This window comes from Ochotona princeps, chromosome 24, assembly GCF_030435755.1.
Source record: "Ochotona princeps isolate mOchPri1 chromosome 24, mOchPri1.hap1, whole genome shotgun sequence".
Classification (NCBI taxonomy): Eukaryota; Metazoa; Chordata; class Mammalia; order Lagomorpha; family Ochotonidae; genus Ochotona; species Ochotona princeps.
The window spans coordinates 1,772,366-1,844,454 of record NC_080855.1 but is presented as its reverse complement, the minus strand read 5'-3'; the positions used below and the strand labels follow the sequence as shown (position 1 = coordinate 1,844,454).

The 72,089-nt window shown below is 41.2% G+C and overlaps 1 protein-coding gene across 1 annotated transcript; it reads right to left on the bottom strand.

The window, feature by feature from the left end:
• Positions 1-16,796: 16,796 nt before the first annotated feature.
• LOC131483228 (cytochrome P450 3A6-like) lies at positions 16,797-71,338 on the bottom strand. The gene is made up of 13 exons (XM_058680735.1): positions 71,249-71,338; positions 69,063-69,156; positions 68,040-68,092; positions 59,684-59,783; positions 56,079-56,192; positions 55,291-55,379; positions 53,264-53,412; positions 26,174-26,301; positions 25,889-25,955; positions 24,476-24,636; positions 22,231-22,457; positions 18,643-18,805; positions 16,797-17,069 (listed from the first exon to the last, which is right to left on the bottom strand). Exons 1-13 carry the CDS (start codon positions 71,335-71,337, stop codon positions 16,974-16,976), a joined length of 1,530 nt encoding a protein of 509 aa, XP_058536718.1. The 5' UTR covers position 71,338; the 3' UTR covers positions 16,797-16,973.
• Between the last annotated feature and the right edge of the window lie 751 nt (positions 71,339-72,089).

Genomic DNA, 72,089 nt, shown 5'->3' with positions numbered 1-72,089 from the left:
TCCCCACCAAAACCAACCACAGGTGGCTGGTAGGATGAGGGATTTGAGATAAATTAATGTTTTAAAACAAAAGAACTAAAAAAAGAAAGAAAGAAAGAAAGAAAGAAAGAAAGAAAGAAAGAAACAAGGAAGGAAAAGGACAAGGAAAGAAAAGAAAGAAAGCAAAGAAGTATCTGACTACCCAAGATGGAGGCATAGGGTTCAGACTCATTTCAGATGATGGAAAACCATCAGACAAGGTGAAGCTCAAGGAACAGATTACAGCAAAAGATAGGGGCCAGACATGAATAAAAGCACCAACAACACTTGTTGGAGAGGTTACGGGGAAAAGGGATCCCTACTCCACTGCTGGTGGGGCTGCAGGCTGGTACAGCCTCTATGGAAATCAGTATGGAGAATATTCAAACAACTCAAATTCAACATACCGTATGATCCAGCAATAGCACTCCTAGGAATATATCCAGAACAATTGTTTTATGAGAAACCAACATGCACTCCTATGCTCATAGCAGCACAATCAGTAATTGCAAAAACATGGAAACAACCAAAATGCCCATCAACAGAGGATTGGATTAGAAAGCTATGGTTCATCTACTCCATGGAATACTACTCAGCTATTAAAAAAAACAAAATGCAGTTCTTTGTGGCCAAATGGGCCAAACTGGAAATCATAATGCTAAGGGAAATGAGCCAATCCCAAAAGGTTAAATACCACATGTTTGCCTTAATTTAAGATGATATGATGTTATGTATAACATGTTATGTTATGAATGTTATATGTTGTATATAAACTAAAACTGAAGTGTAGGTGAGGTGGTCACAGAAGGTGGCTGGGAACTCGCATTTACTTTTAACATATTGGTTACTCATTACTATGTCAATTAATTCCATAGTGATGTAAATTTTTGCTGATGGTATGTTGGAGCTTTCAATTGACTGGGATGATACTCTGCTGGCTCTGTTTTCAGACCAGAGAGGGTATACCTAAGAAGCCGTTGAACTTGACTGGACAATAAGATGCTGGACTCTATGTTTGGTATACGCTTGCAATGGGGGAATCTCTACTGAACTTGAGCTGTGTTTATGCAACAAGGTGGAGGAATCCACCATGGTGGGAGGGTATGGGGAGGGGTTGGGAGAACCCAAGCACGTATGTAACTGTGTCACATAATACAATGTAATTAATGAAGTAAAAATAATAAATAATTTCAAAAAAAAAAGATAGGGGCCAGGCAGTTTGCAGGGGGTACCTCAAAACCCTTGAACACAAGGAAGCAGCAGTAATGATAGAGGGGTACTGGAGTGAACAGAAAACCCACCAGTGATTGGCTGGCAGCAATCCAGATCCCAGAGACTGCCAGAGATCCAGCAGTAGCTATGGCTTCATTCTTGTATTTGCCAAGTGGGAGTTGGGATTCACGCTGGGAACTTGGGGAGAAATGCAGACTGAGACCTGCCAATCTTCCTGAATAGTTGTGCTCAATAATGAGTGCATAAAGACTTGCAGAATCCAGGAAGTAGAACAGTGCTAGGTAAGAACGAAAAGCACGGATTGAGTGCTGTTTGTGTGGTGGGACAGAGAGTGCAGAGTTTAGGGAACAGCCCAGAGTTGGCTAATTCCTCACTGATCGCATATAGTTAATCCCATGAGGAGGTGAGCACCAGCTTCACATTCTGCAAGGTCTCTGTGATCCTCTGCACTGAGAGCCAGCAGCCCCCAACTACCTAGCATTGTCCCAATGGGTGCCATCTTGTGTAGTGAGTCAGAGATATGGATATCAATGGACAACCTACAGTGAGCTCGTTTCTAGCTGATTGTACTGAGCTGAGCCCATAGGGAAACAGTGCCAGCATTACGTTCTGCAATGTCTGTGTAGTCCCTGGATCTGCTGGCTGACCGCCCTGGATCTATGTCAGTGCCCTGTTGGGCGCCATCTTGCACAGAGGACCAAGGGCTCAGAGGAGCAGGGGTGAAATGTGCATGCACTAAATCTGCCTTTTTCATTGGACAGGGCATTGCAAAACTGAAGGGAGGACAGCTGAACTGCACAAGAGCTAAGCTAGGAACAAAATCACTTCCAGTTTAGAGCAGGGCACCGGCTCCACATTAAAAAAAAGAAGTTCCATTGTGGCCATCTACAGACCACCCAAAAGAACTCCAGGTGGCAATCAGACTTGACACCCACTACATGTGACAACATCAATGCCACTGATAAATCATGCATATAGGACAGCTGGTATCTTCCTGATATGGGATACTGAGTGACCATAAAAAAATGACGTGTAGGCCTACAGGTAATACACTAGAGAAATCCGCATTAACGAGAAGGCTCCACCAACCAGAATTGCAACGACAAATGGTAAAAGCAGAGACACAGGCACTATGACTGTTACTGAAGACTCTCCAGCATAGGAGCAAAAGCCGCTACCAAGCCCAAAGCCAACTGAAGCACAGTTCTTAGTAATAATTTTTAATAATTTTATTGATCTTTGCAGTGTCTGTCGTTATGTTGTCGTTTTCATCCTTGATGCTATTGACTCCCATTTTCTCTTGTTTTTTCTTTGTCAGTTGGGCCAGTAGGGTGTCTATTTTGTTTATCTTCTCAAAAAAAAAAAAAAAAACCCTACTTCTTGATTAGTTAATTTTGTGTATAGTTTTTTAAATTTCTATTTGATGTATCTCCTCCCTTGTTTTGATGATTTCTTGCTTCCTATTGCTTGTGGGGTCAATTTGCTGTTATTTTTCCAGTTTCTAACAAGTGGAGGATTACCTTGCCACAAAGTTATGCAAGCCCCTCTCCCAGTCCTTCATTCAAAAGCACATATTAAATACAAACCTTTTGTAACAGAGCTTAGATATTTAATGGAAAGAGATCAGCACAGGAAGGACATGGTGTCACACAAATACAAGGACACAGTAGAATGATCTGGAATAATGGATCTTACTCAATTCAAGAAGCCCTATGACACCCAAAATAAGAAAATGCCAGACCTTGCACAGAATGTAAGACAGGGGTCCCTGAGTCAGCAATGGCTGAAAAAAGGTATGTAATCCTTAGTAGACAAGCCTCCACATCTTTATTCTCCACCACCTTATACCAAAAGGCTCTGAGCTAAGGTAGTCCCCTACACGGGGAGTAACTCACCAGAACAAAGAAGTTTCCTGAAAACTCACCCCACATGTTTCCACACTTTTTGTAACATTTCATCTCAAAATTCCATATGCCCTGGAAATTGAATAAAATGATATATGGTTGTTATTCTAAATATAGTCACTCGGGAGAGATCCAAAATGGCAGAATGCAGAAGGTTGATGCAGATCACTGCAAAGAAAGCTGAGGATCCTGGATCCAAACTAACAGAGAGTTGAAAGAAGAGAAGTACTGGACAAGGTGTCTGAAACACCCTAGAGTTCATGGAGGAAAACAGGTGTCATGAAAATGAGGAAGAACTATGAAGGACAGACAGGATCACAACGGTAACTGGCAGCCCAGGAGGGTGCATGCCAATTGAAAAACAGAGATGCAGACAAAGCAAGGACAGTCACAGGCCTGCATAGGGAGAGAACCAATGAGAATCGCTTTCACCCGCATGGAAACCAAGGAAGACAGAGGAGCCCAGAGTGTGGAACACTGGTGGGAAAAAAATGATTAACCCATGAATGCCTGCTCAGGTATCCCTGGAGCCAGGAAGACAACACTGTGGAGGGTGCATGTGAGGAGCCCCACACACTATACAGATTTAGGGGTTTGATCTCTTGCATTCAACTCAGAGCTGGTGCTGTCTGTCCAAGAGTCGAAACACAGACTCCATGGCAGGAAGCACCATACTCTGTTTGTCTTCCAGGATGATTAACCTTCCTCTTATTCTGCCACTCCTCATGAAATTTATATGGCTGGAAAGGAAGAAGTCAATCTATCCATGATTTGAGATAGGAACATGTCTTGTGCAACATGTAATGGGGAATCCCCTAGGCCTATCATGAAAGATAAAAGAAGTTAATGAAATTATTTTTTCCAAAAGGAATCCTATGGCAGATAACTGAAACATAATACCCTCTTCATATCACCTGGGCTTTCAATCAATGGGACTCAAAATGTTAAACTGTTGCTTGCAGTGTTGGAATTCTATATGGAAACACAGATGTCCTTCCTGCTGTGCTTCTGTCCTATGTTCCTGCTTTCTGTACCTGGGAAACCAAAAGTGTCCCAAGTACTTGCGCTCCTCTCATTACACAGAAGGCCCAGATGGGGTTCTAGGTTCCAAGCTAAACCCTAGCCCAGCCCAAGCTGCTTTGGTCATTTAGGGATAAACACACAGATTGAGACCTCTTTGTCTTTCCTTGTCATTCTACCTTTAAAATACACAAATATGCCTTTTCAGCACAGCCTATCAGCTGAACACACTGACTCCTTGGACTGGAGGAATGATCAGCACGTTTCCAGGAGCATCCCATCCTGGAAGGGTTTTTTTGGTTTTTTTTTTGTTTTGTTTTTATTTTTGCTTTAACTGCACAGATGCCTGTATTCTGGCTGCATGGCTGCCTGGGTTTGGGGCAGGACACTCACTGCAGGAATTCAGGGCTCCCTGTTGGAAGGCATTTGAACCATCACAAGCATGTACCCCTGAGCACATGGGGTCCCTGGTAGGGGGCAGGGAGGAAGGGATGCTTAGCGAGCTTCCAGCACCAACCCATCCTGGAAGTTATTAATTTTTTTTATCTGTATGGGTGCATGCAGCCATGCTGCTTTGCTCCCCCATGAAGGGCCTGGGCATGGCCAGTCAAAGGTGATAGACAAAGCCCCTCAGGCTGCCTGGTGGCCCACCCTCACAGTTTGATGTGTCTTGATTTATAGGGGAATGATGGGATATAAAGGGTGATAGTGAGAGATGACCTGTGGGGTTTTTTGTTTATTTATCGGTTAATAATTACAGCTGAGTGACTTCCAAAGAATAGTCCACAACATGTGTATGTAAGTAGGGGACTGATTGCAAATTGGTTTGGAGGGGAGAACAAGAGTGAGAGAAACGGGTCTGCTAGCAGAATCTGTGGGGAAAATGTGGACTCACTCCTGTGCAACTGCAATTCCTGGCCCAAGAACTGCGGATGGGTTCAGGCCTTGCTGATGAGTTAAGGCGGTAACCCACATGGGTTGGTTTTCCAATTGCAGAGGACTAGAGTAGGATTGCAGAATACAGCCTTGCCTGGGTGGGGCTACAACTTACTCTGACACAGGAGTGCACTGAAACTGTGAATTGAGTTATATGCCAGCCTCCACTGGTACTCATGAAAACCATGTTGGGTATAGAACAGGCCAGGCCAGGTCTTATCACTCGGTTGCAAAAACCAGCAAGAACCAGCATGGCTGTGGCTAGTTGAACAAGGCCTATACTCTTGCCAGGACAGGAGGTGGACAAAGTCTGTGTGGGCCAACAACCCAATTGTGTGTGCAAGAACTGCCACAGGGAGAAGACTCGATGGGGGAGCTTGGGAAACTCCATCACTGGGTTGCAACTCTTCAGGTGAGCACAAGAAGCAAGGCAAGGAGCAGCCCAGACCATGTCAGTTTAGAGTACTTGCTGACATACATGTGGGTGAGATCTAGGGACAGATCAATCTGTATTTGATAGGCATAGTAATAGAGACTCAGAGGAAAAAATGCATCTTCTATTTGCCTATTCATTCCTCAAATGTTCATGAAAGCTGGGGTTGAGCCAGGTCAAAGCTGGGAGTCAGGAAGTCCAAATGGGTACCCCAGTTGGGTGAAAGAGGCACAAGCACCTGAATCATCACCATTGCTTTCCCAGGTAAATTAGCATGGAAGTGCAGTGGAAACAGAACAGCTGGAATTCAGATCTGTGCCTAAACATTGATTGCCAGTGTCAAAGATAGCAGCTAATAGATCTGTGAGACAACATGGACCCCCATTCACTTGTTTATATTGCTGAGTTATAGGATAGAACTTCTGGGTCCAGCTCCATTACTGATTCCAATCTAGGTGTTGCAAGTAGTTTGGAAATGAACTGACAGATGATTACAATTTGACAGGATGTTGAGTTCAATAGTTGGTATTGAATGGATGAAACTCCTGGCAGCCTGGCTACTGCTTGGGGGAACCTGACCCAGGGCAGATTCAATGCTTGTTGTCCTAGCCCCAGGCACTGTTATCAAGTGGTGGGAAAATTCTGGGCTTGCAGGCAGCCCAGGAGCAAATGGCAGCAGGTTTCTTTCAGTGTCTGTCTGGCAGAAAGCTCTGAGGATTTAGGGGTATGGCATTACTGCATAGAGACATCCATGGATAAGGCCATTGCACATGTACGTAAGGAATGAACTGAAGCAAAATCTGACAATAGGATCATTGTAATTGCAGGTAAGCAAAGGGACTGAAACCTGATAATATGGAGTGGAGAAACCAGGAGATCTCAATGACTTAGACTGATACACCAGACTACTTGGGAGTCCTGAGTAGGGCTTGTTAGCATGGAACATGGCTGGGAATCACACACCACTGCACACAAAAGCTAGGGTTGTGACCTGTCCAGCAGGACTAGATCCCAGTACCTAACTGTGTATGTCAGAAAAGAAAACAGGTCACATTAGAGAGGGCCATGACATTAACCAGAATGCAAGAGAACTAGGTCCAGGGATAGATTCTCAGTGGGATGTGTCTGGTCAATCCTGTGGAAATACAAGTCTTTCTGGTTAGCTTAAGAGTTGTGGTTGTGAGGGGCTGAGTTAGATGTGACTTGCCACACTCATGGATACAGGGATCAAGAATATTCTAGGCAGCCCCAGTTTGCAGCATCCAGGGAGTGGGGCAAGCTAGGCTGCAACATGACCAGCTCAGGCAAGGTCAAGATGGAGGGGCAGGCTATGCCAGGCAAAGGGTTAACATCCACTGCCACACATGAGATATGGGTCTAGGAGTGAGCCAAATCAGGAAACTTGGGGAACTACCTTATTCATACCTCACACTGGTGAGCACGTTGTCTAGGCCTGGGGGTTGGGCAAGCTAAGCAAGGTAGCTCTACCCATTGGCAATTGTGTGTGACAGGTCTGGAAGGGGGTAGACCATGTAGCGGCAAGCAAACCTTCGTTTGCTGGCAAGTACAGAAACAAGGCTAGTGCACAGGTCATGCCAATCTAAGCTACCATACATACTAGTTTGCATGGACCAGGAATGGGAGCAAACTGAGCAGGGTCAGGTTCCAGCACTGGCCAGCAAGAGTTGGGACAAGGAGCAGACCAGATCATACCAGGCTGCAGCCTTAAAAGGCAAAGGCCAAGACATGTGTGTAACTATGCCAAGCTGCATCAGAGATAACACTGGTGCATATAGTATCTATGGCTGGGATCAGGCCTGCTTGGGAAGTTCAGAGGATGCCCTGACTGAGTTATAGTTCCTACTAGTGAGTGTGAGAGTTGAATGGGGGCTGCTGTCTGGTCTAGGTATGACTGCAGTGCTCCTCAGCATAGGTGTGGACTGGCCTGGGGTATGACAGATTGGGCTGGACTCAAGCACCCAAATGTGCTTGGGCAAGCCAAAGTATTTGTAGGAATAGCTGAGCTGGATCTCTGCCCCTGAGGAGCTATGTGTGAGCTGATTCGTTGTGGATCATGTTTGGCTGGTCTTTAACACCCAATAGACAAAACTGGAATGTCTGACTGCCAGTCAGGAAAGGCCACTATTCCTGCTGGGACAGGAGATGAACTAAGTAGGTTGGCTCAAGGATCCACCAATGAGTGTGAGATCTAGAATTAGGCAGGATTCTGATGGAGGAGATTGAGCAACTCCTCTGTTGGAACACAGTCCCTGCAAGTGAGCACAAGAACCACAGTAGTAGCAGCGCAGACAAGATCAAGAAATGGTACCGGGGGAGACTCGCAAGATGGCCGACATAGGAGGAAGACTGTGAGAGAGCTCACAGACAGAGAGGGCTAGAACGCGACAAAAGAGTAAGTGGAGCAGCATAGAACTACAGGGAGAAGAACGTGAAGTTCCCTGGTCAGTGTGGAACCAAAAAAATCCACACAACTAGGAAGAGCAACCAGGGAAAAAACAAAAGAAAGAGCAGGGAAGACGACTTTCCGCTCCTGACCTGCTGAGTCACCTCTGAGTGCAGACACTGAAAGCCGCCGACCGATCCGGAGACCGACCCGCAGACGCAGTGGCCGTGAGGACCAGCGGTGATTGGGACCCGCTGGCATCTGCTCACCCTGGTCACCAGGACCCTGAATCACCGGGACCCGCCGGCATCCGCCCACCCTGGTCGCCAAGCCCCGCCGGGACCTGCCCCAGCCGCAGCCTCCAGGTTCCAGCCGCCTGCACCCGCCGAGACCAGCAACGGAAGCAGCAGTCGCTGGGAGACACACCTGCGGCGAGAATTCCGACCAGAGGAAGAGGCAGACTGCAAGAACCTGAGGTTTGAGAGAGTTGGGTGGGGACAGTGGTGGGTTGGAGGCTTCGGGAGTTGGCCCCCCAGGGGCATGCACAAAGCCTGAACACAATTGGTGCTCCTCTCCCCGCCCCTCCCCCACCCCCAGACTCCTGCATCTAGAGACACAGGGCGAGTGCCTTGAAATTGCCAAAACTGTGTCTGGGAGAAAGGCAAAAGGCACATTGGATATTCCCCCGTGCCTTTGCGGTCTGGCACTCAGCTGGGCGGTGCTATACCACAGGAACCCAAGCACGCCATCTGGGCTGGGCAGTCCCGTGCTAGCGCTGGGGCGGTCGGTCCCCTGCAAGCGCTGGAGTGGGCAGGCCTGCACAGGAGGCGCTTCCAGAGAACACCTGGAACACCCCACGCCCTATAGTCCAGTGCTCCGAGCCCTGTGATCCCGCGCACAGGGGGCGCGCACAGAGAGTGCCTTCACTCCCCCACGCCCTGTGGTAGCATACCTGTAGGGGACGAGCTGAGAGTGCGCTTTGAATCCTCTGGGCCCTGGAACTGGCGCCCTGAGGTCCAGTGTTCTGGAGACGCACCAAAAGTGCCTTGAAAATTCCCACACCCTGCTACTCCACGCCTGCAGACTCCGATCTCTACAGGATAGTGCTTGGAGACCCCTCAGCACACTGGTGCCTAGGTCTCTCAAAAAAGAAACACTAACACAATGGGAAGAAATACCAGAAAAGGTAATGATCCAGATGAGAGTGCCAACACCCTACCAATACAGGATCGAAAGCCAATGTCTATTTCGGAGATGCGAGATGAAGACATAGAAGATCTACCAGACAAGGAATTCAAAAAAATAATGTTAAAATATGTCAGAGACAATGAGAAGAATTGGGAGGACTTCAAGGAATTCAAGAACCACATAGCCTCAGAAATACAACAAATGAAAAGTAAAATCCTTGACTTAGAGCACAAAATTGAGAGCCTAACCAACAGAACAAATACAGCAGAAGAGAGGATCTCTGAAACAGAAGACACACAAAAAGAACATACCCAGTTCATGAAACAGCTGGAGACAAGTCTGAACAAAGCCAATAAGACCATACAAGAAATGAAAGACAACCTCAGAAAATCAAATATTAGGATTATTGGCCTTCCTGAAGGAGCGGAAAAAGAGTCAGGAATGCAAATGGTGCTCGACGAAATTATACAGGAAAACTTTCAAAACACTTGGAACATGAACCCAGCCCAAATCCAGGACGGTCAGAGGACTCCCAGCAGATATGACCCAAAGCGATCTTCACCCAGACATATGGTGCTCAAGTTCCACTCCAACGAAGACAAAGAAAGAATCCTGAGACAAGTATGAAGCAGAGAAAAGATCACATACCGGGGAAAACCAATCAGGATCACTGCTGACTTCTCAGAAGAGACTTTACAAGCAAGAAGAGAATGGACAAAGATCTTCCAAATTCTGAATCAGAACAACTGTCAACCAAGAATATTGTACCCAGCAAAGATCTCATTCGTATTTGAGAACGAAATCAAATACTTCCACAGCAAAGAGAAATTAGAAGAATATGCCAGCACAAAACCAGCTCTACAAAATCTCCTTAGAAATGCACTAAATCCAGAAAAAAAGGAGGTGAATCATAAGCAAAGATGGCAAACAGGAAGATCTTCCCACTAAAGTCCACACAAGGAAGGGCAATTACACAGATATCAACACCCACAAAAACAAGTATGGCAGGGCAAAATCACAACCTCTCAATTTTAACTCTTAACACAAATGGCCTGAACTCACCAATCAAAAGGCATAGATTAACAGAATGGATTATCAAACAGCACCCAACTATCTGTTGCCTACAAGAGACACATCTAACCAGAAGAGATTCGAAGAAGCTGAAAGTGAAAGGTTGGAAACAAATACTTCATGCCAATGGACGAGAAAAAAAGGCTGGCGTAGCTGTCTTAATTTCAGATGATGTGGACTTCAATCTGACACACATCAAAAAGGACAGGGAAGGACATTATATATTGGTGAAGGGACTGATCCATCAGGAAGTAATTACCATTGTGAACATATATGCACCTAATTCCAATGCACCTAGCTACGTGAAGCAATTACTCACGGACTTAAGGGGAGACATAGATATGCACACAATAATAGTGGGTGATCTTAACACCCCACTAACAACTATAGACAGATCAACAAAACAAAAACTCAACAAAGAAACAACAGAGCTCATACAAACAATAGAACAACTGGACTTGGTTGACATCTATAGAATTTTTTACCCTAAGGCCACAGATTATACATTTTTTTCAGCAGTGCATGGCACCTTCTCCAGGATCGACCACATGATAGGACACAAAGCAAACCTAAATAACTTCAAAAAGATAGAAATCATACCATGTACCCTCTCAGACCACCACGGAATGAAGCTGGAAATCAGCAATTCAAAATGCCCCAGGAAATACAGAAACTCTTGGAGGCTGAACAATATGCTATTAAACGAACAATGGATCAGAGAAGAAATTAAAGATGAGATCAAAAAATTTATGGAAACCAATGAAAACTCTGACACAACATTCCAAAATTTGTGGGACACTGCCAAAGCAGTGCTACGGGGTAAACTCATTGCAATTGGAGCTCATGTCAAGGCCCAAGAGAGGCGCCAAATACAGGAACTAAACACACACCTCCAGGAATTGGAAAAACAACAGCAGAAGAGCCCCACACACAATAGGAAACAAGAAATCATCAAAACAAGGGAGGAAATCAACCAGATAGAAATAAAAAAAACCATACACAAAATCAATGAATCAAAAAGCTGGTTTTTTGAGAAGACAAACAAGATAGACACCCCACTGGCCCGACTCTCAAGGAAAAAACAAGAGAAGGCAAGAATTACCAGCATCAAAGATGAAAAAGGCAACATAACAACAGACACCGCATCCATTAAGGCCATAATTAGAAATTACTACAAAGCACTGTACTCCAACAAATCAGAAGATCACCAAGAAATGGAAAAGTTCTTAGAATTCCACCACCTGCCAAAACTTAGCCCAGAGGCAACAAACGACCTGAACAAACCCATAACTGAAGTAGAGATTGAATCAGTGATTAAAGACCTCCCAACAAAGAAAAGCCCAGGCCCAGACGGCTTCACTACAGAATTCTACAAAACATTCCGAACAGAACTGACCCCAATCCTCTACAAACTCTTCAAAACAATAGAAGAAGAGGCAACCCTTCCAAACTCATTCTATGAAGCCAACATTACCTTAATCCCAAAACCAGACAGAGAACTAACAGAGAAGGAAAACTACAGACCTATCTCTTTGATGAACATTGATGCTAAGATTCTCAACAAAATCCTAGCCAACAGAATTCAAAAACACATCAGACAGATCGTTCATCCAGATCAAGTAGGATTCATCCCTGGAATGCAGGGATGGTTCAACATTCGCAAATCCATAAATGTGATACACCACATCCAAAAACTGAAAAACAAGAATCACATGATAGTATCAATAGATGCAGAAAAAGCTTTCGACAAAATCCAACACCACTTCCTACTAAAAACCCTAACCAAGGTAGGCATAGATGGAAAAATCCACAACATAATTAAAGCCATATATGAAAAACCCAACGCCAGCATCATACTGAATGGAGAAAAACTGGAACCCTTCCCACTGAGATCTGGAACAAGACAGGGATGTCCACTTTCTCCACTACTATTCAACATAGTCCTAGAGGTACTCGCTGAGGCCATAAGACAAGAAAAAGAAATCAGAGGAATCCAAATGGGAAACGAAGAAGTCAAACTCTCACTATACGCACATGATATGATTCTTTATGTAGAAGAGCCAAGAGACTCAATACAGAGACTGCTAGAACTTGTGCGAGAGTTTGGTAGAGTGGCAGGGTACAAAATTAATGAACAAAAATCAACAGCCATAGTGTATGCGAACAGCCCCAAGATGGAAAAAGACTTAACCAGCAAGATACCATTCAAAATAACAGAGAAAAGTATGAAATATCTGGGAATAAATCTAACCAAAAATGTAGCAGACTTATTTGAAGAAAACTACAAACTACTTAAAAAAGAAATTGAACAAGACCTCAAAAGATGGAGTAACATCCCATGCTCCTGGATAGGTAAAATCAATATCATTAAAATGTCTATACTGCCAAAAGCAATATGTACATTCAACGCAATCCCAATCAAATTGCCCAAAACATTCTTCATGGAACTGGAAACAATGATCCAAAGGTTCATCTGGAAGCACAAAAAACCACGGATAGCTAGAACCATCCTGAAGAACAGGACGTTAGCAGGGGGAATCACAGTTCCGGACCTCTGGACATACTATAGGGCAGTGGTTATCAAAACAGCGTGGTACTGGCACAAAGATAGAGAGGAAGATCAATGGAGCAGAATAGAAACACCAGAAGGAAACCCACACAGATACAGCCAAATAATCTTTGACAAAAAGACAAACGACAATCCAGGCAAATGGGAAGGTCTGTTCAATAAATGCTGTTGGGACAACTGGTTGATAGCCTGCAGAAACAAAAAAATAGATCCACATCTCTCACCATACACTAAGATCAGATCTAAATGGATAACAGATCTAAACCTACATCCAGAAACCTTCAAACTTTTGGAAGAAAATGTTGGAAACACACTGGAACACTTAGGGGTAGGCCCTCACTTCCTAAAAAAGACTCCAAATGCAGTAGAAATCGAGACCAAAATAAACAATTGGGACCTCATCAAACTAAGAAGCTTCTGTACAGCTAGAGAAACAATCAACAAAGTAAAAAGGCAACCCACAGAATGGGAGAAGATCTTCGCACACGACATAGGTGATAGAGGGCTGATCTCCAGAATATACAAAGAGCTACAAAACAACCAAAATGTCAAAACAAACAAGCCACTCAAGAAATGGGCACGGGAAATGGGCAAACACTTCACAAAGGAACAAACCCAAATGGCAAATAAACATATGAAAAAATGCTCAAGTTCCCTGGCAATAAGGGAAATCCAAATTAAAACATCAATGAGGTACCACCTAACACCAGTAAGACTGGCCCACATGAATAAAAGCACCAACAACACTTGTTGGCGAGGTTGCGGGGAAAAGGGAACCCTACTCCACTGCTGGTGGGGCTGCAGGCTGGTACAGCTTCTATGGAAATCAGTATGGAGAATATTCAAACAACTCAAATTCAACATACCGTATGATCCAGCAATAGCACTCCTAGGAATATATCCAGAACACTTGTTTTATGAGAAACCAACATGCACTCCTATGCTCATAGCAGCACAATCAGTAATTGCAAAAACATGGAAGCAACCAAAATGCCCATCAACAGAGGATTGGATAAGAAAGCTATGGTTCATCTACTCCATGGAATACTACTCAGGTATTAAAAAAAACAAAATGCAGTTCTTTGTGGCCAAATGGGCCAAACTGGAAACCATAATGCTAAGGGAAATGAGCCAATCCCAAAAGGTTAAATACCACATGTTTGCCTTAATTTAAGATGATATGATGCTATGTATAACATGTTATGTTTTGAATGTTATATGTTGTGTATAAACTAAGATTGAAGTATAGGTGAGGTGGTCACAGAAGGTGACTGGGAACTCGCATTTACTTTTAACATGTTGGTTACTCATTACTATGTCAATTAATTCCATAATGATGTAAATTTTTGCTGATGGTATGTTGGAGCTTTCAATTGACTGGGATGATGCTCTGCTGGCTCTGTCTTCAGACCAGAGAGGGTATACCTAAGAAGCCGTTGGACTTGACTGGACAATAAGATGCTGGACTCTATGTTTGGTATACGCTTGCAATGGGGGAATCTCAACTGAACTTGAGCTGTGGTTATGCAACAAGGTGGAGGAATCCACCATGGTGGGAGGGTTTGGGGAGGGGTGGGGAGAACCCAAGTATCTATGTAATTGTGTCACATAATACAATGTAATTACTGAAGTTAAATAATAAATATATATATATATAAAAATAAAAAATAAATAAATAAATAAATCTTATTTAAAAAAAAAAAAAAAAAAAAGAAATGGTACCACCGTCATACAGGTACAAACAAGATACAAACCAGCTGGGCCAGTTCACATCAATCCTGTGGCAAATCTGAGCACCAGAATGGAGTGAGGACCAGGCCAGTTTGGGTTGTAATACAAACCAAGTCATATGAGGGGCTAAGACTGGCAGCCAGATAGACTGCTCTGAGCTATAGCTCCCAGCAGTGAAAGCTGGAATTAGGGTTGGATCAGGCTTAGCCAAGCTATAGAACCCACTGGAAAATGCTGAGGTGAGGTTGGCCATGTCAGACTTGGCTACAGCATCCAATCATCACACATGAGACTCCGGGAGAGGGTGTAAAGCCAGTAGGGAGAGTGTGGTATGCTCAACTGCTGAACCACCACTCCCACTGAAGAGTGTGAGTTGAGAATGGGGGCAGGCCATGCTGGGCATGGCTACAAAACTTGTGGCCCTCATGTGAGCTGGATCAGGGAAACGTCAGGCTGGGTTGACTGTTCCTACTGATTTAAGCATATCAAGGGCAGGTGTGGGCTGCTACACTAAAGCATCAACAGACAGATGCTGATACAGTGGGCACAAATTTTGAAAGTTAAACTGCAAAACCACCTGAAGAATACAAGATGCTGGAGCAATAGGGGATCCAGAAGGGAAACAGTTGGCACATCCCTCTTGGGTTCCCATTCCCACTGGTGAGCATGAGAATCAGAATTGAGGCAAGAATGGTTAGACAGAGGGTAGCACTCACCAGCTTGCATGCGGGTTGGATGGGTGCTGGTTCAATTGAACCAGCCTTCAATGCCTATTGACATGTGCGAGAACTGAATGGGAGGAGAGATAAGCTGGTCCAGTTTGCTGTACAACTGGAAAGCACAGGAACCAAGGTAGGGGGCAGTCCTTGTGGGGTTATTGTAGATTGCTCCAACTGGTCTGAAGCTCCCACTGGCATGCATGAAGGCCAAGTGTGTAGTCAGCTGGATGAAGCTGGGCTGCTACACCTAGTGGTTTGCATAAAATAACTCTCTTCAATTGAACATAAGGAAAAGATCCTTAAATGTGCATGTGAAAAAAATCACCTGACATACAGAGGAATGGAAATTAAATTTGCAGCTGAACTCTCACAGGAAACTCTACAAGCCAAAAGAGAATGGAGCAACATACTCCAGACTCCAAAAGCAAAACATTGTCGGCCCAGAAAAATCTGTCCAGAGAAACATTTCTTTTTAAAATGACAGGACCAAATATTCACCCATTCATATTGACGCTAAATGTTAATGGCTTATACTCATCAATCAAACATCATAGATTAGTAGATTGAATTAAAAAATAAAGCCATCTATTTGTTGCCTGCAGGAAACACATTTCACCAACAAATATCAGCAGGAACTATGATTCATGGATTTTGATTTTTTTTTGTTTGTTTCATCTCTTCAGAATACCTTTTTCTGATGGAACACTTCAATGACCTTTTCTGATGAAACACTTCAATGATCATTTAGTAGCATGAATTTCTTCAAGAAAATTCTTGATTCTCATTTATTCAGTGACACATTCAGTCGCATGTCATTTAACTTCATGGTGTTGTTAATTTCTCTCTTTTTTTGTAATGTGGCTTTTTAAATGGATGTATAGTAACTGTATAATGGAGACTATCATATCCAGATGTGAGGATACAATGCAATATGCATCTCTACTTACAGGCAAAGATCGACTCCCAATGAAACTCTTTACTACATCTTGACAATGGGATGCTGAACTCTCTGCCATTGTCCATGTCCGCAATGATAGATATATGACTGTGTATGAAGAACTACACTATAGTCATGACATAGGGGAACTCACAGAGGTTGGAGGGTATTGGGGATAAGGCAAATCCCAGGGCCTTTGGAAATGTATCATAAAATCATAATAATAAAAAAATAAAATAAAAGAATAACCATTCTGTAATTCTTGAGGACGTTTCACACACCGTGTACATGAGGATGCAAATGTGAGCTGTTGGTTATCACTGATTCAGTATGATAGATTCCCATTTAAATGGCAAGAATGAATTAGAAGAATTTATAAGGAAATTGGCATATTCAATGGATATTTACTGGAAAATAATACAAACACAAGCCATATAGAATACAACTGACACTGATATGGTAAACTGATTTATTCAAACTTATGCTAGAATTATTGACAAACTGGTAAAAATAGTTATTATGTGTTCAGCCTAGGACAAACGATGAGAAGACTAAAGGAAGAGGGAGAGAGATGATCATCAACAACCAGAGAGGCTGAGTCTACATATCTGGAACTGATTTACTCAACTCTGTATTACACAACAGACAGAACTCTGCAACACAGATGGATCAAATTGCCCATTCTCTGTAATCCTTCCTTTCATACCACAGGTCAGTTACAACATTATTCCCAACTATTATTAACAAAATACATTGAGGTCTCTGGTGTTTTGAGTACAGCTTCCATGAAGAACAAAGTCCACAGGATAATCAAGCTCCATGTACAGTCCCATCTCTTGACACAACCTTTAGAATAATGGGCTTCTCAGGCTTGAGGAGTGTTTGTGGGGATAGTTTAAGCGGGATCTGAAATGATGAAGTAAGCATGCTGAGAAACAAGCAATTAAGCACCACCCATAACAGAAGTATAGCAGAAAACAACAGCAATAACAATACTGAAAAATGTAAACATCATTCCTAACATATGGTTAACACATTTAGAAAAGTCACATGAAGTTAACTATTCTGTGTTGAAATCTACTCTTGAGTGGGTGATACACATTTTAAGTGTATGGGTAGTTCTCAAATTATGGAGAAGTCAATTCCAATTAGTGATGCATAAGAAAATATAAGATTTTTTCTTTCTAACATTCCCTTTTGCCTTCCAACTGTACTGTAAATGGCAAGTAAGGAAACTCTGAAGTTTTGAAGCGCTTTCATGAACCCTCTTAGCATCATTCTCAATGAATCCTTGATTCAGTGTGCAGAAGCATCCAATGGCTCTCCTCTCAAAAGGAGAAGCTCCAGCAACTCCTCATATACATGAGGAAGTGCCAGGATGAAGATGACTGGAAGCCTGCCAAGGAGGAAGTATCCCACACCAAGTGTGAAGAGACCTGCTTTCTCTCAGAGATGACTCCATTTCTTCACACACTTATAAACTTGCATGCTGAATTTCAATGGATGGCCAATTCTACCCTCCTAGGTTCCTCTGCAGAAATCATACTAAGGAAATTAATATTAAATGCAACTTAAATGCCATTTAAACCCTAGAAATAAGCTTCCTAGAGCCTTTCCTTGTAGGAATCAATGAAACAGTCATGTAAACTCTTCACAAGACCCCAGTCCAGGAAAAGTTGAAAAAGATAAACTCTGAACAGGTCCTGCAAACCACTGGAACTGGGATTGCTTAGCAGCCATTCCACACAAGCATATAATGTACGAGTATTGCTACTCTATTTTCATGGTATTAACAGTTCACATTTGAAGATGAGATCAAGAGGGGCATAAACACAAACATGCTGCGAATGGAAATAGAAACACTAAATCAAAAGTAATAATAAAATTATGATATTCACTAAAGGGTTACAAAAATACGTACTTCAGAACATCAAAATGTAACTATTAATTTGCCTTCTAAGGCATCAGCAAATGCACAGATTAGTTCTCATGTATCTTTATCATCACATTGGAGTTCTAAAAATAAGTCCCTCACAAGTGATGCTGATGATCAGTATAAGGAACATTTGAAATTCACGGATTCTATTATATAGATTCTCACGGTCATGGACATGGAGGTAGAAGATCATACTTTATATTGCAAATATGACATGTAATCATATTTAAATATGAAATGTGATCAGATACATTCATAGAAGATGTAAACAGGCTTCAAAGTAATTTCAAATCAAAACCAAATCATTCCTTAAACGATTTTTGCATGCTGTCTGTGGGATGAGTCACATAAAAACATTGTTGAAGGTTTGTTCAAGGACTAAAGTGACACTCAAGAGTGTAGATTTGGGGAAGCTTTCAGAGATGTAGGAAAAACAAAATTAAGAAAATGATGTAATGACAAAATATTCTATTATAACACAAAAACAATCCGTTTTTTAAAAAGGTGTCAGAAAAATATTCTCACTACATGAAGTACACTAACCTGGGTTTCTTTGCAAGGCTTGAAGGAGAAGTCATGCATTAATCGGACTAGAGCAAGTTTTATGTTCAGGAGAGCAAACCTCATGCCAATGCAATTTCGAGGACCAGCTCCAAAGGGAAGGTATACGTAAGGATTAATGTTGTCCTTGTTTTTCTTATTGAACCTGGTTCCACAACACAAATGAAAACACCTTAGTGATGTATAGAACCAGAAGAACCACCTGTTTCGGAGTTGTCCATTACACCTTTCAAATAATTGTGGGTTGGCCATTACTGAACTTTAAGAGGTGTAAATTAGAGAACTTTCCAATGGCAAATTACCCTCACCCTAGAGGACCTTTCTGTCTTATTGATGAGATGATGTGAGCACTGTTTAAAAAGACATGTACCTTTACACCTTAAAATTACATTGAGAGTGGTGATGAGTTCACGTTCTGGAATACATATGGGAAGTAAGGATGATGGAGGGGAAAGCAGATTCCTGCTTCAACTGACAACCCTGTTGACATATGTTAACTGAGGGAGAAGATGATGCCTCCTGGTATCTAAACAACTCTTCTCCTCATTTTCTCTCTTCTCCAACCTCTTCCTACCTGTCTTCCTCCTCATTCTTTTTCACCTTTCCTTCACTTTACTCCTTGTCCATATACTCCTTCTCTTTCCAAATTCTCCATCAAATACTGAGATCCTCCCCACCAGCACACTGCTTCTCCCCTACCATAATTAAGTGACTTCACTGACATGACACCTGACGCCATTCTACTCTAATAGCATCAGTTATTAGAGTATTAGTAAATGTTTTTGTATCTCTTCAACCAGGCTACAAATTATCTGAATACTAAAGCTATTACTTATTCACAAAATTTCTAGTTAGCTGATGGTATCAAGAAAATAATGTTTATACTGGCAAAATAATCATGAAATATAGCTCTTTGAGTTTAAAAAAGCACTACAGTTTTGTAGAATATGCTTAAGTGTCTATAGGTTGTTCTTTTTAAAATATTTATCTATCATTTTTTATTGGGATGTCAGACATACATATAGGAGGAGAGAGAGAGAGAGAGAGAGGAAGATTCCCCATCTGCTGTTTCACTCCCCAAGCAGACACAATTGCCAGAGCTAAGTCAATCCAAAGCCAGCAGCCAGAAAACTCCTCCAAGTCTCCCATACAATTCAGGGTTTCAACACCCTGGGTCATCCTCGATTACCCTTTCAGGCCACAAGCAAGGAGCCAGAGCAGAAGCAGGGTTGCTGGGTCACTAACCAGCACCCACATGGGAACTTGGTGTCTGAAAGGCAAGGACGTCAGGTACTAGGCCAATTAGCTGAGCTCCTATACATTAGTTTGCTCAAAATACCATATCAATAGAGGGAGTGCAGTATATGTTTTAGCCCCAATAGCCTATCAATCAGAGCAATGTAGTATGTGAGAAAACCAACACTGATTGTGGGTATTGTGACAAGTATTAGGCCTCTGAAAATGCATTAGAAGTGTCCACACAGACTTGTATCTGTCTGTTACATATGGGCACATTTCAAACATTCTCCAGAATCCACATTGATAACAACCAGAGTTCTCACTGCCTGGCCCAATCACTGACACCTAAAGCTTGGTGACTGAAATAATCAAAGAGAACCCTACGGATTTGTCACTCAACATGAAAGAAGTTAACCAAAGTAGAAGTTCTGATTGCAGGAAACAAAAAATTGATGGTTTTTAAACCAAAAGGTTATATGAACACAAAATTAACTCATAATTACCACATGAGAACTCTGTACCATCAGTAGGGTCAACAGGCCCACAACACGGTTTCTGTCAACAGAAAGTCCACCTGTAGGAGATAAAAATGTCTGCATCCCGGGCCTGGTGCCTTGGTCTAGAGGCTGAAGTCCTCACCTTGAATGAGCCGGGATCCCATTTGGGCACCAGCACCTCCACTTCCCATCCAGCTCCCTGTTTGTGGCCTGGGAAAGCAGTCGAGGACATCCCAAAACCTTGAACCCTGCACCCATGCGGGAGACCTGGAAGAAGTTCCTGTCTCTTGGCTTTGGTTCGGCGCAGCACTGGCCATTGCCCTCACTTGGGAAGTGAATCATTGGACCATGGGATGGAAGATCTTCCCATCTGTCTGTCCTCCTCTCTATGTACCTGAGTTTGTAGTAAAAATAAAGTAATTTTTTTTTAAAGAAGTCTTAATCCCAAGACTTCTGACTTGCCAGACAGTGCTCTACAAATTCTTTCATCATTTTTTCCTTATTAAAACAACAGTGGCAGTCAATCATCCATTTCAAATTGTACACTGTATAACAGCCTGACCTATATTGCTAGTTCCAAGAATAGCAAGCAGGTTCAAGAGCCGGTGACTTCACATGGAATGAGTCACTCACTACTAAGACAACATGTGAACTGCCAGAGGATGGCAACCAGAACCAGGATCAGGGCACACAAACTCTCTTCTGTCCTGACTGATTCTTCTGTTCATCAGCAATGAACACTTTTCATCAGCACAGCCTCTGGTTTATAATTGCTCTAGAGGAAGAGGCCAATAATGCAAGGTAGAAAGCTTTTCCATAGGTGCTGTGACATTAGAAAGACAAAGAAATTGGCATAAGAAAACTGGTAAGAATTTTTAAAAGCCTGTACACCTAAAATAAGGTAGCAGTTACTAAAATACAGTTAAATGCAATTATCACCAAAACTATGTGAGTTTTTATATGTATATACTGTCTACGTGTGTCAGAAGAAGACAATATCCAGGATCCTCACCAATAAACAATTCACACACTCAAGTCCCTAACAGAAAATGACACAGCACTTTCCAACACAGCATTGCTGATTTCTTTTTTACTTCCTTTGTTAGTATTGCTTTGTGGTGGTTGACTTACGGGACATACAGTAACTGTGTAATGGAGACTATCATATCTAGTAGCTTGCTGTTCATTTCATGGGGTTGTGAGTTTCTATTTTTCTTCCTGTTGTTGATTTTGTTTTGTGTTGTGACTTTTTCATTTAAGGGGACATATCGTAACTGTGCAATAGAGACTATCATACCTAATAGGATGTTTCTAAATTCATGTTGTTGCAAATTTCTATTTTTCTTCCTGTTGCTGAACTCGTATTGTAGCTTTTCATTTAAGGGGATGTGTAGTAACTGTGAAATGGAGATTATCATACACAGATGTGAATATACAATGCAGTACGCATATCTACTTTCAGACAAAGTTCTATTCCCCATGAAACTCTTTACTGTATCTTGACAATGGGATGCTGGATTCTCTGCCATTGTCCATGTCTTCAATGACAGACATATGACTGTGTATGAAGAACTATACTATGGTAATGATATAGGGGAATTCAGTGAGGGTGTGGGCTTTGGGGAGGGCATAAGGCAAATTCTAAGGGCCTTTGAAACTGTTTCATACAATGATGATGATAAAAAAGATGTAAAATTATTAAAATAATAAAATGATAATGCTAAAATGAAGTAAAATTTCAAAAAATAATGAGTCTACTATCACAAGTTCTTTGTTTACCCAAAGAGTTGACAGATACGCTTAAACCAGCCTGATTCAAGGTGTTGTTCCCTACCTTTCAGGGCAGAATTCATAAGGCTCTGTCCAGTACTTCGGATCTTGGTGAAGGGCATAGACTGGAATTGCCACAGCTGTCCCTTTGGGAATGGATACTCCATTGATTTCAATGTCTTTCTTGCAGACTCTTACAAGTCTGCTACCAACTGGGTATAATCTGAGAGTTTCATTCACCACCATGTCCAGATATTCCATCTGCATGATGGCATCATATGTGACAAGTGCCTGGGAATAACGAAACAGATTTTGAGAAAATGAGATTTGAAATCAAAACAGTTGTGCCCTTCACACTGATCAATAAGCAGTGCATTCAGATGTGGAAAGTTGTTGTGAACTAGGAAATTTTGAGGACAAACCCCTAGCCAGGGCGAGAAATCCTCAACATGCCCTTACAAGACTCATGTTGTCTCATGTGTATGAAAGAGATAAACATTTGGCATGGCATGGTTGCTTCCTGACTAGAGTTTAACTTGCACACAGTGGAATGTGATATGGGTGTGGGATCTAAACCGGTGGCCCCACTCTCATTATGTTGTCTGCATATGACCTGCAAAAGCAGTCGAGGATGGTCTTAAACCTTGTTACCCTGAGCCCAGATGGGAGACACAGAAGAAACTCCTGGCTCCTGGCTTCATATTGGCTCAGATCTGTCCGTTGTAGTCAGTTGGAGAATCAACCATCAGACATAAGATCTTCCTCTCTGTCTCTCCTCCTCTCTGTATATCTGACTTTCCATTAGAAAATCATTTAAAAAGGAGAAATGAACAGAGTAGAACACTATGCTCATCAAAAATATGCAAACTCAATGTCACTTTTCAAAAATAGGCTATAGCATTGCCAACAAAATGGGACGTGAAAAACAGAAAATCCCTTACACTGTCTGGCTTTGTCACCGCCCTGCAGCAACACTAAAATGATGAGGAATATTCTTCGAGGTCCGGGAAATACTGGCAAAAGTGGCTGCATTTTAAAACCTTTTCTTCGCTGCTCCTGTCCCCGTATGTCTAAGCTTTCCTACCTGCTTCTTGGCCATCCTTCCTCCCGTTTTCCACCACCCTTCTTCCCAATTCTTTCCGTTTCTGTATTCCCCTCATTCCCCACGTAAGAGCCACCCGAATGTCACGAACCAAAGAGATGAGAGACAAAACCAAAAAGAGAGGGCGAACCAAAAAAGGCCTTTATTGTCAAAAGCAAGCTGCTTAAATATAGTTCTTCCACCAATCACTTCTGCACGTGGTCCACGGGGCGCTATCTGATAGGCCATAGAATTAGCCTATCCTTGTGACTTCCTGCCTGACTCCTGGCGGGAACAAGTCCCACCTCCTGGCACTCGGCCAGCCGCCATATTGAAGCCCCTCATCCATGTGGGGACAGCTGCTCCCCACATGGCTTCACCCTGATGCCACACTGGTAATTGCTGACATAAGCAGAGTGACCAGAAAATGAAAGATTTCTATGTCCCTCCTTTTCTTTTTCTCTTTCTCTACATTTGACTCTCAAAAGCAACAAGAGAGAAGGAAACATTTTATTTAAAAAATGGGCCTATTAGGGCCAAAAAAAACTTTTTCTTAATTCATGTAAATGTGGCAACAAGTTCAGGTCAGGTGAGAGTTCTATACAGATAGGAAAGCACCTCTACTCTGCATAATGTTTCTAGAATAGGCCCTCAGGCATAGCTTCAGTCCTAAACTGCAAACTAGGAAGATGATCCTGGTGCTTATCTGATGTAAAGCAGCCACACCACACTAGATTCCAGGCTCCTTCACAATCAACAGCAGACGCGCTAGATCATCTCTGGTCTTCTTTAACACTGGTGGTGTGAATGGAGCTTGAGAATGGCAGGAAGAAGAGCAGAGTCTGCTTCCCCAGGCCAGTCCAGACCAGCCCAGGTCAGCCTCACTCACACAAAAACTCAACCAGACAATATCCAGCCAATGCAAGCAGAGCTGATGACCTCAGATTTGAGTAGTAAAGATTCCTTCTAGGTGCCACTGTGGATTCTTGTAACACACACCTAAGACCAAAGATCATTCTCAAAGATGTTATAGTTCTGTCAATAGCAGCTTCAGCCTTGTTTCTCCATGTGTTTTTCTCTCTACATTATTCCTTTTTGTGTCAATTAATATCCTCACCACACACATTGCAAGCAGTCCCCTGAACGGTAATGTAGACAGATTCTATCAAGACAACAGCCATTGTCCCACAGTGCACCCATCCCAAGTATCACTCACTCACTCACTCACCTGATTGGAAAAAGCTGAATCAACTTCCTGCTGCAGTTTCTGCTGGACATCAGAGTGAGTGGCCAATAAATACATGATGAAAGAAAGAGCATTGCTAGTGGTCTCATAGCCAGCAAAAAGAAAGGTGATTGACTGGGCTAGAAGTTCTGTATCAGTCAGAGCTGAAAAGAGAAGAAAAACATTTTAAGTAAAGTATATCAGTATTAATCACATGCAAACAGATGTTAAAGTACACGAATTTAATCTACTGCCTGCAAAGACAGCATTGGATATTACTGCTGGATTCAAGTCCAGCTTTCCAATTCCAATTCAGCATTCTGGTAATGATTCTGGGAAGGAAAAATGATGGATCTCCTACTTGGACACATAAATATGCCAAGGACTTTTCAACGGAGATCCAGGTTCCAGGATTATTCCTGCTACGGCAGCCATGTGTGGAATCAACCAGTAAAGGTAAAATACTCACTCTCCATTTTCCCTCTGTAACTCTTATTTTAAATAAATAAATATTTAAAGAAATAAAAAGTTTACATTAGTTTCAAAATTCTTGTAGGAAAAAAATTGTATAAGCACCCAGCACGTTGGCTCAATTGGCTAATGCTTTACCTTCTATTGCCAGCATCACATATGTATGCCAGTTCATCTCCCAGCTTTTCCTTTTCCCATCCAGCTCCCTGCTTTCAGCCTGGGAGAGCAACAGAGAAGGGTCAAAGCCAAGGGCCCATGCACTTGCATAGAGGAGAGGGGGGAAAACTCTTGTCGCCCGGTTTCGGATCGGTTGAACTCTAACCATTGTAGCCATCAGAGTGAACCAGTGGATGGAAGATTTTTCTGTCTTTCCTTCAATCTGTAAATCTGATCTGTATTGCCAATAAACACCTTTTTTTGTAAAAAGAAAATGTTCTCCTACACAGAGCCAGAAAAAAATTGCTTGAGTTCACTTTACCCCAGTCTATCCCATGCCCCATTACTCTCTCTTCATTATACCATCCTCATCACCAACTCAGCTGAGTGATTTCAGGAGAAAGCTTCTCTGTCACACATGCACAGTGTAACCAGTATACCACTGGGTAACATGAATTAGCATTGTCCTTAAAGAAAAAAAATTATATTCTACTTAAAATATTTGAAATTACTAAGTGTAAAAAACCAAGGCTTTACTGTTTGAAAACTAAGGGATGATTCGTGTAAGTATATGTGAGTAAAATTAAGGGGACAAGAATGGAATACAGATAAACCTGTGACTTTCAGGATGCAGTCCAAGGATGAACAGCAAATGGGAGCTCATTAAAAATGCAATTTTCCAGCAACAATTATGCAAGACAACACGGAAATTTCTCAGAATTCTGAAAATAGGTCTACCATAGGACACAGCCATTCCTGCATCAGAGCTTTCCATTCATTCTTGATTACCTTTGTAGGAATCAACATCTTTGGAATTCTGGGAGTTAATCATCAGCTGCAGAAAATCCACTCGGTGCTGAAAGAGAAAGATCAAAGCAAGATAACCCTATGTCAGAAGTCCATCAGGAGTTCAGCACTGCAGCTGCTCTCTGAGGAGACCCCACTCAAATTCAGAGGTCTGCCAGGAATGGCCTGAGTCATCATCTCAATACTATGCCTCAAAATGATCATATAGTTACAGCCCCAAAACCAGAGACAAACAGAATATCCTCATGCAAATAATATCAGATCTACCTTTTTCTTGTCTGTGAGACGATCTTCTTTAATCTTTTCAACAGATGTTTTCAAAAACTCTATAACATCTCTGGGATACTTAGTGATATTCAATGCTTCATATACTGTGGTGAGGAAAGGAAAGAGTGCTATAGGAAAGGAAAAAAAAATTGTAATGCAAAGCAAAATTTATGTGGCACAAATACAACTTCCCAATCAGAGGAGTAAAAGTCCTTGGGCTCTCAACAAGGAAACATTCCTTCAGCATTTTTCTTTAGACTTCCTGAGCAATCACTGGGCAACGATGATGCAACCACACACAGAGGTCATTACAAAAATGGAACATCAATGGCCTTTCCTTCACTTTAGCAATCACAATGGCCCTGGACTGAAACTCACCAGAGAGAATGGTACAAGTGACTGCAAATGAAAAACAGGGTGCTGAACACAATCAACATCACGAACTGTAGAACTATGGTGATAAAACTTAGAAACCAGCCTAAGAGAAATCTAACCAGAAGTGCAATGACCAAGAGCAAAAGAAAAGACAGGCATAATGAATATTACTAATGCCTTCCTCCCTCCAAAAGAAGCAAAAAAGCATTTTCAGCCATGAAGCAAATTGAGGAATGCATAGAGGAAATGGGGATAAAGAATTTTTAAAACAGATATTCCTTTCCTGAGATGGGGTTGGGGGGAGTAGGGGAGAGTGTCAGCTCATGAGAGCCTGAGGATGTGGGCTTGGGGGCGGGGAGCATAGCAACAGTGGGGCATGTGTGGACTTGAGAGCTCACAAATAAGCAGGCAATCAAACCTGGGGAATTCCACAGGTGAGATGAGCTGAGGGGAAGCCACAGCCCCAGGACAGCATGCTGCCCTGGTGTGCTGGTGGGCCAGGATTGAAGAATTTCAATAGGCCTGGATCTTGGGTGGGTGGAGGGGTAAGGCAACAAGATAGCAAATATACCAGGATATTGGACTCTGGTGGGAAGGCAGAGGTCTGGATCAGTAAATCAATGACTATGCTTGCAAAGGCTGAAATGAAGAACTCATGCACTGTTGGACACAAGGATTGTGGATTCATTAGGAAAGGGAATGAGGGGCAATGGGGAAGGAAGGATAGCTCAGAGAGTATTTTGCAAATAATTATTCCTGAAGAACTCCCAGCAATGAAGCCACTGTGCTTGACAGTAAGCAAGCGGCCTGAGAGCTGGCGGTATGGAGGGGAGATGTCGGAGGCCATTTATGGGTCTGATGGATGTGCTCCTAAGTGGAACCTTGAGTAGGACTTGTTAGCATGAAACAGTGCAGACCACCACAAGCCAGCCCACACAAAAGCTAGGGTTAGGGGCATACCTGGCAGGATTAGGTCACAGTGTTTGACAGTGAGTATCAGCATAGCATTAAGTAATGTTACGCTTGTCCATGAAACTAACAAACACACAAGAGAACCAGGTCCAGGGGTAGATTATGTGGGGGACTAAATGGGCCTAATCATATGGAATTACAAGTTCTACTGGATAGCTGAAGGGTTGGGGTAGTGATGGGCTGAACTAGGCATGACCATGGATCCTGCTGACATGGGTACTGAGGCTGGGACAAGACTGGGCAGATTCAGGTTGCAGCACCTGTATGTGCACCTTAACACAGAGTATGGGGCAGACTCGGCCGAAATGTTAATTAGCTCATAAAAAGGCTTGGTGGAAGGGCAAGCAATGAAGTATGGATCTACGCCAACTGGCGTATGTGAGATCTATGTCTGGGATTGAGTCAACTAAGGGAACTTTGGAAACTTCCCTGGTTGGTCATAGTTCCTGCTAGTGAACTATGGTTCAGGCCTGGGTAATGGGCAGGCTTGACAATGTAGCTCCATTTGTTGGTAAGGGTGTGTGCTGGTTTCAGATGGGGGTGGAACGGCAAAGCCAAGCAAATCTTAGAACACTAACAAGTGCAAAAACCATGCTGCAGTGGAGATTATGCTAGGTTTGACTAGCATATCCAACAGTTGGCATGAGGCAGGGATGGAAAAAAATTGAGCAGGGCCTGGATACAGGCCAACAAGAGTTTGGAGTGGGACCAGATGAATCAGGCCAGGCTGTAGCTTCTGAAGGCAAAGCCAAAGATAAGGGAGGAGCTATGCCAAACTGGGCCAGAGCAACCACTGGCATGCACATAATCTTTGGCTAAAAACAGGGCTGGTTGAGGAGCTAAGGAGAAACCCAGGCTGGGTGGGGCTTCCAACTGAGTGTGAAGATGGAGGGGCCAACGATCTCTTCTGTACATGACTGCAATGTATCTTGGCATGGGTGTGAACTGGGTATGGGGTGTGACATGCTAGGCTACAATCCAGCACCTACCCATAATCATGAGAACCAAGGTGGGTGAAGGAAAGGCTGGGCTAGGTCTGTGACCCTGCTGAGCCATGTGTAAGCTGTGCCCGTGTGTGGAACAGGCTTACTGGGCTCAAACATCCAACAATAAGAACCAAAATGGGTGAGGGCTGGGTTAGGAAAGGCCACTGTTCCTGTTAGGTCAGGATGTGGGTAATGTTGGCTGGGCATTGATCCACCAGTGTGTGAGAGACCTGGAACTGGGATGGTTTCTGCTGGAGGAGTTTGGAGAACTCCTCTGTTGGTACACAGTCCCTGCAGGTGAGCACAAGAATCAAGGCAGGAAACAGCCCAGATCAGGCCAGGTTACAGTACCCACCAGCATACGTTTGGCTCAGGTCTGGGGCAAGCCAGGATGGGACAGTTCATCTCACCTACTGGCCAATCTGAAAACCACAATGCAGTGTAGGTTGGGCAGAGCTGAGCCACAATATCAACCAGTTCACATTAGGGCCAGGACTGGGGGCTCCCTGGATTGCACTAGGCTGTAGCCTGCTCCATTGAGAGCTGGAATTGGTGATAAGCAAGGCTGAGTCAGGTTACAGCAACCACTAGCTAATGCCAATGGGAGGGGCCCATGCTATATGGGGATGCAACACCCAACCAGCACGCATTCAACCCAGAGGGGAGAGGTATAAGTCTAGTAGGAGAACACCTATTAGCTTGCATATGAACTGGTTTAAGGGGAAAGCCAGGCTGGGCTAACTGTGCCCATTGGTACATGCTTAAGCCAGAGTGGTTGCAGGTTGGTTGGGCTTTTCTGCAGAATCAGCTGTCAGGTGCTGGCAATAGAGATAAATTCTGTAAAACTAAATTGCAGAACCTCTTGGGAAGATCAAGATCTGGGAGTGGGTGGATGCAAAAGGAAACAGTGGGAACCTCCCTTCTGAGTTGCCACTCCCACTGGTGGGCATGGAAAACAACACTGGGAAGGCATGGCTAGACAGAGACTGGCAACCACCAGCATGTGTTTGGGCTGGATAATGAGGCTGATTTGCTTGAACCAGACTTCAGGGCCCATTGATAAATATGAGAGCTAAATAGGATGTGGGGGAAACTGGTCCAGTTGACTGTACATACTGGCAAGCAAGGACACCAGGTCAGGGGGCAGGCCTGCTGTTGATTATTGGGTGTTGTTCTGACTACGTTGCACCTCTTGCTGGTTTACATGAAGGATGAATGTGTAGTGGGCAGGATCAAAGTGGGCTGAAACACCCGTTGGTTTGCGTAGGGCATGAGGATGGAGAAAGAGCTGACTCAGCATTTGCAATCACCAATTTGCATGCGGACTGATTTGGGAGATGGATTTTGCCTGACCCTGTATTGGCAAGCAAACCCAAGAATCAGGTCTGAGATCACCTCAGATGAGGCTGCTTTGGGGATCCCCCCAAATGACTGCTACACTCAGAACTCCAAACACGGGGAGAATTGTAGGCTGCATGGTCTGAACATGGAGGGCATGTGTTAGAGCTGGGCTTCCTCAGTAGATTAGGTGGAACAGTCAACAGCATATCCAGATACACATGGAGAATATGGCAGTGCATTGGCGTCTTCAGAGGGTACCTGGTACCACAAAATAAAATGGAGAACAGAAAGAAATTGATCAACTACCCTAGCCAAACGTTGGAAGTGAATATCTGGGCAAACTTTAATTCATTGTCAGCCAGCGAGTTCTGGAGGGATTTTATTGTGTTAGGATGGCAAGATTGGCAGTAATTCAGAACTATTGAGCTATCAAAACCACTTGAGCAGGACCTTTAGAACATGCCTCACATCGTGGAATCGGGTATGACATTGTGTCCGTCACCAATTCCAGAAAACAGAGGTACTTGAATGGCTGGGTGTGGCTTCTCCCCCTTTTCCTTTTTTGCTAAGAAAAAGAAGCAAAAATGAGATTTTGGAACTAATCATCTCCTTTACATTCCTCTAGCCCTTGTCCATTCACACACTAATCAAAATGTATAAATAATCAAAAATAACATTTTGAAAAATACTTTTAAAAACTTGTTACAAACTTCTTATAAACAATGATAAACACATACAGGAATCTAAGGAGTTTAAATAACGTATCACCCAGCATATAGCAACACTGAAACAAAATCAAGTCAATTATTTCAAATAAAAGGCACAATGGAGCAAATTTAAAATTTATTGACACCCTCAAAGAAGGAAGAAATCTCATAATTGGAAGACATTATTTTCAAAAATGGGAGAAAAAACCAAAAGGCTGGAAGATGAATGAAGCTAACAAAACCATTCAGGAATTAAGGGACAGTATTAAAAGTCCAAACATAAGAATTATGCGAGTTTCAAAAGAAACAGAAAAAAGAAGCTGGGCTTTAAAAATGTGTGCAGTGAAATAAGAAATAAAAACTTCTTTAATTTGGAGAAAGAATTGGGGAAAATATAAAATAGGGGGCACAGAACTCCCAATAGGTTTTACCAATGCAAACCTTGCCATGACATGAAAGTCAAGATCAATTCAGCTAAAAACGAAGAAGACACAATTAAAAGTGCACTTGAAAACAATCAGATAATTTATTGAGAATTGAGTGATATATTATATATAATAAAAGAAAGTTGTTGTCAGCCCAAAAGAACTTTCCCAACAAAGCTTTCCTTTCTCTTTAAAAATTAAGTAAAAAATTTTCACATAAAAAAATTTCAAAGAATTTCCTCTTCAGAATTGCACCACAAATGGTACTTGAAGATGTTTTCCTGACAAAGAGGAATAGCACTCAGAAAACCAAAGATACACCTGGAGAATATCCCATTAAAAGGACAACAAAAGACTAAATGAAGAACAATCCTTTGCTAAAATATCAGAAATAAATTATTATCTATTCATGTTAACCCTGAATGCAGATGGATTAAATTCATCAATCAAGTGTCATAGATTAGAGGACTGGATCAAAAAACAAAACCCATCTATCTGCTGCCTTCAGGAAACACATCTCAACAACAAAGGTATGCAGAATCTGAAAGTAAAAGGACACTAAAACATATTCAAAACTAGTGAAAAGGAAAAATCAAGTTGGCATAGTCATTCTTATATCAGATAATACAGACTTTGACATGAGAAACATTTAAAGCAATGAAGAACACCTCATATTGATCAAAGCATCCAATCCTCCAGAAGAGATCAACAAATTTGTTTCTTAGAATCTTTTCTTTTTCATCTCTAGTTTTACTTGGTTTTCTCTCTTGCATTTCTTGCTAGCCTGAGTAAAACATTGTTTTGCTCAACTTCTTTAAACAATTGCTTGTTCATGAGAACCAGGACTGCAGGCAGGCCTGCAGTGACAGGTAGTGGAACCCACTGGCAAGAGTGTGGGATGGAGGGTGGAGTCCACTGGGATGAGTTAGGCTTCAATGCCTAATTATGTGGATGAGAGCTAAAGGGGAGGTAAGACAGACCAGACGAATCTACTGAATATGGAAGTTTTGGGGGTTCACTCTGACTGGACTGTAGTTCCCAATGCTGTACATGAGGGTCGACTATGTGGAAGACAGTGTTAGGATGGGATGCAGCACCGGTCCTTTTATGTAAGAAATGGGGCTGGAGATAATCATGCTGGTGTAGGACATTGTGACCCTAGAAGGTCAGCGAGCACAGGATTACAGTTAATTGGATGATATTTGCATGAGAACAACCGAATGGCTACCTTTTATATACCTGATTGAATATTATCTGTATAAGAACAGTTGAGTGGACAGCTTGTGTATGAGAACACTTGGTGAAATATACAAGACAAAAGGAGTTCCAAACAAGAGTACAGAAACAGTTCATGGGTTTTGTTGCTAAGCTCAATACCTCCATCCTTATCCTATATCATCCTCAGTGTATAAAGTCTGATGCCACTAATAAACTTTAGCTTTTGACCATCAGTCAGGATCCACACGTGTTATTATTGGCTCTGTTCACCAACTCCATCACTGCAGGACAGCAACAAGTTGCGCCTGAACAGAGACTTGAAAGAAGAGAAAGTGCAACGGAGACCCTCACAGAAAGTTGTGAGTGGGACAATGGGCTAGAACCAGTGTAGTGTACAATCTTTTATCTCTCTTATATAGAATTTTTTAGTGAAACAGGAAGCAAAGGTAACTAGGCAGCAATTGTATTCTTATTTAGATCTTATTAGTGAATATAATCCTTGGTCTCCAGATGAATGGACACTAGAAACTGAATTTAAGAATTTCATTCAGGAAAATGGTGAAAAGGTTGGAAGGATAGAAAATATTTAAGTTAGTTTTTGGATTATATCAGGTTTAATTAGAGCTGTTATTATAATTTTAGCAGGGAAATCTGCAAGAAACTCCTCTAAGAGGAGACACCCCCAAAATGTAGCTAAAAAAGAAGTGTTTCATAGTACAGACAAGGAAGAAAGAGAAAGAGAATCCTTAAGAGACCCACCTAACAGGAAAGGCCATTGTAATATGGCTAAAAAAGAAACGCCTCATAGTACAGATGAGGAGGATGGCAAAGAGGAGACTGTGAGAGATTTCCCTCATGGGAGACACCACTGTAATGTGACTAGGAAAGAAACGGCTTGTACTACAGATGAAGATGAGAAAGAATGTGTGAGAGACCCTCCCACGAGGAGATGCCACTGTAATGCAGCTAAAAGAGAAAGGCCTTATACTACAGATGTGGAAATTAGGAAAAGAAAACTTGGAAGATGTTACCATAATGTGACTCAAAATGAAATTAAAACTAAGAAAAAGAAAATTTTCAGTGTTAAACTGCAGGATTTCTCTAGTGAGGTAAATGAGGCTGGGATAAGTGAACAGTTAAATATCAGCCCATGCCGTCTTACTATTAAATCTGATCAAAGAAGTTTCCAGATGTCTGATGTTCGCCAGAGACCTCATGAATTCTGATTGCTTTTTCCAAGAAAATAATCAACCTACCTATGAAAGCCTAGATGTTAATGCCATCACAGCTTTTAAAAAGGCTTGTGTGTCCTACAGACCTTCTTCTTCATATATGTGGGAATATTTAAATGGCTGGAGCCAGGAAGCAAACTGGATTCCTTAGGATTTTAAAGTAATAGCAAAAATAGGGTTTTCTCCTTCTCGATATTTACAATGGAAAATGTGGAGAAGCGATATGGCTAAAGAAAAACTGCTATCCTTAGGAGCATCAGGTCGGCAGCTCCCTGGTGGGGGACAATTGACTTATGATACCTTGGTTGGAGATGGACAGTGGGTTACTACAGAGCAACAGATACAGCTGCCTCAAGCTGTGCTCATTCATATACGAGACGTACCATTGTGGGCATGGGAGAAAATTGAAACTGGGTCTGAATTTGCAGGCAGTTATATAAAAGTCATTCAAGGAGCCAGAGAATCTTATGCTGATTTTGTAAGACGTTTGACAGGCTTCATAGAAAAACAACTTAGGGGAGAAGGCACTAGGAAATTGTTGTAAAAGCAACTGGCCATTGATAATGCGAACAAGGATGGCCAGGTTGTTATTTGTCCTATAAAAGAAAGAGAGAATCTTCTGGATTACATGAAAGCCTGTCACAACATAGGGACATTTAACCACCTTGCCTGCCTAGCAGTACTTGAAACTTTTGCTATTCAAAAGCAAATGAATACTAAATGTTTTAACTGTGGCAAGCCAGGATACCTTAGAAAAGATTGCCCAATGCTTCCTACAACTCAAAAATATCACACTGATACTTTTAACAGTCACCCCCCTGGAATATGTCCTAAGTGCCATAGAGGCCGGCACTGGAAAAAAGAGTGTAAATCCAAATTTGATCGCGATGGCAGATGTCTGTGGCCAGAAGCCTTGTGGGGGGGCCAGCCCCAGGTCTCAAACATTCAGAGGTTCACAAAACAGGAACATACTATTCAATTTGTGTCTGCAGAGAAGCTACAAACTTAAAACTGCCACTGTCTCAGTGCCCCACCTGTGCTCTTCACCCTGCAAGTATAAATTCTAGAGGATGAAATTCCAATCAATTGTGGTGAATGCATGTTATTCATATAGCACATTTTCCTATACAGCATTGCTTAATCATGTATGCTAAACTTTAAGTACAAGATTTTAGATTAAGTTAATTTTTATGTTCTCTGTCTCATTAAGTTCTTGTCATTTAAAATTAACAAAAGTGATGTTCTTGCTTTAAGTATTTGGGTTACAGCATTGTATCATTATAAGGTGAAGGTTTGCTGTTTTGTTTGCTAATGTACCCAGGTTGTAACTGCATGTCTTTTGGAATATTTTATAATCCTGAGGAAGCTGGGATACAGGCCATCAGTTTAATGTCTGGATTTCACAATAATGACCAATTTCAAGGTCTTTTATTGTGATAAATGTTTAGCTAACTGACTTCATCTGCATACCCATTCCAACTTTTGGGAACTTGGAATTCAAAGAAGGTCCTAGGCTTTTGTAGATCTTGAGGGGTTTTTTGAGGGAGTTTTAAAAAAATGTGAAATTTTATCATAAATAATCTGGTATAGAATTTAACTCTAACACACTATTAGATTATTTCGAGGTATAAGTTAAATTAATGTGATATTCATGGTCTACAAAGTGTTTGCATGTATTAATGTAATTCTTTTGTTTTTGGCTAGTTATCAAATCTCTCACTGCCTTTAATTTGTCAAGGTTTTGTATTTGTTTTAAAGATATTTGAGTGATGGTCTCACATCAATAACCAATTGTAATCTGTAATGTATTATGCTAGCTTCAACAGCAAATCTTGCTTCAGATATTTTTAGCTATCATTAAAATTGCATGTACAAATTCAAAGGTTTCAAATCCTAGGGCTTTCCTTGGTATTCTTACGAGGCCTCAAGAATGCCAACGGATTTACCTCCCATTTTGCGGAAACAGTTAATCAGGTTGATTGGATTAAGGTTATTGCTAAATGTAGTAAAATTCTGTCATGTCAAAAGGTTGTATACATCCATGGAGATGTAAAGGTTTAGATTTTAGTTTGCGTGCTTTTAATGATTTAGCTCTACAGTTGTATCTGGTTATTCACTCCATATTCTTAGGATAGCTATATTACTGGGAAGACTGAAATTTGCATTCTTCCAATGATGGAGGGATTTCATAGTGGTGACTTTTCTCTCTCAAAGTCTTGGCTCAAGACTATTTACTTGATGACTTTTCAGCTACTAGTTTCTGGTGAACACTACTACTACTAAGTTTGAGAATAATTTTTTTATTGTTTTTTTATTATTTATTATTTGTAATTCATTAATTACATTGTATTATGTGACACACTTTCATAGGTACTTGGGTTCTCCCCACCCCTCCCCAAACCCTTCCACCATGGTGGATTCCTCCACCTTGTTGCATAACCACAGCTCAAGTTCAGTTGAGATTCCCCCATTGCAAGCATATACCAAACATAGAGTCCAGCATCTTATTGTCCAGTCAAGTTCAATGTCTTCTTAGGTATACCCTTTCTGGTCTGAAGACAGAGCCAGCAGAGTATCATCCCGATCAATTAAAAGCTCCAACATACCATCAGCAAAAATTTACATCATTATGGAATTAATTGACATAGTAATGAGTAACCAACATGTTAAAAGTAAATGCGAGTTCTTAGCCACCTTCAGTAACCACCTCACTTACATTTCAATTTTAGTTTATACACAACATATAACATTCAAAACATAACATGTTATACATAACATCATATCATCTTAAATTAAGGCAAACATGTGGTATTTAACCTTTTGGGATTGGCTCATTTCCCTTAGCATTATGGTTTCCAGTTTGGCCCATTTGGCCACAAAGAACTGCATTTTGTTTTTTTTTTTAATAGCTGAGTAGTATTCCATGGAGTAGATGAACCATAGCTTTCTTGTCCAGTCCTCTGCTGATGGGCATTTTGGCTGCTTCCATGTTTTTGCAATTACTGATTGTGCTGCTATGAACATAGGAGTGCATGTTGGTTTCTCATGGAACAGGTGTTTTGGATATATTCCTAGGAGTGCTATTGCTGGATCATACGGTATGTTGAATTTGAGTTGTTTGAATATTCTCCATACTGATTTCCATAGAGGCTGTACCAGCCTGCAGCCCCACCAGCAGTGGAGCAGGGTTCCCTTTTCCCCACATCCTCGCCAACAAGTGTTGTTGGTGCTTTTATTCTTGTGGGCCAGTCTTACTGGCGTTAGGTGGTACCTCATTGATGTTTTAATTTGGATTTCCCTTATTGCCAGGGAACTTGAGCATTTTTTCATATGTTTATTTGCCATTCGGGTTTGTTCCTTTGTGAAGTGTCTGCCCATTTCCCATGCCCATTTCTTGAGTGGTTTGTTTGTTTTGGTGTTTTGGCTGTTTTGTAGCTCTTTGTATATTCTGGAGATTAGCCCTCTATCACCTATGTCGTGCGCGAAGATCTTCTCCCATTCTGAGGGTTGCCTTTTTACTTTGTTGTTTGTTTCCTTTGCTGTGCAGAAGCTTCTTAGTTTGATGAGGCCCCAATTGTTTATTTTGGTCTCGAATTCTACTGCTTTTGGAGCCATTTTTAGGAAGTGAGGGCCTACCCCTAAGTGTTCCAGTGTGTTTCCAACATTTTCTTCCAAATGTTTGAAGGTTTCTGGATGTAGGTTTAGATCTGTTATCCATTTAGATCTGATCTTAGTATGGTGAGAGATGTGGATCTATCTTTTTGTTTCTGCAGGCTATCAACCAGTTGTCCCAACAGCATTTATTGAACAGACCTTCCCATTTGCCTGGATTGTCGTTTGTCTTTTTGTCAAAGATTATTTGGCTGTATCTGTGTAGGTTCCCTTCTGGTGTTTCTATTCTGCTCCATTGATCTTCTTCTCTTTCTTTGTGCCAGTACCACGCTGTTTTGATTACCACTGCCCTATAGTATGTCCAGAGGTCCGGAACTGTGATTCCCCCTGCTAACATCCAGTTCTTCAATATGGTTTTAGCTATCCATGTTTTTTTGTGTTTCCAGATGAACCTTTGGATCATTGTTTAAAGTTCCATGAAGAATGTTTTGGGCAATTTGATTGGGATTGCGTTGAATGTATATATTGCTTTTGGCAGTATAGACATTTTAATGATATTGATTTTACCTATCCAGGAGCATGGGATGTTACTCCATCTTTCTAGATCTTGTTCAATTTCTTTTCTAAGTGGCTTGCAGTTTTCTTCAAATAAGTCTCCTACATTTTTGGTTAGATTTATTCCCAGATACTTCATACTTTTCTCTGTTATTTTGAATGGTATCCTGCTGGTTAGATCTTTTTCCAACTTGGGGCTGTTTGCATACACTATGGCTGTTGATTTTTGTTCATTAATTTTGTACCCTGCCACTCTACCAAACTCTCATACAAGTTCTAGCAGTCTCTGTATTGAGTCTCTTGGCTCCTCTACATAAAGAATCATATCATCTGCGTATAGTGAGAGCTTGACTTCTTCATTTCCCATTTGGATTCTTCCGATTTCTTTTTCTTGTCTTATGGCCTCAGCAAGTACCTCTAGAACTATGTTGAATAGCAGTGGAGAAAGTGGACATCCCTGTCTTGTTCCAGATCTCATTGGGAAGAGTTCCAGTGTTTCTCCATTCAGTATGATGCTGGCGTTGGGTTTTTCATATATGGCTTTAATTATGTTGTGGATTTTTCCATCTATGCCTACCTTGGTTAGGGTTTTTAGTAGCAAGTGGTGTTAGATTTTTTCGAAAGCTTTTTCTGCATCTATTGATACTATCATGTGATTCTTGTTTTTCAGTTTTTGGATGTGGTGTATCAAATTTATGGATTTCCGAATGTTGAACCATCCCTGCATTCCAGGGATGAATCCTACTTGATCTGGATGAATGATCTGTCTGATGTGTTTTTGAATTCTATTGGCTAGGATTTTGTTGAGTATCTTAGCATCAATGTTCATCAGAGAGATAGGTCTGTAGTTTTCCTTCTCTGTTAGTTCTCTGTCTGGTTTTGGGATTAAGGTAATGTTGGCTTCATAGAATGAGTTTGGAAGGGTTGCTTCCTTTTCCATTGTTTTGAAGAGTTTGTAGAGGATTGGGGTTAGTTCTGTTCGGAATGTTTTGTAGAATTCTGTAGTGAAGCCATCTGTGCCTGGGCTTTTCTTTGTTGGGAGGTCTTTAATCACTGATTCAATCTCTGCTTCAGTTATGGGTTTGTTTAGGTCGTTTGTTGCCTCTGGGCTAAGTTTTGGCAGGTGGTAGAAGTCTAAAATCTTTTCCATTTCTTGGTGATCTTCTGATTTGTTGGAGTACAGTGCTTTGTAGCAATTTCTAATTATGTCCTTAATGATGTACTGTCTGTTGTTATGTTGACTTTTTCATCTTTGATGCTGTTAATTCTTGCCTTCTCTTGTTTTTTCTTTGTTAGTCGGGCCAGTAGGGGTTCTATGTTGTTTATCTTCTCAAAAAAACAGCTTTTTGATTCATTGATTTTGTGTATGGTTTTTTTTTTATTTCTATCTGGTTGATTTCCTCCCTTGTTTTGATGATTTCTTGTTTCCTATTGCGTTTGGGGCTCATCTGCTGTTGTTTTTCCAATTCCTGGAGGTGTGTGGTTAGTTCCTGTATTTGGCACTTCTCTTGGGCCTTGACATGAGCTCCAATTGCAATGAGTTTACCCCTTAGCACTGCTTTGGCAGTGTCCCACAAATTTTGGAATGTTGTGTCAGAGTTTTCATTGGTTTCCATAAATTTTTTGATCTCATCTTTAATTTCTTCCCTGATCCATTGTTCGTTTAATAGCATATTGTTCAGCCTCCAAGAGTTTCTGTATTTCCTGGGGCATTTGAATGCTGATTTCCAGTTTCATTCCGTGGTTTTCTGAGAGGGTACATGGTATGATTCCTATCTTTTTGAAGTTATTTAGGTTTGCTTTGTGTCCTATCATGTGGTCGATCCTGGAGAAGGTGCCATGCACTGCTGAAAAAAATGTATAATCTGTGGTCTTAGGATAAAAAGTTCTATAAATGTCTACTAAGTCTAGTTGTTCTATTGTTTGTATTAGCTCTGTTGTTTCTTTGTTGAGTTTTTGTTTTGTTGATCTGTCTATTGTTGTTAGTGGGGTGTTAAGATCACCCACTATTATTGTGTGCATATCTATGTCTCCCCTTAAGTCCGTGAGTAATTGCTTCAGGAAGCTAGGTGCATTGGAATTAGGTGCATATATGTTCATGATTGTAATTACTTCCTGATGGATCAGTCCCTTCACCAATATATAATGTCCTTCCCTGTCCTTTTTGATGTGTGTCAGATTGAAGTCCATTTCATCTGAAATTAAGACAGCTACCCCAGCCTTTTTTTCTTGTCCATTGGCATGAAATATCTGTTTCCAACCTTTCACTTTCAGTTTCTTCGAATCTCTTCTGGTTAGATGTGTCTCTTGTAGGCAACAGAAAGTTGGGTGCTGTTTGATAATCCATTCCGTTAATCTACGCCTTTTGATTGGTGAGTTCAGGCCATTTGTGATAATTGTTAAAATTGAGAGGTTGTGATTTTGCCCTGCCATACTTGTTTTTGTGGGTGTTGATATCTGTGTTATTGCCCTTCCTTGTGTGGACTTTAGTGGGGAGACCTTCCTGTTTGCCATCTTTGCTTATGATTCACCTCCTTTTTCTTGATTTAGTGCATTTCTAAGGAGATTTTGTAGAGCTGGTTTTGTGCTGGCATATTCTTCTAATTTCTCTTTGCTATGAAAGTATCTGATTTCGTTCTCAAATACGAATGAGATCTTTGCTGGGTACAATATTCTTGGTTGACAGTTGTTCTGATTCAGAATTTGGAAGATCTTTGTCCATTCTCTTCTTGCTTGTAAGGTCTCTTCAGAGAAGCCAGCAGTGATCCTGACTGGTTTTCCCCGGTATGTGATCTTTTCTCTGCTTCATACTTGTCTCAGGATTCTTTCTTTGTCTTCGTTGGAGTGGAACTTGAGCACCATATGTCTGGGTGAAGATCGCTTTGGGTCATATCTGCTGGGAGTCCTCTGACCGTCCTGGATTTGGGCTGGTTTCATGTTCCAGGTGTTTTGGAAGTTTTCCTGTATAATTTCGTTGAGCACCATTTGCATTCCTGACTCTCTTTCCGCTCCTTCAGGAAGGCCAATAGTCCTAATATTTGATTTTCTGAGGTTGTCTTTCATTTCTTGTATGGTCTTATTGGCTTTGTTCAGACTGTCTCCAGCTGTTTAATGAACTGGGTATGTTCGTTTTGTGTGTCTTCCGTTTCAGAGACGCTCCCTTATGCTGTATTTGTTCTGTTGGTTAGGCTCTCAATTTTGTGCTCTAAGTCAAGGATTTTACTTTTCATTTGTTGTATTTCTGAGGCTATGTGGTTCTTGAATTCCTTGAAGTCCTCCCAATTCTCATTGTCTCTGACAGATTTTAACATTATTTTATTGAATTCCTTGCCTGGTAGAACTTCCATGTCTTCATCTCGCATCTCCGAAATAGACATTGGCTTTTGATCCTTTATTGGTGGGGTATTGGCTCTCTCATCTGGATCATTACGTTTTCTGGTATTTTTTCCCATTGTTTTAGTGTTTCTTTTTTGAGAGACCTAGGCACCAGTGTGCTGAGGGGTCTCCAAGCACTATCCTGTAGGGATTGGCGTCTGCAGGCATGGAGTAGCAGGGTGTGGGAATTTTCAAGGCACTTTTGGTGCGTCTCCAGAACACTGGACCTCAGGGCGCACTTCCAGGGCTCAGCGGATTCAAAGCACACTCTCAGCTCGTCCCCTACAGGTATGCTACCACAGGGCGTGGGGGAGTGAAGGCACTCTCTGTGCGTGACCCCTGTGCATGGGATCACAGGGCTCGGAGGATTCTAGGTGCTTTCTTGGTGTGTCCCCTGTGTCAGGGACTGCAGGGTGTGGAGGTTCCAGGTGCTCTCTGGGAACGCCTCCTGCACGCGTGTCCTCAGTGCCCTCCTGGTGCGTCTCCCAAGCAAGGGACTATAGGGCATGGGGTGTTCCACGTGCTCTCTGGAAGCACCTCCTGCGCAGGCCCGCCCACCCCAGCACCAGCAGGGGACCGCCCACCCCAGCGCTAGCACGGGACTGCCCAGCCCAGAGGCATGCTAGGGTTCCTGTGGGATAGCACCGCCCAGCTGAGTGCCAGACCGCAAAGGCACCGGGAGTATTCAGTGTGCCTTTTGCCTTTCTCCTCAGTGCACAGGACCGCTGTGCGTCACCTCCCAGACACAGTTTTGGCAGTTTCAAGGCACTTGCCCTGTGTCCCTAGATGCTGGAGTCTTGGGGGGGAGGGGCGGGGAGATGAGCACCAAGGCTGTTCGGGCTCTGTGCATGCCCCTGGGGCCAACTCCCGGAGCCTCCAACCCACCACTGTCCCCACCCAACTCACTCAAACCTCAGCTTCTTGCAGTCTGCCTCTTCCTCTGTTGGGAACCCTCGCTGCGGGTGCGTCTCCTGGCGACTGCATCCGGTGCAGGTCCTGGCGGTTCCCAATGGGACCTGGAGACTGCGGCGGGTGCAGGTCCTGGTGGGGCTTGGCGGCTAGGGTGGGCAGGTGCCAGCGGGTCCTGATGACTTCGGTTCCTGATGTCTGCAGTGGGTGCAGGTCCTGGTGGGTCCTCGCGACTAGGGTGGGCAGGTGCCAGCGGGTCCTGATCACTGCTGGTCCTCACAGCCATAGCGTCTGTGGGTCCTGAGGTCTGTGGGTAGATTGCAGCTCTCAGCGGCTGCACTCAAAGGTGACTCAGCAGGTCAGGAGCGGAAAGCCGTCTTCCCTGCCCTTTGTTTTGTTTTTCCCTGGTTGCTCTTCCGAGTTGTGTGGATTTTTTTGGCTCCACACTGTCCAGGGAACTTCACATTCTTCTCCCTGTAGCTCTATGCTGCTCCATTTACGCTTTTGTCGTGTTCTAGCCCTCTCTGTCTGTGAGCTCCCTCACAGTCTTCCTCCTATGTCAGCCATCTTGCAAGTAAGCCCCTAATAAGGCATATTTTTGAATTATGATTCTGGAGTTTCTCCGCCTTTGCAATGTTGGCCAACTATTGTAATTCTAGTATGTTAACATTACATCCAGAGCAAGTCAGCTCCCGATCCAGTCTGTAATCCAGTAAAGAGCTTCCTTTCTACTAGCCCTCCACCATGCCGTAGGGGCTCAGAGTCCTCCACACTTCTTCGAGAATAATTTTTTAAGTCTCCCAAAGTTTGTGTGTGTCTGTGTGTGTGCACGTGCAAACATGTGTGTCTTATCATTTTGTCCTTTGTAAAAGTTGTTTAAAATTGTTATGTGTTACTGTCTGTTTATCAACAAGAGCAGGTTGCCTTGGGGGTGTGGCAATCTGCAGCCACACGCAGAACTTTCTGATAGGATTATAAAAGTGAAAAGATGTTAAAGTTATGCTTTAAAAGCGGGGGGGGGGAAATGCTACCCCTGTAAATGCATTAATTTGGCCTTACTCACCTTCAGTTTTCTTCAGATTTTGCCTCCTGATGAGAACCAGCTCTGCAATACAGGAGGCTGCTTGCAGGCCCAGCACAGATGCCTTTGGTTCTATGAAGGGACCCAGCCACTCACAAGTGGAGAGGTCCTGATCCCTTGCTAACTGTGGGAGGAGGGTTTGCTTGTGTTTTCTTTTCTTTTTTTTTTTAAAGATTTATTCTACCTTCATTACAAAGTCAGATATACTGAGAGGAGGAGAGACAGAGAGGAAGTGGAGCCGCCGGGATTAGAACCAGCGGCCATATGGGATCAAGGTGAGGACCTTAGCCACTAGGCCACACTGCGGAGCCTTTGCTTGTGTTTTCACAGAAACTGAGCTGCAGCCTGTGTGGATGCCTACTCATAATGTAAAGCCCTGGACTGCATTCACTGGAGGAAGTGCCTGCAGTAAGACAACTTCACGACCTCATCCTGAAAGCTCCATCACCATCAAGGAGACATTGGAGGAGAAGGAGATCAGACCCCTCCTAATACTGGGTGACATGAGAGATTCTAAGAGATTGGTGCATCAAGCACAACTGTCCCTGACCTCATGATGTATTTGATAATATTCTGGAACACTAAAAATGCATGGGAAACGTTATGCTCTTGTCCCTAGAATTTCTTGATGGATCCTCAAAAGTATGGCTTCTCCTATGGCTCATCTGACCTCGTAAGTACAGCAACTCCCTTAAACTCAACGCTGCCCCTGGAAAAGGTGGAACCCCAGTGGAGCTGCCTCTGAGAACTGAAAAGCTAAATTTGTTCAATATTCCTCTTGTTCCACTACAGGTTAGGAGTGCAAAGAAATTCTCCACCTTCTTAGAATATTTGAAGAAAACTTTAAGTGTAACTTGTTATTTATAGATAACAGATTCTTACTGACCTTAGACATTAGAAAAGTCATAGAAATTTGTGGTGGGATCCAAGGATGACTCTGTATGTATAGAGCAGGACGGGATCTCATGGTGGAGCAGGAAGATAAGAGGAGTTCTCTATCCTAGTCCCAGAGACCCCCTGAGGCCTCCCATGTGCTTTCGCTGCAGAAGCAGTGGATACCTGCCTCATCAAGGACATCAAGAACCGTATCCTGACTGCCAAGGAGATCACAAGGAAGGTGAGTGCCCTCGGAGGCCGAGAACTCAGAGATCAGTCCTTTCCTATTGGATTTCCCAATAGGAAAGGGATTGAAGCAGCCCAGTACCCTGCTCACAGGGTCTGGTGACCTGGGAACTTAAGCCAGGAGCCCCGGGTGGCACTCAGAGACAAAAGGATTGTAGGAGGAGCTTCCTCTAGTTCTTACCTAGCTCCAGCCTTGGCTCCCAGCCCTCTCTTACACTGACCATCAGGGTTGCTTGTGAGTCCCATGTAGAGTTAAATTCTTCCTCACTCACTAAGTTGTTGGGGATTTCCCTGCTCACCTGCCTAAAACTTTTCTATTCTTCAATTGTTAAAAGCAAAGTTCTGTAAAAACCGTACTTAATCACTATAAACTGCAAAATTTAAGGCTAAACAAGATTTAATTGTATAGAAACTTTGAGGTTAAGTTTGTACTCAGCTGTTATATATGATGGATGTTAATGTTGATCCTTTTATTGTTCCTGTGCCACTCTGATTTCGGTTAAATACAAAAGCATGTTATCTTGGGAGAAATTAATTATATATAATATATAACATTGTTTCTCCCCATTTTTCTGCTCTTCCAAGAGCATGTTCCCCCTGGCTACATCTTTCAGGCCTAATTTTACAAAGCACAGAAGGGGGATTTGTAGGAGGACATTGTGACCCTAGAAGGTCAGCGAGCACAGGATTACAGTTAATTGGATAATATTTGTATGAGAACAACTGAATGGCTACCTTTTGTATATCTGATTGGATATTATTTGTATAAGAACAGTTGAGTGGACAGCATGTGTATGAGAACATTTGGTGGAATACACAAAGCAAAAGGAGTTCCAAACAAGAGTACAGAAACAGTTCATCGGTTTTGATGCTAAGCTCCATACCTCCATCCTTATCCTATATGACCCTTAGTGTATAAAGTCTGATGCCACTAATAAACTTTGGCTTTTGACCATTACTCAGGGTACATGCGTGTTATTATTGGCTCTGTTCCCCAAGTCCTACACTGTGGGAGAGCGATAAGGCTGGCGTAAGGACACTTTTAAATAGAGAAATATTAGCCAGTGTCAAGCAGAGAGTGCACCTTCAAGGAAATAAAAAAAGAACAGAGCTACAACAGAGGGAAACGTGGAGACTGAGAGACACAGGAAAGTAGCGAAGACAATAGTGTGCTGCCTCAGTGATCAAATACACCAGCGACATTAAGCAAATGGCTACCTGAACTGCACCAGAAGCAAGAACTCCACCAAAAACCAGGTGCAAAGGGGAGTTGATTGAGAACTCAGAAGGGGAACTTAGACAAAGAATCGCCCAATCTGCTGGCTTTTTTATTTGACCAAGAGCAGAGACAGAGCATCAGATTCCAACCAGGTGGTGCAGGAACAGGGCAGATATACAGCTTAACTCAACTATAGCCCAATTGGGCACCATCTTGTGTAGGGAGACAATGGATATAGGACAGAACTGAGCATGAACTAAGTTGAAAGTGAACTTATTACTGGCTCAGCGAACTGCAGCAATGCAGCATGCTTCAAGTTTCTCCAAAAATAGGTCCAGGTAGCCCCCAGACCTAATGGCCAACAGATCAAGAACTCCACAAGTTTCACATGAGGTGTCATTTTGTACAGTGTGGCAAAGGCTTTGGCACTATAGGGACAACAGTGAGCTGCACATACACTATAATCCTGAGAACTATGTGAACTGAAAATGGGAGAAACATTGTGCTGACAACGGTGCAAAAATAGTACAGAGTCACAGGAGAGAGAAAGTGGTGAGCTAGGAGCTGGGGTATACAGACCGTGGTGGAAGTGTAACGTAAGAGCACATATCTGAAACTCGATATAGAGAGTGGTACAAGAGACTGTAAATAAAGAATTGCATACTAACCACAAGAAGTAAAAATTGAACTGCAGACCTGTGGGGGACACTACTTGGAAACATGCATCAAGGAGAAGAATCTAATAGCCAGAAGTACAATGACAAAGAGCAAACGAAGAGATAAAAGCACAATGAATATGACTGAAGACTCTTCTGCAGACGAGCAAAAGCCTTGGCCAACCTCAGCATTAACTGAGGAATACATGGAAAAAAATGGGTGAGTCAGAGTTCAAAACACTTGTTATAAGCCTTAACAATGAAAAGCATGTAAGCAGGAGTTCTAGGAATTTAAGGAATGAGTTACACAGGAAACATCAGCAATGAATCAAATGAAAGCTGATATATCAGGAATGAAGAATTTCTGGTTTTTAATGTAACAAATGAAAAGTAAGATGGAAAATCTCCAAAATGGAATGAAGAAAGCAGAAGAAAGAATCTCAGAATTGCAAGATATTTTCTGTCACCAAGGGGAAGCAAACAAAAAGTTGGACGCAGAACTACATGAAGCTGAAAAAGGTATTCAAGAACTGAAAAACACCATTCAATTGAATATATAAGTGTTATGAGAGTCTCAGAAGGTACAGAAAGAGAAGCTGGGTCTAAAATTGTGTTTAAAGAAATAATAAAGGAAATCTTTCATAACCTGGAGAAATAATTGGAAAATAGCATCCAGGAGGGACAGAGAACTCCAAAATGGTTGACAAAAAGCAATATTCAGCATGACACATGAAAATCAAGCTCTCTTCAACCAAACATAACAAAAAAATCCTTAAAGGTAAATATGAAAAAAGATTCAATTGACACACAGGGGGATTGCAATTAAATTCACAACTGATCACTCACAGGAAGAGAGTGATCTCTTACAGGACAGAAGAGAATGGGACAACATAGTCCAGATTCTAAAAGCAAAGAATTGTCAGCCCAGGATAATGTTCCCAGCAAAGCTTTCCTTTGTCTATGAAAAATGAAATAAAATTTTTCCAAAGTAAATAAAAGTTAAAAGAATATGACTCTTCCAAACCTGCCTTACAAATGATACTTAAAGATGTTCTCTTGACAGAGAAGAGGTATAGCACATACCATATCAAAGACAAATGTGACGATCATTGCAATAAATTAAGAGCAGAAGTTTAAATCAATGAACAACCCACTGTTAAAATGACAGGACCAAACTGCCACCCATTTATTTTAACTGTGAATGTAAATGGTTTAACTCATCAATTAGATGTCTTGGAGGAGTAGACTGGATTAAAAATGGGAAAACCATCTCTTTGTTACCTATAGGAGATACATCTCACCAACAAAGATCAGAGGAAAGTAGATCTCATGGATTTTGTCGTTTTTAGTTTCATTTCTGCAAAACAAGTTCTTTTTCTCATTAAATTCTCCACTGACTCTGGTCATATATTAATATCATTTTCTTTAGAATGGTGCTTGATTTCCTTTTTCATTTCTTCAACAAAATGCTAGTCATTCAGTATCATGTTATTTAACTTCATGGTATTTTTAATTTCTTCATTTCATCCTGTTGTTGGCTTTATTTTGTGGCTTTTCATTTAACAGTATGTACAGTAACTGTGTAATGAAGACCATCATATCCCTTGACAGGTTATTTAGTTTCTTTTAATTGTAAATTTGTTTTTTTCTTCCTGTTGTTGGTTTTGTTTTGTGACTTTCTAAATTTCTTTATTTTTGACAATCTTTACATGGTTAATTAGGGCACAAGTGTTCAGGAGCTACAGAAAAGTGGGTAAGACTATTATTTCCACATTTCCTTTTTTTTTTTTTTCTTTATCAGGGGTAAAAGAGGAAATAAAGGGAGAAGACCCATCCAATTCCCACCCATCCTAGGTCCCAATGTGGGGCATGTTTCAATGGTTTTGTTCAAGTGGTTTTGATAGTTCATCAGTTATGAATTGCTGCCAATCTCACCATTCCAAGCACAATGAAGTCATTGCAGAATCCACTGATTGACGTAGTCCATCTTAGAGTCTTCATTTGCACAATTTTTCACTGCCAACATACGGCTGGGATAGTTGATTGGTTTATTCTATCCTCTATTATGGTGCCAGGTATCCTCCGCAGGTTCTGATAGACTACCATATCCTCCATGTGCACTTGATTATGCTGTTCACTGCTCTGTCTAAGCCTCTGAGGAGGCTTGGTTCTGGCATTTGCAGTACTTGTCAGACCATAGAACCTGCCCTTCTCTTCATGTTTAGGATTCTGAGGCCAGTGGTTCAATTGGGGAGATCCCCGAAGCAACATTGTCTGAGGTGGTCCCAGTCTAGATTCTTGTGTGTACTTGCGAGTACAGGGCCAGTCCATTGCCCCAATCAGATAGTGGCTGCTATTACTGGGTCTTTTCAGTTTCCAGCCTTGTCTTCTACTAGAACTAATGGATGCTTGCAGTCCAGCCTGATTCTGCCCACTTCACATTTGGCCCTCACATAAACCAGTGGGAGCAGCAGCATTTGTCAGAGTGACCCACAATAACCCCCAACAGGTCCTCCCTGCCAAAGTTCCCAGGCTTGCCAGTATTTACAGCAGACTAGTCCAGTCTGTCCCATATCCCATTCAGCTGTCATACGTGTCATTGGGCATTAAATCCTACTTCAACCCATTCAGCTCCACCATCCAGCCCACATATGCTGGTGGGTGCCATTCTGTCTAACCATCCTTGCCCCAGTTCTGGTTTTCATGCTTTCCAGTGGGAGTGGTCACCCAAGAGGGATTTGCCCACTATTTCTTTCTTAGGCCACTCCTACACCCGGGTCATGCACTTTCCAGATATTTTTGTAGTTTAACCTTACATACTAGCCTCCAGTGATAGCATCTGCTATCTGATGCTGCAGGGGGAATGTCGAGGGTCCCCTGCTGTTGTAGCTTTTAGCTTAAGGAATTTATACTGACTGTGGAGTGGAGACTGAGAAGTCCAAACGTGAGGATAAGGTACAGTATGCATCTCCACGTCTAGATCTAGGATGAACTCCCAGTAAAACTGTTGGATGCTGCTTGACAAAGGGATGCTGAACACTGGAATTGTCCATGTCCACAATGATGGATTTATGACAGTCTGTGAGAAACAATGCTGTTGGAATGATACAGCAAAACTCATTGGCTGGGGGTGGGATTGGGCAAGGGAAAACAATAGGACTGATAGAACTGTATTGTAAAATGATAATAATAATAAACAAAAAATAAATAATTAAATTAAAAATAAATGAGGCTTGAGATAGATCTGACCTAGCAATTGCAATTACCAGTGTGAACATAGGTGACAAAGGTGAAAGAAAAACTTATACCCCATACAGGTGAGTATACACAGAAGAGTCAGGTCTGATATCACATGGAGAAGATTGCTATGAGGATCCCCAGACAAAACTGCTGGACTCATAATTCCAACCATGGAGAGGGTGGCAGGATCAGTGGTCTGTTAGTGGAGTGCATATGTCCCAATTGGGCCTCCTCAGTGGTTTTGACATAGCTGTGAACAGCATACCCAGAAGCACATGGAGGATATGTCAGACCATTGGAGCCTGCAGAGGACACTTGGTAGCATAGCAGTGGAAAGAGGGCAGTCAAATTGGTCAGCTACCACAGCGAAGCATGACAGTACATTTCTGAGTTAACAGAGACCAAAAGGTGGACTGTCTTAACAAATGGACCTTGGTAAGATATCCTCATCTTTGAATTTGTGAGATCAACAGCATTTTAGAACCATTGAAACCACTTGAGCAGAAACCTTGTGGCATGCTCCATACTAAGGACTTTGTAATGACCTTGGGTGCTATGCCCCATTCCTTGGGTACTGAGGAAGTTTGCAGGCTGGGTGTGGCTTCTTCCCTTAGTCTCCTCTTCCCCATATACAGGAATAAGAAAAAGAAAATGTAGATACAATGGTTTGACCCATTTTTCCCTGATACTAAACCTTTTCTACTTGAATCAACTTATAAACATCATTAAAAGTATGCTAAAAATAAAAATAATAACAGCTCTTTCTTGATGCAATTTGTAGTCTTTTGAATAAAAATAATAACAGCTCTTTCTTGATGCAATTTGTAGTCTTTTAGTTTCAATTCATTTTGATGTGATTTTTTAAATCATTTTCAAATCCCTGCTCATTTTCTTTTTTAAATAATCTTTGAGATGTTGTATCAGGTCATTTATTTGAGATATTTTGGTTGTTCTGTAAGCACCTCATGTTATAGATGTCACTTTCAATGCTGTTTCAGCCACATTTCATAGGTTGTGATATTTTTGCTTTTTGTTTTATTTTTAAAGTTTTTTTTTTCTACAGATTTTTTCAGTGACACATAGGTGATACAGTAGCATCATTTTCTTCCAGAAAGTCTTTACTTCCTTTTTCATTTCATCAGTTTCACATTTGTCATTCAGTAACAAGTTATTTAACTTCATGTGAATTTTCCCCTTTTCACATATTCCTGATTTTGTTTTATGGCTTTTCATGAAGGGCATGTTTAATGGCTTTGTCATGGAGACTTTCATAAACAGTGTGAAGATATGATGGTATGTGCAACTTTACATTCAATTTAGAGATGGACTTCCAATGAAACTGTTAAAAATATCTTGACAATAGGATGATGGACTCTCTGCCAATGTCCACACCTATAATGTCAAGATACACTTAAACAACAGAATGATGTACTAATTATGATGGACTATACTATTATAATACTATAGGGAATACTGAAGGGAATACTGAAGGGAAGGTGATTTAGGAGGCGGGAAGGGAAACTCCAGAACTAATGGAACTGTATCACAAACTAATAAAATTAATTAATTAAAATATTTGGAAGAATATATACTTCCACATGCATGCTATGAAACTAATATTACTCTGATAATAATATTAGATATCAAGGCCTGTGCAGTGGCAACCTAACCAATGATCTATCTGCAGATTAAATGACTCAAACAGGGCATGACACAATAGCCTAGTGACTGAAATCCTTGCCTTCCATAAGGCAGGATCCCATATGGGCACCAGTTCATATTCCTGCTGCTCCTCTACCCATCCCCACTCGTGGCCTGGGAAGGCAGTGGAGGTGGGCCAATGCCTTGGGACCCTGTACCTGCATGGGAATCCATGAAAGAAGCTCCTGGATCCTGGCTTTGGCTCAGCTCAGCTCCTGCTGTTATGGCCACTTGGGTAGTGGACCAATGTATGGACAATCTTACTTTCTGTCTCTCCTCCTCTCTGTCAATCCGACTTTTCAATAAATGCATGAATCTCTGCAACAGACAGAAAAGTATGTTGACTACTGGCTTCAGATTAGCTCAACTCCAGATGTTACAGTGATTTCAAGAGGAAATGGGACAATGGAAAATTATTCTCTCATAATTCCCAGTTTCAACATACAGAAAGCTCTAACACCACAGCAAGTGAGATAGGACCTTCAGTTCAGACAGAGATCAAAATAACAGAAACGGAGAGCAGAAGTAAACCTTATTTCCTTTGTTCCACTGAATAATGTGAATGATTTATTTCCATATAAGGGAGAGGGCTATTCAGTTCAACAATTAGTGCTGCTACAATTTGACACTCACAGACAAAAAGGAAAGAGTCAAACCCTTATTTATCATTCGGGGGGCTAATTCTGGGGGCTGGCATTGTGCTGGGAGAAATTAAGTCTTTCTGCATCAGACGCATCCCATATGGGTGCTGTTTCAAGTCCTGGCTCCACCAATTCCCATTCAACTTCCTGCTAATGTACCCTGGAAATGTAGCAGTAGATGACACAAGTTCTAAGGTCCTTGCTTCATGAAAAGACGTTCATGAATCCCCTAGCTCCTGGATTTGTCCTTGCCCTGTCCCATAAACTTGAGGAAATATGTGATACAAACCAGATCAGAGATGAAACTTTGGCTCTCAATCTCTCGCTGCCATCTCTCCACCCAACTACACTCACCATTTCTGTAATTCTGCCTTTCAAATAAAACAAAATATATAGCTTTAGAAACCTAAAATGCATCAACTTACCATACAGCAGATAGAAAGCTGTATAAAGCTAGCAAAAAGTCAAGAGGGTTGATTTCACAACTTCAGATTTGGCAATGGATTCCTACACTTGATAACCAAATCACAAGCAATAAAAGGAAAATACACAAATCATACTACATCAAACATTAATCATTTGCACTTACACAGCAACTATTTCGAGTAAAAGATACCCAGAGTCCTAGACTCTTTGCCATTTTCCATACCTGAAATATCAGGGTGCATTTAAGTAACAAAATGTTAGACTTACGATTGCTTAGTAATGATTATACTATTGTTATAATATATGAGAAATCACAGGGGTAAGAATTTACAGAGGAGTTAAGGGAAATCCAAGAGCCTATGGAATTGTATCAAAAGGTGAAAAAATTATTTAGAAGCTAATAATACTGAAACAAACAAAAAAAATGATTTACTGTTACACAGAAATTGCCTAGAGTGCTGAAACATACCAACAGAAAAGGAGAAAATATTACAAACCATTTACCTGTAAAGAGACTTTACAATATAAGGAATTCTTTCAATTCAACAACACAGAAAAAAATAATTTAAATAGAATGGCACTGGAACTTGAGTAGGCAGTTATTGAAAGACAGCATGACAATGGTGAATGATGATTCTGTAATTATCAATTTGAGGATGAACATTAAAACCAGCATGGGTCATGACGTCTATCCAATAGTAAGGCTAAATGATGAAAATATGCAAGAGTCAGGCACTGGCAAGAAAGAGCAAGAGTTAGAACCTTACATCATACAGCTATTATGGAGAAACACTTGAAAGTTACAGAATTATCTAAATATGGGATTATAGCCATTAATTCTACTATTTTGCATATATTAAAAAGATTGAAATGGATATTAAAACACAAATTTAACATACATTTTCAAAGAATGAATACAGTTTTCAAGCCAAAGCAATAACAATTCAAATGTCCAACAACTCATGAATCCATTGAGAAGCAAAACACTGAAAGTTACATAATGGAATATTACTTGCTGCCTAACAATGATTGAAATAAACCAATCACAAGGAAATGTTACACAATACCATTTGAATAGAATTTAAGAAATAGTCAATCTATGGAGATAAAAGATTACTGCTACAGGGGGCAAAGAGTGTTGAGAGAAGGAACAGAATTACTGAAGTGACAAAAATGTTCTCGAATTGGAAACAATGATGGCTTAATTATACATTTAAAATAGGTATGTTATTATTTATTAATAACTTCTGAAAGACATATTTTAAAAAGATAAATAAATAAATAGTGCTATACTTACTTGCTGAGAAAAGTAAAGGACTAAACAAATTAAGATTTAATAGCCTCCTGACATTTTTCAAGAACAGATCCTGTGGGTTTCTAAGGGAAACAATGTTCACTCCAAACGATGTTGCAGTGATCACATCCATGCTGTATGCCCCAAAGATTCTGTGGAGAGAGATACAAGGACAATTAAAACCAGCACCTACTTGCCATTCTTGAGCCACACATGCAGTAGGAAGTGCTGAGAAAGCACATGTCAAGCAAAACAGGCAGACAGCCAAACAATTCCTGGACCACATCCAGAGGCAGGCACAGGGACTCAGTGGCTTACGTTTAGTAAGCACACATCACCAGTCAACCACAGTTATGATCTAGCTTCATGCTAACACATCCTGGGGTGCAGAAGACTGTAGTTTAACAGCTTGGCACCCTATCACACATGCAGGACGTGCATGAGTTCAGAAATACCTAGTCTGGTGAACCAGCAAATAAGATATATTTCCTTCTCTACTATTGAGATAAACACATTTTTTAAAAAATAAAACTACCACCTAGATCATCAGAACAAACATTACTTCCATTACTCGCACTCACATATGTCAAGGGTGAAATGTGCAGTTGCTTTTGTCCTAGGGGTAGCAGGGACTCTAGGAATATTATGCATACATCTACTCTCAAGCAGAGCTAAAGACCATAATCACACAGGTTACAGAAGTGTGTGCTATATGTGGATGTAACTGGTGTGGAAAACCTAGGCTTTTGCAGGACAGGGTAGAATCGCTCAGTCTTCCCAGGGGACTCAAGAAGGTGACATGCATCCAGGTCTTGCCTCACACCAGAAACTATCGCAAAAGCTGCTTTTTCCCTAGCACATTACTAAACATCAACACTTTACTCTAAATTGCAGGAACTTCATTTCTCCTTCCCTCCATCCATTGACAAAGCTCGAAAACACATCCTGTTTTCCATCACCAGAATCTGAGGTGGCTGTGAGGGTAGAATACACTTTAAAATCATGGACAACCATGGACAAGTATAAGAATAAATCTCCCTTAAACCTATTATTAGGAAGAATTCATAACTATGTGATATGCTCCCTGCTTCTCCAGGAACTTGTAGTTTATGAAGTCTGCTGCTGAATAATTCAGAATTAGACCATGCTGACTAGAGGAGCAGAATAGCACAGTTAGGATGCTATTTGGGATGCTGCATTCCATATGTAAGTCCTCAGGCCAAATGTAAGCTCCACTAATAAATCCCAGCGTCTTCAGAATGCATGTTCTTGGAGATACCAAGTAACAGCTCACGCACTTGTGTCATTCAACACCCTTGTGAGAACTAGATTGAATCCTTACCTGTTGGTTTGACTACTCCCTAGTTATTGCAGATATTTAGGATCAGGAGACAGAATAAATGTCATACTTAAGGCCTCTCTTCACACCACATAACTATACATACATAAATAACAAATTATTTTTAGTTGAGATAAAAAATTATTTTATTGCCAACCCCAAAAGGCTTTTTCTGGGCCTTCTCTCACCACAGATTCAAGAGCTTTAAAGTAAAAGACAAACTTCAACATTTAGCATTGTTCCAATATCCTCAGCAATATCTTGAAGGCATTTCAGTTCCTCCTACACACATACTGGGACTCTCCTGGCATAGAGCTTGCCTCTCCATATGTACCAAATGCTTCCCCTACTGCCCCAGCCCAATTCCATACCATCTATCAAAACAAAAACAAGCAAACAGAACTTTAACTTTGACACAATAATGTTCCTTCTTTCTATGCAGGAATTTTGTCTCTCAAGTACTCAAGGTGACAGTCAAGCTGGTAACTCCATTATGTGCTCTATTCAAAGAAGACCCAGTCTGTCCCCAACTCCCTTTGAGTTGGGTCTGACCCTTTCTGTTTGAATCATTGGAGTTGTAATGCAACATACCTGCTATTGTATGCTCACTCTAGGGATTCCAGAAGGGAGATTTCAAATCCATGGCATGCACTGAAAGAGCACCGAAGCCCACAAATTCATTCCTACTTACTCTTTCACGTTGATGGGCTTGCCTTTCTCTGCTTCCTGACTCAGGTTTTTCACCAACACATCTCCATAATGGGCAATGATGGGTAACATCTAAGTACACACAAACAACAACAGCTACAGTGAGATGCAGAGATTCAAGTCACATAAGGAAATAGTTTTCTAATGCATGCAGGAGTTTCATAGGTCTAAATATACATCACATAATTCACAGTTAAAATAAATATCTGGGCCCAGCGGCGTGGCCTAGCGGCTAAAGTCCTCGCCTTGAAAGCCCCGGGATCCCATATGGGCGCCGGTTCTAATCCCGGCAGCTCCACTTCCCATCCAGCTCCCTGCTTGTGGCCTGGGAAAGCAGTTGAGGACGGCCCAAGGCTTTGGGACCCTGCACCCGCGTGGGAGACCTTGAAGAGGTTCCTGGTCCCGGTTTCGGATCGGCGCAGCACCGGCCCGTTGCGGCTCACTTGGGGAGTGAATCATCGGACGGAAGATCTTCCTCTCTGTCTCTCCTCCTCTCTGTATATCCGGCTTTCCAATAATAATAAAATCTTAAAAAATAAATAAATAAATAAATAAATAAATATCCAAGTCAAAAAGAATGGATCACCACAGCAGAGGTAAGTCAGCAACATCATTAATGATCAAATGTTTCTTCTAGGACACATACACAAAAGGATCATTTTGAGGAACCTCGCGCCCAAAGAACTTGCCTCTTCAAGTTCACTAGGATTTTCTTTCCACTTGTTTCCAGACTCAGCTAAGTTTCTACTTAAACATCCACTAATTCATTACCTCCTTGAGTTTTCCACTAGTGAAGGTTGGAGACACCAGTGTTCTAAGTCTCTTCCATTCTTCATCCTTAGAGTTGGTGAGGGTGTTTTTCATAAATCCCACTGGTCCAAAAGACTAGAATTCAAATACAGACATTTTGTCATGCATAAGCTCTAAGGCTCATCACTGTTGTAAATATTTCTTACACACACATCAGTCATTTCAAAAGTATTTCTTAGAAGTATACCAGTTGATATGCTAAGATTGTGTGCTCAATAAATATTATTCCAAATACCTAACCACATAGGATAGAAGATTTGCTATGGTCTGAGGCATTTTTCTTCCATTTTCTTATAAATGTCAATGTGCCATGAATTAGAGAAATCTGTTCTTCCAGGAGACAAAACAAATTCAGAATCCTAGAACATCCTCTACAGAGAGCAGAATAGAAATGAGTTGCTGCTAGAAGGCCAGATGGCCCACAAAAACTGTTTCTCAGGACGATTTTTGTTTTCCATCCCTCTGCCTCACTCTCTATACACAAAAACATGCACATGAACTACAACTGATAAAAGAAGAGAACTTTCCTGAAAAAGTAAAAATACATTTCATTTAGGTTTAGCTGTTCCACTTTGAGGTATGTATCTCCTCCAAACAATGAAATCATAGTATCAAAGAAAAAACTAAACTCTGAAATCCTGTTATTTGCAGCACAATGGATGGAGCAGGAGCTTTTATTGTAAGCGCAATAAAACCAAATGTTTCTCTTATGTATAGAAGATTTATAACTGATTCTGAACACAAATAAAGGATTACTGCAGGCTTTGAAGGACTGCAGGAAGAAACAGAGAAAGATGTTGAAAGGCAGGCATCATAAAACTGTGTCGTAATAAGATTTAGGGATTGATAGTAGAGTGGCACCTCTATACTTCACAATAATATATATTTTTTATTGAGTGAAACACTGGAGGAGAAGAACTCATAGGCCCTGGCTTAAACAAAATATAAGAAAATAGAAAGAACAGTGTCAGCGGGACCCAATAATGGCACCTACTGCTTTACTTATGATCCAGGTCCCTTCTAATGACTGAGGAAACCAATGGAGGATGAGTGAAATGCTTTGGTTCCTGCATCCATGTGGAAAACCCAGAAGAAGTGCCTGGCTCCCAGCTTCAAATGGGCCAAGCTCTGGCAATTACAGTAATTTGGAAGTGAACCAATGGATGGATGCTCGTGCTCTAAGTCTCACTCTTACTCTCTTTCACTTTCTCTCTCATTCTTTCTCTGTCGTCACCACCCCTTTCAGTAACAGACTTCTGGCATAATTAATAAAAACCCCTTACAAAATTAAAGACTAGAAATGTTAACTACCTGATCCATTGATTCTACATTTATTTATTGAAATACCATGCAGTAGAATGAAAAAAAATTGCATTATAGGTAACAAAAAAAAAAAAACTTACACATTTGTACAATGATTTTTTAAAGCAGATAATATCTCTGAAACTAGATTCTTACTTGTGAGGCCAGCATGTGGCATTTCATGCTAAACCTCTCATTGCAGGTCTGACAACCTATATCAGCTTTGACATCCTGTATCAGCATTCTGATCCAGCTCCCTGCATATAACCTGGAGAAACTGCAGAGAATGATGAAGTCATCTGCCCCCTGCACCTACAAGGGAGACCCAGAAGAAGATTCTGGAGCTGGGCTTTGGTTAAATCTTCTCTGGCCATTGTAGACTTATAAAGTGAACCAGTGAATGGGAGATTTCCCTCTCCATCTCAACTTCTTTCTCTGCAAAATCTGCCCTTCAAAGAAGAATAAATACATCCTAGGCAGGAGAATAAATACATCTTTAAAAAATAAACTTATCTACTATTGTGAAGAAATAATGAGATTGCATGTATTTCCATTTTTCTTAATATCATCATAAGAAGAAAAGAAAAAGGAGAGAATTATGTAGACCATCCTGAGACTGGCTGAGCAACTCAAACTTCTAGGAACATTTTTCCATCTTCTAAAGCTATAGTTTGTTTAAAATGAACATTTCCAACATTATACAAGAAAATAATTAAAACACAAAAATATAGGCAAATTTCTTCAACTTGATTTAAAAAAAAATGCTGTTTTACAAAAAAAAAAAGAGTAGAAGACATGACTATTGGTCAATATATAATGCAATGGAGAAACTCAACATTTTACCATTCCCACCAGTCAGAATTCAGATGAAATCACTCTCCTGTTAAAGGTATGAAGATATAAGATAAATATTTGCAGCCACTTCCAATATATACAAGCAGTTTAGGTAAAGAATTAACATATATACATAGAGATGGATGGATAGACAGTATATACTGATAGCAATATTTTAATGAAAGGAAGTCAAGAAACCTAACACAATGGAGAGGCATGCTATGGTCATAGACTGAAAGACTCACAACTCTAAGGACAACGACTCTACCACAGTTCATCTGCGCTTTGCTGCATACAAAAATGAGCTATCCTAAATTTGTATTTGTATGGAAAGACAAGAGAACAAGAACAGCTAAGCCAGTCCTGAAAAATAAAGTGGGAGAATTCACTCTACATGTTAAGGCTTATTATTATTATAAAACTACCATAACCAAGACACTATGGTATTATTGGAGGATTAGACAGAGTGATAAGTACAACAGAACAGATGATGAAACCTAGACACACACAATCACTAGTGATTTTCATAGGTGATAAATCAGTTCAATGAAGTGAACAAAGGAATGTTGAAACAATTGTGTCACTTGTAGTCCAACAATTAACAGTAGTCTAAACCTCACACCTGACATAAATACTAAGTCAAAATAGATTATATACATAAAGTATAAAACACAGAAGTGCTAGGCAAAGAATTTTCAGACTTGATATCAAAAGCACAATGAACAAAAGGCATGTAAGTGACAATACCAATAACAGTGATAAAAGTGGCATTGTCTACTAAAGGGTTGGGAGACACTCCAGTGGCATCACGATGGACTTGGGAAAATCCACAAAGGACACACATTGTGAGACTGGAGGAGAGGAGAGAAAAGAGGAGAGAATATAGAACTTGGACGGGAGGCAGGGAGAACCCAGCACCAACTAAAACTTATCAATAAAACAGTTTAATTTGTTTTCAATTTCAATATTATTTCATTCAACTTTGAGGAAATGAACTTTAGGCAAAATTAAGAAATTGGCCTCCTCTGAATAAAAAATAAAAAATAAAAAGCCTTACAAGGAATCTGTTAAAAATAAGAGATAAGAAACATGTTGTCACTCTAACAAAAAGTAAAATTGATTTTTTTCTGATGGAAGAGTTCTTATCAGTTTGTGCTGCTAGCTATGCAGATCTACACATCTGTCTCATGTGGTTAGCTACATGCACACACACACACACAGAGGGTGAAAGAGAGAGAGAGGTGAAACATGAAATGTGAATAAAGTTTGTTGTCTACCTTCTACTGGAGAAATACACTAATTTTGTAGTTTCACACAGTGTCACCCAGAAAAACAAAATGAAGCAATCATAAATCTTCCCTGATCATTTTGTGAATATCTAATATTTAAGAGCAAAAGCTTAATAATTAATACTTAAACTTGAAACCTACCCGCCGGTTTGTGAAGACAGAGTAACATTCTTTCACCAGCACTGTTTTTATCATCTCTGGATCAGTGATGACCAGCACAGGCTGCCGACCATCAAACAATCTATTATGGGAAAAGAGAAATGGTTAAACACGACAAACCTGATGCAGCAGCCACAGCCAAGCCCAGGAACCACACTTTGATCCTGAGCTTATGTTTCTTACAGCCCTGTTGTACAACACAAAGCAACATCCTTTCCTGGTTCAAGTTAGAGTAAGATATACAACAAGATTCCAACCACAGAAGACACTCCTGTCTTCAAAAAATTAAGGTAAATCAAGTAAAGAAAATACATTTAAATATGAAACAGTTTTTCTAAGAAGCCTTTCCCTGTTCCTGTTTCTTGGGGAGTGCTTCCTATGTTTTCCTTTAATAGTCTGATTGTTTCTGCATGCAGATTTACGTCCTTGAACTATTTAGACCTGATTTTTATATTATATGACAGGTGTGGGCCTTGCTTCTTAATTCTTCAAGCTGCTATCCAGTTGTCCCAAGAGCAATTGTTGAATAGACCAGGCTTTTTTCCTTGATTGTTTTCAGTTTTCTTGTTAGAATTTAGTTGACTATACATGTGCAAGCTCCCTTCTTGTGTTTCTATCCCATTCTATTAATCTTCTCTGTTTCTGTACCTGAGTGTTTTGATGACCGCTGCTCTGTATTAGGTCTTGAGGTCTGAAATTGTGATTCCCCCAGCATGAATTTTATTCTTCAGGATAGCTTTGGGTATTCGTGTTCTCTAGTGTTTTCACATGAACTTTTGTATCATCCTTTCCATTTCTGAGAAGAATGTTGTTGGAATTCAAATTTGGATTGTGTTGAAAGTGTATATTACTTTTGGTCATATGTTCATTTTCATGATGTTGATCTTGCCATTCCTGAAACATGATAAGTTTCTCCATTTTTCCATATTTTCTTTCTAATCTTTTATATTGTTCCTCTTAGAGGTCTTCCACATATTTAGTTTGATTAATTCCTAGGTATTTAAGATTTCTGCTATCTTAAATTGGACAATACTTACAATTTCTTTCTCAGCCATGGAATTATTTCTATACATCAGCACCACATATTTGTCTTCATTTGTTTTGCATCCTGCTACCCTGCCAAAGTCTCTTATGAGATGCAGTAGTGTCTCAACTGAGATTTGGTTCTCCTATATAGAGTAATATGTTATCTGCAAATACAGATCCTTTCAGTTCCTCATTTTCAATTTGGAATCCTTTAATTCCTTTTTCTTGCCTAATAGCTCTGGCAAGAATTTCCAATACTATATTGAAGAGTAATGGTGACACTGGAAATCCATGTCTAGTTCCAGATTTTAGCGGGAAGGCTTTCAGTCTTTCTCCATTTAAAATGATGCTGGCATTGGGTTCTTCATAAATTGCATTGATTATGTTGCAGAACGTTCCATCTATGCATATCTTGCTTATGGTTTTCAGCATTAAGTAGTGTTGAATTTTATCGAATGCTTTCTCTGCATCTATTGAGATGATTATGTGATTTTTATTTTTTTTTTAATTTGTTGGTGCAATGTATCACATGTAGTGAACTGTGAATGTTGAACCATCCCTTCATGTCTGGGATGAATCCCACCTGGTCTTGGTGAATGATTTGCCTGATGTGATGCTGCATTCTTTTTGCTAGTATTTTGTTGAGGATCTTTGCATCTATGTTCATTAAGGATATCGGTCTGTTGTTCTGTTTTTCTGTTCCTTTTCTTTTTGGCTGTGGTATTAAAGTGATATTGGCTTCATAGAAAGAGTTTGGAAGGATTGTCTCTCTTTCTAATGTTTAGAAAAGCTTTGGAGGATTGGGGTAAGTTCTCTTGAAAAGTTTGGTAGAATTCAGCAATGAAGTCATCTGGTCAGGACTTTTCTTGGTTGGGAGGGCTTTAATTGCTGATTCAATCTCAGTCCATGTTGTAGATCTATTCAGGTTGTTCATTGCTTTTTGATTTAGTGCTGGTGGATTTTATGTGTCCAAAAACCTATCCATCTCTTCTAGGTCTTCTGATTTATTCACATATATTTTCTTCTATTAGTTTCTGATGATTCTTTGAATTTTTGAAGTATCTGTTGCTATATCTCCTTTCTCATTTCTGATGCTACTAATGTGTATCTTCTCCCTCCGTTTTGGGATTTGCTGAGCTAGTAGGGAGTTTATTTTGTTGATTTTCTCATAGAACCAGCTCTTTGATTTATTGTCCTTATGTGTAGTTCTTTTGGTTTCTATTTGGGTAATTTTCTTTCTTATTTTGATTATTTCATTTTTTTCCTACATTCTTGGAATTGCTTTGCTGTTGCTTTTCTAAATCCTTCAATTGTAGGGTTAGCTCATTTATTTGGTTCCTTTCTAGTTTCTTAATTTAAGCATTGCTTGAGATTAATTTTCCTGTTAACACTACCTTGATTGTGTCCCATATGTCTTGACATGTTAGTTGATGCCTTCATTGGTTTCAAACATTTTTTTCAATTTCCCCTTTGATTTCCTCTCTAACCCATTGCTCATTTGGTGATAAATTATTCAGCCTACATGTGTTTACAGGCCTTTGTTGGTATTTTGACTTCTTGGTCTCCACCTTCACTCCATGAAGGTCTGAGAAGATGCATGGTATAATTTTGACTTTTTAAAATTTGCTGAGGATTGCTTTGTGGCCTATAACATGGTCTATTCTGGAGAACGTTCCATATACTGATAAGAAATAGTATATTCTCTGTAGGATGAAAGGTTCAGTACATATCAACTAAATCCATTTGTTCTAGAGTTTGAGTGAGTTCTGTTATTATTTTGAGTTTCATTCTCATCGATCTGTCTATTGATGTTAAAGCGGTATTTAGGTCACTTTCAGTTTCCTCTGATCTTTGTTTGTGAGATGTATCTCACAGTAGATAGATGTGATTTTATGTTTGTTTGTTTGATGCAGTCCTACAATCTGTGGTGTTTGATTGATGAATTTAGGAAATTTACTTCAATATTAATATTCATACGTGGAAGTTTGGGTTGTTCTTTGATTTAGTCTTCTAGGCTTTTAGTGGAATGTTCTCCACATTTGTCTTTGGTTTTGATAGTTGTTATTCCTTTGTTTTTTTTTTTCACAAGAACATCTTTGAATATCAATTGTAAGGCTGGTTTGAAGAATGTAAATTCTTGGAGTTTCGCTTTACTGTGGAAGAATTTTATTTCAGTTTCAAACACAAAGGAGAGCTTTATAGAATATGTTGTTCTGGGCTGAGAAATTTTTTTCCTTTTAGAATCTAGAATATGTCACTCCATTCTCTACTGCCCTACAGTGTTTCTTATGAGAGGTCAGCTGTCACTTTGATTGGGATTCCTTTATAGGCCACTTGGCACTTTTTCCTTTGCACATTGAAGGATTTTCCTCTTATTCGACTGAAGAGAGCTTGATTATCACGTATCACAGTGACATTCACTTTTGATCAACTCTGCTTCCAGCTTTTTGTTTGCTCTCCCATGTTGATAGGAAATATCTTCTAGTTCTGAAATTCTGCTTCATCCATTCTATTTTTTGAAACTCTCCACTGTACTTTTAATTTGCTCCAGTGTTCTTTATTTCTGATATATCAGCTTTCATTTGATTCATTGCTGCTATTGCCTGTGTAACGTATTCTTTAAATTCCTTGAACTCCTGCATGTGCTTCACATTGCTACTTAAAACCTGTATAATCAGTTTTCTGAATTCTGTGTATTCCAATTAATCCTCCATTAACTCTGAGGGTGGGCAGAGCTTTTTCTCCTTTGCTGAAGAGTCTTCACTAACATTCATATTGACTCTGTCTCTTCTTTTGCCTTTTGACATTGCTATTCTGGTTGACAAATTCTTCTGCTTAGTGCTGATTTGTAAGATGAATTACTTGGCATCCAGAAGAATCTAGTCATGGCCATTGTTGGATCCTTGGCTGCTGGGGTCTGAATCACTGCTCACCAGCCAGTGTTGTGCTCTCTGTTCTCTGCAACACTACTCTACCCTCACCGCTATTTTCCTCTGTACAGAGGGTCTCTGTGAAGCCCCCCTGCCAACTGCCAGATCCCTTTCTTTTCCTGTAACCTGTCATTGCACTTCACCCTATTGGATCTACATCATCCAACTCTAATTTGCCCATTAGCCAGCCAGATGGTCGGGTCATTGTTGGCTGCTGCCACCTTGTGGTTGGCAGGTGCTTTCACTCTCCTTGGTACTCATATTTTAGGGCTGGTATGTGTTGGTGTTGATTAAGTAGTTTTGCCCATAGATTTGCATATCAGGGTCAGATAGTTCTAGCTGGCAAAGGTTGGCCCTCTTCCCAGACTCCCAAACACAACAACAATAACAACTACAACGTGAAACAATATGCAAAGGAATTGAACAGACATTTTTCAAAAGATGAGATCCAAATGGCTATGAAATGATGATCAGGTTCCCTAGCTGTCAGGGAGATGCACATGAAAACCACATTGAGGTACCACCTAAGTCCGGTCAGATGGGCCTGCATTCAGAACTCTACTAACAATACCTGCTGGCGTGGATGTTGGGAGAAAGGTACCTGCCTTCACTGCTGGTGGGAATATAGGCTAGTACAACCACAAAGGAAATCAGTATGGATGGTGCTTAGAGAATTGCAAATGAATCTGCCATATGACCCAGATATCCCACTCCTAGGAATATACCCAAAGTTAATGAAAACTGCATGAGAAAGGGAGCTATAATCCTATATTCACAGCAGCACAAGCTACAATAGCAAAGACATGGAAACAATCCAGATGCCCATCCAAAGAGAAGTGGTTAAAGAACTGTGGTACATTTACTCCATGGAATATTACTCAGCCATGAGCAAGAATGAAATTAAACCATTAGCAACTAGACGCCCCCAACTAGACAGCATCATCCTCAGTGAAATAACTCAATCACAAAAGGACAAATCATATGTTCTCTCTAATATAAGTTAAAGCTCATCAAATTAGGCATTTGTGTTTTCTTTCTGTCACCCAGGCATTGGTTATTCAGTGGTGTGTTGTTTCAACTGTATCATGACATATCTTTTCTTTATTTTCATTCTGTCCTTGTTTTAATATCATATCTGTTTTCAACCTTATTTTGTGGCTTCTCACTTAAAGGAATGTATACAGGCGGATTAATAGAGAATAACATACTAAGATGTGAATGAACAATGCAATATGCATTCCTAATACCATGTCTAGAATGGACTCCCAGTGAAAGTGTTGGACATGTCTAAGCAATAGTATACTGGACTGTCTGACATTGTTCCTACCAACAATGTTGGGCACTCTTAAATAACAGGCTGATCAAATTATAGCTTGTGATGGATGACTATACTATTGCAACAATAGGGGTAAAATCAGTCTGGGGGTATGATTTTCCGGGATAGGTAATCTCTCAGACCCTACACAATTGTACCACAAAATTCATAATTGAAAAAAAAAAAACCTATATAGTTCATCATGAAGATCACACACATAGAAATAATGCTAGATTGCTGGTATGGTGGCATAGAAATTGAAAGTCATCACCAGAAAAGCTGCTCAACATTAGAATCAGCTCCCACATAACATCCTGCAAAAGCAGCAGAAGACAGCCCATGAGTCAGCAGCCCTGACACCTCTGTTGAAGAATGAATAAATCCCCTGGCTCCTGGCATTCCCTGGTCTCACACAAGCTATTTGGTCTTACTGAGAGTAAACCAGCAGATAGAAAACCTCTCTTTCTCTGATTCTCTCATTATGATTTTGAAACTATAATAAATATTTTTGAAAGACAGTTAGAACATTTCTTAGATCTAGGTTCAAACAACTTAAAACATAAGATGATTGGGCTCGGCAGCGTGGCCTAGTGGCTAAGGTCCTCGCCTTGATCCCATATGGCCGCTGGTTCTAATCCCGGCAGCTCCACTTCCTCTCTGTCTCTCCTCCTCTCAGTATATCTGACTTTGTAATAAAAAAATAAAAAATAAAATAAATCTTTAAAAAAACATAAGATGATTTCAAATTACACTAAATAAAAACTTAGCTGCATTTGAGGTAAAACTGCAAATCATAGATAGTTTGTTCATCATATAGATTTCCTACAAGCTCTTTTGTCATCTCAGATGTTTCAGGATTTTTTTTTAAATTTCTAGATTTTATTATTTTATGATACATTTTCATAGGTTCTGGAATTTCCCTTCTCCTTATGAAGGACTGTACAGTCCTTCATAAACAACCATAAGTCCATCATTCTGCTATTTAAGTATCCTGACATTGTAAATATAGACAAAAGCAGAGTCCAGCATCCTATTGCTAAGATAAATGTAACACTTTTATTGGGAGTTCATCTGTGATTTGAAAGTAGAGATGCATACTGCATTACATCTTCATGTCTGGATATGATAGTTTCTCTTACACCACTACTATACATACCCTTAAATGAATATCCATAAAGCAAAATCAAGAAAAGGAACAAAAAATAGAAAATTTACATCATGAAGTCAAACAAGGGAGTGAGCATTTCCCTAGTATTGATCATGGCATTCAGGTACCACATCCGACACTGCATTGGTGGAGTTCATTTTGAAGACCCGACCTCAGATTCTGTATTTTGCCAGAAAAAACCCTGAGTTGCAGAAGGTGGGCACCCAGGTGGTTGCTTTCTGACACCCACATGGGAGATCTGGAATAGGTTCTTGGCTCCTTCCATCTACTGCCCATATCCACAACAACCAGACAAACCCTAGCATTCCTTGGCATTTGTGGCATGAACCAACAAATGGCAGAGATCCTCTTCTCTCTGTGTGTTTCTGCATTTATAAAAAGGCTGGTAAGCAAGTGAAATACAAAAGCAAATGAATCATCTAGGATAGACAAGTACTGAATCCAGCAAGTGAAATTTAAGATTGAGTGAAAGGAGATCCAGTGCTTCATGTTCTCCCATCAGATCAAAATAGCTTTGTAGGCCATGTTACCTCAGAAGCTCCTGGACCAACTATAAGAGTTTGATGAGACAAGATCTGAAATTTAAAACAAAAAGTGTAGGAAGAGGCAAAGTCTTTTCCAACTTGCTTATAGATTCCAAGCACATTAGTTATACCACTTTCTCTGCTGAATGCAAGTTGGAAATGGACAATGATGCCCCATATGTCACCCTAATTATACACATATATAAACATGCATTACATAAATATATAGTATATGTACAACATATTTACTTGTACCTTTCAGTCCTTCTTTCTTTTCTCAAGAATTCTATTCACTTATTCATCATTCATCTATTAAAGGCATATTTTTCACAAAGAGAAGAAATGCAAATAAAGAAAAGTTTCCCATTTCCTAGTTAACTTCCCAAATGGCCACAATGGTCAGAATTGAGCTGAAGCAAACATTGGACCAGGAGTTTCTTCAAAGTTTTCCATGTGTGGGCAGGGCCCCAAGTTATTGAGCCATTCTTCACTGCTTTCCAAGCAGTCAGCAGAGTGCTGAATCACAAGTGGAGCAGCTAGGCACAAGCGGGTGTCCATATGTAATGCCAGCACTAACAGGTGGAGGAATAACCATCTATACCACAAGGCCAGACCGACCCATAATCCTTCTTTCAAAAGCACATATTAAATATAATCTTTAGGTAACAGAATTTAGATTTTTTAAAGATTTATTTATTTTATTACAAAGTCAGATATACAGAGAGGAGGAGAGACAGAGAGGGGAAGATCTTCCATCCAATGATTCACTCCCCAAGTGAACGCAACTGCCAGTGCTGACCCAATCCGAATCCGGGAACCAGGAACCTCCTCCAGGTCTCCCACGTGGGTGCAGGATCCCAAGGCTTTGGGCCGTCCTTGACTGCTTTCCCAGGCCACAAGCAGGGAGCTGCATGGGAAGTGGAGCTGCCAGGATTAGAACCGGCACCCAAATGGGATCCTGGGGTGTTCAAGGTGAGGACTTTAGCCACTAGGCCATGACGCCAGGCCCAGCATTAAAAATTTTTAATTGAAAGGAATTAACACAAGAAGATATGCTATCACACAGGTACAAAGACATATTACAATGTCCTGGAAAATGTATTGTACTCAATTAAGAACTGAAAGGCAGTCCAAATATACAACAGCCATGACCCGTTCAGACTTGGGCCCCTGGGTCAACAAGAGCTGAAAAAGGTGATGATCTACAACACTGACACCAAATTCAGACATCCATATCTGGAGCGTATGCAGTCCTTCATAGGACAAACCTCCAGAACTTTACCCTGGATAGCCTCATACAAAAAGGCTCTGAGCTAAGATTGTCCCCAAAACAGTGAGTACCTCACCAGAACAAGGAAGCTTTCCAAATACTCACCCCCACATATTTCCATATTTTTTATAACATTTCATGTCAAAATTCCACACACCCTGAATGAGAAATAAAATGAAATGTGATTATTATTGTAAAACCAGTAAACTTGATCTCCAATTGAAGTAAACTAAGCAAAATACAATTAAAATGAGCTTAAAATGTTCTCATTTAATTATCCAGAAACTCCCATTCAGAGACACCTGGGAAAAAAAGAGAAAAGAAAGCTGAAGTGGAGAATTTCAAGGAATTCTTTAGTTTTCCCCGAATACTGTGGAAAGCCTGTGGCTAAACCTTATCTACAGATACTGTGTAATCCTTATCACTGTGAAGCAGTTTCCTGGGCCTTTGTGATCTCAAAATACTTCATAGACCAGCAGTATTTTACTCCATGCACACATGAGGAAACTGAGACTTGGGTAAAACTGAGGTTCCCCAGGATGAATCCACTCACGTCTCTAGATCTCGTGAACTTTCTAGACTTCTGACAGATTTAAGATTCTAAAGACACCAGTCAATTTCTTTTGTACTCAAAGATTTATGTCATGCTTGGGTATGTTCCTGAGGGAGAAAGAGCATTGGTTAAAGAATGCATGTGAAATCACCTTCCAGTTTGAGAGCACAATATGGGAAAGAGTAACAGATGCCACCTCTACACACAGCACCAGTATATTATAACGGCACAGGGTCAATCATTCCAGCACAGTACCTAAGACACCTCTCTCCCACATTTGAGTATTTGCGCCCCATATTTGTCCCTATATTCTCATTTTAAATTCACACTGATACATATTGTAGACTGTAGCAGAGATGGCTCAGCTAACAGGGTACCTCTATTCTATTCACAAGGCCTGGATTCAGTTGAACTTCTCAGCTTCTGATCAATTGTGGTCATGGATATTGTGATCCACACATCCATCAGAAAGTAAGTATTTTCAAACCTTCTCCCCTGAGGAGAACTTCATTTCATACAACTCAACATTCTTTGCAAATATGTGAAGAAAAGGCAGCAGTTCAAATGACACTCACCTTGCGGTAGCCCATGATATTACCCAGGAAAGGCAGAGGTGTTGGCCCAGGAATGCCCAGCTTCTTAAAAAGGCCATATGTAGAGGTGCCATATCTGTAAAGTCAAGGAGGAGTCAGGTCACAAGGGTAATAGTTTACATAGAAGGGGACCCTGCTCAGAGATCACAATAAGAGCTGACACTGTGTGTGGGTTCATCTGAGAATGGGCCAGGCATCAGCTGACAGGCGCCAGAACTAGGTGTGACTCACATTAGGCTGGACGGCAGTACTCCAGGGAAGGTACAGGATTCAGTGCTGTGAACATCCCTGATTTAGGAACTATGAACACTCCCATGCTGGGATGTATCTTTAACCTTGGAGCACAAGAACCAGGTCTATGCGTGGAGGTGGGGCATTCTGAGCTAAACCACATCACCCATAAGTCTTCATGAGAGCCAGATGACTTATGGAGTAAGAAAGGCTAGGTTGCAGCAGAAGACTGCAAAAACCATGGCTGAGGGCAGTCCTTGTGGGGGTCTTGGAGGTTGCGTCACTTAGTCTGCATAACCCACTGGTATGCATGGGGCAGGGTTGGACCACAGCACGCATCAACTCACACGAGGGATGGGGTAAAATTGGAACTGACCAAACAGTATGGTATGTGTGCTGGCTACTGCAGGTGACATAGCACACCTGCACTGTAAAATAAACACAAGTGTCAAGAATAAGGTAATCAAAATGAGATTTCTTAGGGGACTCCCAAGAAACTGCTAGGTTCAGATGCTGGCCTCCAGGAAAATCATAGGATGCATGGTTGTACTTTGAAGCACATGTTTTGGGACTAGTCTACTTCAGTTACTGATACCTCTGTGGAAGACAGCATGTCCAGATGCACACCAGGTCATGAGAGAAAGTTCATCTAGGGCAACAGGGGATATCAACTGACTCATCAGAGCATAGACAACAGAACAGATTGTACATTTCCGGCCAAACATTGCATCATGTTCCTAGGTTTGTGGATGTAATAGGAGGATTTTGTCAACTAACAAACCTTGGAAAGATTTTCTCAACACTGGAGTAACGAAACCAAAAACTTCTCAGAAGTATTAGAACTACTGAAATAACTACCTTGAGACATTCTTCCACAATTGTGGGTCTCTAAGGCATAATCAAAGGACAGATCCCTATCCCAGGGTTCTGAGGTAGTCTGACATCAAGGAATAGCATCTGCTGCCCACTCCACTGCAGACTCAGGGCAAAACCAAACACAGTAAACTAACAAATATGTCACACACACATTCCTCCATGCCTCAAACTCTCACCCTAATCAGAACCCATATGAACATGGATCCCTCTCAATGATAAACAATACTAAAAGGAAAGTTAAGAAAAATTAAGAAGAAAGTATAAAGTGAATTTGGTGGTGCTCTGGTTTCTTGATGCTACTTGAAGAGGAACATTAGAGGGAAAATAAATCTCTATACTAATGCCAACTTGTTAACTTCACAGAAACTGTGAAGAATAAGGGAAAGAAACCTGAAGATTGCTGCCCAGTCTGCCCTTCTCTGAAAATCATCATTTCACCTAGTGCAAAGTTGACGAGTCAAATCACAAGAACCAGGCAGCAGTAGGAGAGTACCAGGGCAGGAACACAGAGGGGTAGAAGAGCTGAATCTGAGCCTCCACTGAAGTCTGGGGTTCTGAACTGCTCTGTGTCAGTGATGCATAGGCAGTTGAAGGGAGAAAGGCAAGAGCCAATCACATACACAGGGAATGATTTCCCACACTCCTGCAGTGTGGATGCAGACTCAGAAGATAAAGCTATTGCAGATCAGTGCAAGTCAACTTTTTCCCTCAGAATCTCTGGAGTGTAGGCCCTGGGTGAGGTTTCCCCTGCACTTGGCACACATGTTCTTATAACCTATCTCAACTGGATTCTAACTACACAGCATGGGTCAAACTGAGAGTCAATCAGTATTTCTTCTATGAAACAGATGCCATTAACACTTCCTACAGGCAGAGATTGGGAACTGGATGGGGTGAGATATGTCAGTAGTCTCACTGAAATCTGTAATTACCTTTCTATTGCTATCACCCAGCACTTGGACATCTTCCCCTCTGATCGTCAGAACAGATGAATGAAAGACAAGCCTCATTACCATTCCAGATGCAAGACTACAAGAGAGATCAGATGGACAGCTACTCACAGATACAGGAACACAAGGCTGGTAGCCACGAGAACCCAGGTTTCTAAGGAAAAGTCTGGCATCAGGTCCATTGTCAATCCCTGCAGCATCTCTCTCATCTATGTGTTCCCTGCAGCTGTGTGTGCTGTTCTTTGCTGGGTTGTGTGAGCACAACTGTCCTGCCCTGTAAGCCGTGATCCAGTCAAGGTGACTGGGGAATGAGGTGGAGCTGGACATGCAACAAATAGGATATTTACTTGTGCCCTGCCTGCAATCTGGGACTCTCTCCAACTTGGCAGTTGGCAAAGAATCTTAGACACCCCTCGGTCATCTCAGTCAGGTTCATGTTCTATGCCAAATCAATTCCATAAAAACTATCTTAATGAACTATGACAGCATATCTCCCCAGATACCTTCCTCTCTACAGCTGCCCACATTCAAATAATCTGAAACCCACACAAACAACCCACACCAAGAAATCTTACTCACGAAGCTTCCTCTGATAGAATGACACCCTGCCCATAAAAGGCTACTTACCCTTCAAACACGAAAATACATAGAAACCCTCCAGGTAGCAACACCCTTCACAAAACTCCTCTAACACACAATGCACTCTCTCCTCCAGGTGTCATCAGTTCCACACACACATTTGGATCACTGACTTCCCTGCCCTCCAGTATCACTGTCAGTTCCACCTGTGCTTTCTTTACCACATCACAAGCATCTCAAAGGCATGGCCTGGTCGTAGTTTCTGTTATGTCCCTGGCCTCTGTCATGGTGTGTCTCAACAGGTTAGTTGAGTCAGGTAGTACTGCTTGACCCTGTATGTCCTTTCTCTATCAGCGACCCTGTGGAGAACATT

What these genes read in the sequence shown, in the direction of transcription:
- LOC131483228 (XM_058680735.1), bottom strand. Translation starts at nt 71,337, where the DNA reads ATGCTGCAGGGATTGACAATGGACCTGATGCCAGACTTTTCCTTAGAA. An exon ending in TCCTTTACTTTTCTCAGCAA is followed by an intron (nt 26,302 to 53,263) that starts GTAAGTATAGCA and finishes CCTTTCCTATAG; the next exon opens with CACTCTTTCCTTTCCTCACC. An exon ending in ATTCAGCTTTTTCCAATCAG is followed by an intron (nt 22,458 to 24,475) that starts GTGAGTGAGTGA and finishes CGTTATTCCCAG; the next exon opens with GCACTTGTCACATATGATGC.